This window comes from Homo sapiens, chromosome 21, assembly GCF_000001405.40.
Source record: "Homo sapiens chromosome 21, GRCh38.p14 Primary Assembly".
Taxonomy (NCBI): domain Eukaryota; kingdom Metazoa; phylum Chordata; class Mammalia; order Primates; family Hominidae; genus Homo; species Homo sapiens.
Window position 1 is genome coordinate 9,531,578 of NC_000021.9, and position 72,089 is coordinate 9,603,666.

Genomic DNA, 72,089 nt, shown 5'->3' on the forward strand with positions numbered 1-72,089 from the left:
TAGAATGGAGCGGTAGGAGGGCACCCACGGGGGCTTGGTGGTAGGAGCCTGGTAGAGTGGGCTGGTACATTGAGGGTGACTGGTTGTATTGGCATTGGTGCTAGTGGTGGTAGCAGTAGGAAGTCTGGGGGCCGGGAAGGGGGAGTAGGAGCACTGCAGGGCCCATCCCGTTCTGGGGTGGGGAGGAACCTGTGGGTGCTGTAACGAAGGTCTCGGTGGCAGTGGTGGTGGTACACCTAGGGCAAAGAGGAGTCCTCCCCCTTCTCCTGCAATCTCTGGAGTGTGCCCTCCTCCTGCCGGTGTCTGAGCTAGGCATGAGTGGCAGCATTAACTCATTCTTAACAAAATTTAGTGACTATTTGTGTATCCTTTTGCTTGTTTTTTGTTGTGATACTCTTGGAGTTACTCAAATTTTATGAATCGAGGAGGGGATAAAAAGTATTATATGATAGGCCTTCTAATTCCCACACCTGTTCTTTTTCCTTTCTTCCATTGTGTTTTCTTCTCATTTTCTTGTTCCTCTTCATTTTCTTTTGCTACTGCTTCTATTTCATGTTTCTATTCTTGTTTCTCCTCCTGTTTTTGTATTCTTATGCCAAGCAATGGCCTTAACCACCAAAACTGAGTTAAAAATAAAATACTTGTCACTGTTGTGTTTTTTAAATAACTGATCCCTTACTATGTTTTAGAGATGAGGAAAAAAAATGAGTTGTATAATTAGTTACTTGAATAGTTATGCTTTCATAATTGTGTTAACCCATTTATGCCTAGTGTTCCATGCTAAGCATGTGGAAATTACTTATATCCTACTGTTAAATGTCATCGAAAAGGTCTGATTTTTCACTTATGCAAAAATTCAAAAAATTGCAACCTCTGGCATAAATGGACTAATGTGTTGTGTTATTCAAGGAATCAAAAAATGAAGCATCACATAAAATATTGGTAGCAAACAGCCATTTCACCTCTCTCACACTTTTTTCTGGAGCTATGCAAGAGTCACAGGGGTAATAAGTTCTAATTTATGAGATGATTAAGTGAACCATATTCCCTTAATTTTTTTTCTGCCACCATTTTCAAGAGTATTATCATCTGCATGAACAAAGGGTTCATCAACACATCTTTGCAAGAGGAAAAAGAAGAGGGGAGAATCATGTGTATAATGTTGTAAGGCAAACATTCACAACCAAAAACAAGGTTTTATTAACTTTCACCTTTAAGAACCTGCAGTGTTTAGCCCTCTTTGATTCCTAGTATTATTACCTTTGGTATGAACTCTTTTATTAAACTGATCACTCTAGAAGTTTATGCATTTTTTATCATTTTTCAAGCCAACAGAAATGTGTAATGCCTATAATTCTGACACTTCAGTTATTTTTAAGGCTATGAGCATGTAAGATACTGTTGGTATATGGAAGAATATGTATAAATACCACTAGGTAGCTTATTTTGAAGAGTTAGTATTTAAGTTTTTGTCCAGAGTAGATTGGTTGCAGTTTCTTAGGTGTGTTTCTTAATATGTTGCCTCAAAGTTTTAAAGCATGTAGAAATTTGAATACAGTTTAACTTCATATAGTCCTTTGTTGATAGATTTAATATTTCTAAAAACTAAAGACATCACAGCTCCCTTTAAGATTCAGTAATATTAATAAAATTTTAGAAATATAGGGTTAGAATCCAACAAATTCAGAGGAAAATTGTTAAATTATATAGCTGTAGAGCAAGAATGAAACCCAGGTTCTAAGCTCTAAGGGGGCCATGAGGTACCGTACAAGTACTTCAGTGACTGGGCATAGATTCAGCAAAATTACAGGATGGTTAAGAGAGTGAGCTGTGGAGCCCAACTCTATGTAACATGAATTTTTAAACTGCATGGTGCCTCAGTTTATCCATCTTTACAGTGGGGACTGCAGTAAGTTTTTCTTTTTCTGCTCAGTTGTCTGTCATGTTGCGACTGTTCCCTAGTCTGTCTTGTTGCCACTCAGTGCCCACATGACAAGACCTAAGGTAATTTCTGACAGCCTGGGACTCCTTAAAGAAAAACAGAAGGTGCTACAAAACCCATTTTAGGAGAAACCTCTGTTGTCCTCATGGAACCCCAAGAACTTCAGGCAGACGGGTCTCTCTCAAAATCTAAAGCTCTCCTCTGTTTTGCTTTGTGTTATCTGACCTTTTAGGTTTGGGTGGGCATCAGAAATCAGTCAGGGAGAGAGATCTAAAGAAAGTTGTGGATATGAAGATGTATTTATGGTAAGAAAAGTTGTGAAGGAAAGAAATGTTATATGAGAGGATCTTGTATGGCAAATTTTTGTCCTAAAGTAGAATGACTAATTATGAAAGAGGGAAGTACAGGAAAAGTCAGAAAGTTCATGTCATAGATAGTCTGTGGAAGTTGTGTTAGGGTTCATAAAATGAGAAAGAAAAACTTAACAACTGCTAGATCTTTTCCTGTCTAGAAGTGTTGTGTATATGATGGATATATAAAGGAGCCCTAACTACTTGGCTTAGAAGAAAAGGAAGTCTCTTAAATATTTTGTCAGAAAAATAGAATCTCTAATGCCTTTTATTTAACATGACTTCAGTGATCTTTGGGAAATAAAGACAGTGTTAAAATCATTTTTTAGTAGAGACAGCATTTCTCCGTATTGGTCAGGCTAATCTCGAACTCCTGTCCTCAGGTGATCCTCCCGCCTTGGCCTCCCAGAGTGCTGGGATTACAAGCATGAGCCACTGCACCTGGCCTACAAATAGGTTAAATTATTTTATAAATTAGCTGTTGTTTGTTTTGCCTACTTTCAGACTTCTGGATTTTTTTTAAGTATGAAGGATTTCAATTGTTATATTAATATAAATGCTTAGATAAATAGCACAAACATGAATTTTTTTTTGACAGAGTCTCACTCTGTTGCCCAGGCTGGAGTGCAGTGGCAGAATCTCAGCTCACTGCAACCTCCACTTCCCAGGTTCAAGCAATTCTCGTGCTCAGCCTCCCAAGTAGCTGGGATTACAGGCATATGCCACCATGCCTGGATAATTTTTGTATTTTTAGAGACGGAGTTTCGTCATGTTGTCCAGGCTGATCTCGAGCTCCTGGCCTCAAGTGATCTGCCCGCCTTGGTCTCCCAAAGTGTTGGAATTACAGGTGTGAGCCATCACACTTGGCCAACTGTATTCTTTATGAATTTTTTTACATCAAAAAGCTCATTTGTAATATTTTCTGTATGTATACATGCTATAAAATTTATTTTGTTTTATTTTAACTTTTTAAAAATAGAGATGGGGTCTGATTGTTTTGCCCAGCCTGGTCTTGAATTCTGGGCTCAAGTAATCCTCCCACCATGACCTCCCAAAGTGCTGGGATTACAGGCATGAGCCACCATGCCCAGCCTGTAAAATTTATTGTAAAGGAAAAGGCATATTTTCATTAAGCTGATAATCTTTACATAAATACTGAAGCATGGCATATTTCTTTATTCTACTTGGGCTATTTTGTGTTGCATTAAGAAGAATTTTTTATTTGTTTTTTCTTCTTACTATGCTTGTTTCTGGAATACTCCTTTCCTCCCTTATCTTCCAAACTCTACTACATCTAAATTTATCCTATTTTTCAAGGGTTTGATCACATATTACGTCATCCAGGAAGTGTCTCTCCTATTCCCTCTTCTCCAAAATGTATATTTTCTTTTTCTGGAAACTCTTGATCCTTTGCCTCTAGACCATAAGCCCTTTGTAGGCATGTCTGTATCTGAGTTTTTAAATTTTTTTTTCCTCTTTTCTCACTCCCAGAATAACACCCTGTGCCAAGGAGTAGTAGATACTTGTTGAATGCATAAAAGAGCTTAGCAGCTAGAGTTAGTGTGGATGCTGTAGAAGATGTCTGATACACATATGGCAGTTTGATGCTGAATAGTTTTTGGAAATTAAAAAACAGGTAGAAATTTCACCAACGTCAGTGACTAACATAGCTGTAATTAGTAAATTATCAAAATGTTTCTTTTTTTTTCTTTTTTACAGAGAGGGTCTCTCTCTGTTGCCCGGGCTGGAGTGTGGCGGTGTGATCATGGTTCAGTGCAGCCTCCGAGTCCTGGGCTCACACGGTCCTCCTGAGTAGCTGGGACTACAGGTGTGTGCCACCACACATGGTCAATTTCTTTTATTTTGTAGAAACAGAGTCTCATTATGTTACCCAGGCTGACCTCAGATTGCTGGGCTCAAGAGATCCTCCCACCTTGGCCTCCTGAAGTGCTGGGATTATAGGTGTGGGCCACTGAGCCCAGTTAAAAGCATTTCTTTAAAAAAGAAAAAAAAGTTCTGTTTATTGGGATTTGGGGGAGGAAGAGAAAGTAAATATGGGATTGGTTCATCCTAGACAGCACTCATAGTTCTAGATAATATTAGAAAGCAATAATGTTTTAATTTATATATGCAGGGAATTTCGGAGTAATTTCAATCCTAGGAAAAAACTGGGAGTTAGAAATATGGGACGATTGGCCGGCATGGTGGCTCACGCCTGTAATCCCAGCACTTTGGGAGGCCCAGGCAGGCAGATCATGAGGTCAAGAGATCAAGACCATTCTGGCCAACATGGTGAAACCCCGTCTCTACTAAAAATACAAAAAAAAAAAAAAAAAAAAAAAAAAACTAGCTGTGCATGGTGGCACGTGCCTGTAGTCCCAGCTACTCAGGAGGCTGAGGCAGGAGAATCGCTTAAATCCGGGAGGCAGAGGTTGCAGTGAACCGAGATTGTGCCACTGCACTCCAGCCTGGTGACAGAGCGAGACTCCATCTCAAAAAAAAAAAAGAAATATGGAACAGTTGGTTGATTATAATAGAATTTAGGACTCCCTTTGAAAGAATAATATCAACTAGTTTTATATTAAAAAAATTAAATTCTTAAGTAGATTCGTCAGGAGTAAAGGAAAAGTCAAGATTCCCAACTTATTTGGATTTCTTTCCCCCATTACAGTGTACTCGAGGAACAAAATTTGGGCTGTTTGGCTGTCTTTTTTATTTGTTATACATAAATAAACTGATAATCAAAACCAAATATATTGAGGTTACATTTTTCTTTTCTTTCTTTCTTTTTTTTTTTTTTTCCTGAGACGGAGTCTCGCTCTCACCCAGGCTGGAGTGCAGTTACATGGTCTTGACTTACTGCAAGCTCCACCTCCCAGGTTCACGCCATTCTCCTGCCTCAGCCTCCAGAGTAGCTGGGACTACAGGTGCCCACCACCATGCCCGACTAATTTTTTCTATTTTTAGTAGAGACAGGGTTTCACCATGTTAGCCAGGATGATCTCGATCTCCTGACCTCGTGATCTGCCTGCCTCGGCCTGCCAAAGTGCTGGGATTACAGGAGTGAGCCACAGCACCTGGCAAAGGTTACATTTTTCTAGCAAAATTTGATTCAGATTTATGATGAGAGTCACCTTTATGCTTATAGATTGCCCCTTTACCCCATACTTGGTTGAACTGACAGACATTCTTCTTGCCATTATCACTGTCATACACTGTTCACATTCAGAGTAATTTGTTTTAGGCAATTCATTTCCCTTGGCAATAACATGGAGATTAATGTAATTTTGAAAATGTTTAAGTAGTCATCATCAGGACTTTGAGTTTCTGTTCAAAGATGTTTAACTTTGCATTACTTTTAATATTTTTAAATTCATTTTTAACTACAATAACTTTTATGTATTTGGAGGTATTTGGAATGAAATCAAAACGTGCTATCTAGGAGTTATAACCTAAAATATGCAGAACATTAATATACCTGATGTAGGAGTATATACATTCTGTTGAGGGGGGAGAAAGAAGTTACTTTATATTCACACAAAATCATTTTAATGCATGAAGGAGGATATGCTATTTTAAAATTTGATCTTTCACTAATTGTAAGTAATACATTATTTTTTATATATACTGAAATTCCTGGATGTAATCTACTGAGTTTGCTGCATATTCTTCCAGTTTTTTTTTCTGTGTTTGTATAATTTTCTAAATTATGGGATCATAATATACTATTCTTTTATATACTACTGTTGCAAGTTTGTCTATTTATTTCAGAGTTACCTCTATCAATCATTAACAGCAACTTAAATACCCCATTTCTAGTACATGAAAATACCATAATTTGCCAGTCACGATGACTCACACCTGTTGTCCCAGTACTTTGGGAGGCCGAGCTGGCTGGATCACCGGAGGTCAGGAGTTCAAGACCAGCCTGGCCAACATGGTGAAACCCCATCTCTACTAAAAATACAAAAAATAGCCAGGCATGGTGGCATGTGCCTGTAATCCCAGCTACTTGGGAGGCTGAGGCAGGAGAATCACTTGAAACTGGGAGGTGGAGGTTGCAGTGAGCCATGCCACTGGACTCCAGCCTGGGCGACAGAGTGAGACTCTGTTTCAAACAAACAAAAAAAGAAAATACCATAATTTGCTTAATCAACTTATGGTCACTGGATTTTTTTGTTGTTGCCAGAAAAAGAAAGCTGTAAACAATTGTGTGTGTGTATGACTATTTATGCACATGTACATATGTATATGTATTTTGTGTACTTTATACAAACAGCTTTGTAGGATAGATTCCTAGAAGTGGAGTTGCTGAAATCAAAAGATGTGAATAATGTAGATATGGATAGATATTTATACATTTTCCTTCCAAAAGGTTGTTGTACCAATTTGTAAAGCTACCAATAGTATTCACATATGCCCCATACCCTGGCTAATACTAGATATTACAGTTTAAAATATTTTGACAATTTAGGAACTGAAAAAATGTGATGGCCTTTTGTCAATCACTATTGAGGCTGAACATTTTTTAATATGGAGAAAGTTGTATTTCTTTCTTTTTTTTTTTTTTTTTTTTTTTTTTGAGATGGAGTGTTGCTCTTGTTGCCTGGGCTCCCAAAGTGCTGGGATTACAGACCTGAGTCACCGCACCTGGCCTTTTTTTTTTTTTCTTAGACAGAGACTTGCTTTTGTTGCCCAGGCTGGAGTGCAGTGGCACGATCTCGGCTCACTGCAACCTCCGCCTCCCATGTTCAAGCAATTCTCCTGCCTCAGCCTCCCAAGTAGCTGGGATTACAGGCATCTGCCACCACGCCCAGCTAATTTATGTATTTAGTAGAGATGGGATTTCACCATGTTAGTCAGGCTGGTCTTGTACTCCTGACCTCAGGTGATCCACCCACCTCAGCCTCCCGAAGTGCTGGGATTACAGGGTGCGTCACTGCGCCTGGCCATATGTCTTTTATAAATTGCCTACTTTTGTTCTTTGTTTATTTTCTGTTGGGGTTACTGGTTTTTCACAGGTTAAAAGTTCTCTACATATTCACTTTTTTATTTCTTTCTTTTTCTTTTCTTTTTTTTTTCTTTCTTTTTTTTTTTTTTTTCTGAGACAGAGTTTTGCTCTTGTTGCCCAGGCTGGAGTGCAATGGTGTGATTTCAGCTCACCTCAACCTCTGCCTCCTGGGTTCAAGTGATTCTCCTGCCTCAGCCTCCTGAGTAGCTGGGATTACAGGCCTGCGCCACCATGCTCGGCTAATTTTGTATTTTTACTAGACATGGGGTTTCTCCATGTTGGTCAGGCTGGTCTGAAACTCCTGACTTCAGGTGATCCGCCCACCTGGGCCTCCCAAAGTGTTGGGATTACAGGTGTGAGCCAATGCGTCTGGCCTTATTCACTTTTTTCGTACGTGTGCACATATCCCCCTAGCTATTCTTTTGTAATGTTATGCAATCAGATAAATCCAAACCCAGCACTGTGCTGCTGTGGGACCTTGGGCACATTATTTAACCTCTGTACACCTTAATTTCCTTATTTGTACAATGGAGATAATGTAAATAGCATTAGGCATAATGGCTGGCACAAAGTAAGTAAATAATAAATGTTAGTTGTGACTGTTATTAATTTATTTATGTGACTTTTGTGTTTTGTGCTCTACTTAAGACTTTCCTTGCTCCAAAATGTAAAATATTCACCTAGCTACTAAACTAGAAAAACAAAGTGAGGAACATTATATGCCTCTATGTGTCTTTGCTTTAAAGATGAAAAACAATGTATACATTTTTGCTTGTATATCACAGGATATATGATACTTGGAAACATTGGTTGTCATAGTAGGAAGAATGAGTGAGAGGAAGACTTTTTAACTGCATGTGTTTTTGTATTTTTAAAACAAAGAAGTCCCCAGATTGTATTTAATACTTCAATGGTTTCTTTATTTTCCTTTTCCTTCTCTTTTTAAAACTTCTAATTCTTTGATCCGTCTGGAATTTATTTCTGGTATAAGAAGTGAGACATATTTTGGGGGATAAAATTGTGTGTGAATTCTACCCCATCTAGCTAGTTGTGTCAGCACCATTTAGTGAATAATCTGTTTTTTGCCCCCCTATTAGAATTGCAGCTTTTGTCATTTACTAAATGTGTTTGGGACTATTTCTGATTGGTCTTGTTATTTTGGTCTCTTGTGTATTACCATACACTTTAAATTACTATCATTTTATAATTTTAATACAGATGGGGTTAATTACCTGTTCATTTCTCTTTTTTTTTCAGACTTTGACAATTCTGGTCTATGTGTTCTTCTAGATGAACTTTAGAATCATTCTGTGACATTCAAAAAGAAATCATAGAGATTTTTATTGAATACTGAATATTGATTGGGAATACTGAAATTGGAGGTGAAGTTTGGGGAAATTGACATCTTTATGTACTTTCTGTCCTGTGTTCTAACAGATTTTTATGTGTCTCAGTAGATTTTCAAACTTTGCTTCAAATAAGTCCTGTACAAATAAGTCTTGTATATTTCTTGTTTATTTATTTTAAAAAACATCAGACCCATGAATGGGAGTTTGTTTATTTTATCCAACAAATATTATAGAGAATCAAACAGGTAGTTTTTATTCTAGTGAGAGAAGACAGAATATACTCAATAAAATGAAGTACGTAATCCATTTCAAATTATGATAAACCTATAAATGAACCAAAAGGGTGATGCGATTGAGAGTAACTAGTGGGAGCTTACCTTATATGTAGGGTGGTTGGAAAGACTCTTCTGAGATGACATTTGAACTGAGACCTTAAGTTTGAGGAGGAGCTAGCCACCTGAATGAGCCAGGAACAGCGTTCCTGGAAGAGAGTAAAGAAGGACAAAGGCCCAGCTAGGAAGGACCTGGCAGAGAAGGGCTCCTGAAGAAACTGAAAGGAAACTCATGTTGCTGGGGCCTAATGAGCAATCTGGAAAGTAAGCAGGCCAAATCTAGTAGGGCCTTGGGTCATCGTAAGTAGTTTAGATATGCAGTGCGTAGGAAATCCTTGGGGAATCTGAAGCAGAAGAGTGGCGTGTTCTGATTTAAGGTTTAAAAAGAACACTTGGCTTTTTGAGTTGAGAAAGTATTGAAGTGGGAAGCCCAGTTAGGAGTTTTTGCAGCAAGAGGTAAGGATGGTGGTAGTTAGATGGAGAGGCCAGGGAAGCTTCAGAGTCTGTGTGTGTGTGAGTGTGCGTATGTGTGTGCGTGTGTATAAGGAACAGCTAAACAACTTGCTGTTGGAGTGGGTGCTACTGAGAGCTAAGTACTGCTAGCTGCTGCAGAGGCCGTGTAGAGCAGAACAGAGCTGATCTTTGCCTTCACAGGTGTTTGACAGTTCTGTTCGTTTCTGAGGTGTGTACCAAAATAAAGTAGGCTAAGAGCATTTGACTTTAAGATTTGTGGAGCTCGGGGGTGTTGAGGGGGATGCAGCAAAAAACAGAGTCTGTTAATAACCCTTGTTTTATATTGCTTAATAACCTGTAGTCTCTGTTAGTGGGTCAAAGGAGAGGCAGCAGCAGATGATCTTTAAGGTATCTGTCTTTGAGTTAGAAAAACATAGCTTGAGGAAGTTATGTAGCTTCCCTACAGACTTACAGCTAATAGTAGAACCAGACTTTTAGGTGAGCTCATGCACACATCAAGTCTTAGCACACTGCCTAGTATATGTCTAGAGCTCAATAAATGGTAACTTTTAGTAATACCCACTTAGATATTGTTATATCTATTAATTCAGGCCAAATATCTACATTAAAATTTTTCTTATCTCAATTTCTTTGTTCTTTTGTGTTAATCAGGGAGGGAATTGGCATGTAGTCATCCATTTTGTTTGTGAAATATATTTGTTCTTTTTTTGTTTGTTTATTTTGAGATGAAATCTTGCTCTGTCATCCAGCCTGTAGAGCAGGGGTGTGATTTCGGCTCACTGCAACCTCTGCCTCCCGGGTTCAAGTGATTCTCATGCCTCAGCTTCCTGAGTAGCTGGGATTACAGGTGTGCACCACCACACCAGGCTAATTTTTTGTATTTTTTTTTTTTTGAGATGGAGTCTCACCCTGTCGCCCAGGCTGGAGTGCAGTGGTGCAATCTCTGCTCACTGCAACCTCTGCCTCCTGGGTACAAGCGAATCTCCTGCCCCAGCCTCCCAAGTAGCTGGGATTACAGGTGCACGCCACTACATACACCTGGTTAATTTTCATGTTTTTAGTAGTGTTGGGGTTTCACATGTTGGTCAGGCTGGTCTTGAACTCTTGACCTTGTGATCCTCCAGCCTCAGCCTCCCAAAGTGCTGGGATGACAGATGTGAGCCACCATGTCCAGCCATATTTTTGTATTTTTAGTAGAGATTTCTTTCAATATCGTACTTTATTAGAGGTAGGATAGGTTAACTAAAAAGCTTTTTCCTTAGCTTCCATTTGTTTCTCTGTCTTTAAGTAAGATGTCATGATGTCAAAAGAGGCTGCAAATAAAATACCTTGTCAGTGGCATTCCCCCAGGTTAGATCTTAACCAAAAGGCTGAGAAGCAGTAGCTTTTTTCCCCCCAAAGGGAAGAATGCTTAGGTTATTTTACAGGAGAAAATCCATTCCAGTATAGCACCACTCTGGTCTTGTACAAATTACATAATTCACTTAGATAATTTCTAGTCTTTCCTCTCCTGGATGGTGGACTCTGTAATAAGTTTAGGAGGTCGGCTTTCTTTAAATTATCCCCAGGTTGGAGGATTTTAGGTGTCGGGATGCCCAGGGTGGTTGTCCTTCTTAGCCTTGTCTTACCTAACATACTTTTAGAATTGGTCTAGAGCTGGACAACTTTGTGGGAACTGGAGTGACCTAATTTGCTTCAGTTTAATAACTAATATTTTAGCATTTAAATGTCATAGAGGCATTGCCCTATCCCATACTTTTGTATCAGGAGGTTTCATTATTTTATCAGTTAAAAATTGCATATTTTGTAGGATCCTTTTTCTGCTTTGGTGAAATGTAGGCTTCACCTCTATTGTGATGCTTGGTGGATTCATTCTTGCTCATCTGAAGTGACATCTGCGGTCCTGCCACTGTGAAGTATATTTTTAGCTTTTTTTTTTTTTTTTTTTTGAGATGGAGTCTCGCTCTGTTGTCAAGCTGGAGTGCAGTGGCACGGTGCCAGCTCACTACAACCTCCACTTCCCAGATTCAAGTGAGTCCCCTGCCTCAGCCTCCCGAGTATCTGCGACTACAGGTGTGTGCCACCATGTCTGGCTAAATTTTTTTTGTATTTTAGTAGAGATGGAGTTTCACCATGTTGGCCAGGATGGTCTTGATTTCCTGACCTTGTGATCCATCAGCCTTGGCCTCCCAAAGTGCTGGGATAACAGGCATGAGCCACTGTGCCCGGCCATTTTTAGCTTTTTTTCCAATGTAGCTTAGGCCACCTTGAACACCTTTGCATAACACATTTTGGTTATGCAAAGGTTGTGGGCCAAAAGCCAGGAGTTCCTGCTGAGAGGAAAAATTACTTGTTTTTTGGCAGGTTAGTATTTGAAATTTTGTTGCAAGATTTTCCTGTTGAGTAAATATGTGTGTGTTTATTTAATATGAGAAGATTTAAAAAGGAACTTAAATAGATCAATTTCATTTTGCAATATTTTATTACCTGTTTGCAATATGTAAGAGGCTAGTTCTGGGTTTATCTGTATAATTCAGTTAGAAGTGCTATTGTCTTTTATGACAGTGATGTATAATTATTACTATATTATTCTCATCCTAAAACATTATATGTTGATATGTAAGAGATGAGGAAGTTGCTCATAAAATCTTGATCGGATTTCTTAAACTATTCATAGAATTGTTTTAGTTCATGAGTCAACCATGTAACTACCCTGAGTTAATGAGTTTTGGTGCTAAGAACTGAAATTATAATTTGATACTGCCACTTAAGGTGCTCCCTTCCCCTTCAGTCTGAACTTTAGATTCTTTCATTTCAGTGGGTTTCAAATGTAAAGTATTCTGCCGAGGTATCTTAGTGAACCAGGACTGGAGTGAAAGGTGGAGGGAGGGATGGGGAAAGGCAGGGGGAGCCTGAAAAAATGAATCCTAGGTCTCCCATTCTCACTAGATCAGAATGTTTCTCCATTGTACCTTTTGTACATTTAGCTTTCATTTAAGACTTCTGAGGAAAACATTCTGGTTAAAAAACAAGATCTGAGCACTGTTGCTGTGTATCTCGTGGACAAGTTTTGAGGAAGGAGGTTGTGGTGGTCTCCAGGCTGCAGTTCATGTGACGACAGGAAGGGCTTGCTTTGACCTGTAAATTTGTATGCCGGTAGGGGCTAATTTCCTGACTTTGCTAGTTTTTTTTTTTTTTTCCTTCTGTATTGGGCGAATAGTACTTTTAAATAAAACTAATTTTTTTTGTTTTTTTTGAGATAATAAAGTTGAACTTCATTAAAGTCATACCACAAAACTAGGACAACAGGAAGGATTACTGAAATGAGGGAAAAAATGGAGAAGTCACTTAACTTGTGACTTTGAGTGACATTGTTTGTAATTGTTGAACTCAGGACTCACCATAGCTGAAAGTTAAACAATGTGCATTAAAAAATTGTACCTCATGGGTTTCTAATCATTTAGGCCACTGTTAGAAAAAAGTGGGATGACCCTGGGTTAAAATCTTTTTTTTTTTTGCCTCTGCATTCCACTTATAGCTTTATTTATTTGGGATGTCTGAGTTGGGAGGAGAGCACAGAGATAGATCACTTAAAGCATGTTTTAGGACAGCAGATCAGAATTAGTTGGAAAACTTTTACAAAATGCATGAACGTTCATATAGTGAAATACTCTGTTTTTGGACAGAGTTTCATTCTTGTTGCCCAGGCTGGAGTGCAATGGCACGACCTCAGCTCACCGCAACCTCTGCCCCTGGTTTCAAGCGATTCTCCTTCCTCAGCCTCTCGAGTAGCTGGGATTACAGGCATGTGCCACCATGCCTGGCTAATTTTTGTATTTTCAGTAGAGACGGGGTTTCAGCATGTTGGTGAGGCTGGTCTCGAACTCTTGACCTCAGGTGATCCACCCGCCTCAGCCTCCCAAAATGCTGGGATTACAGGCGTGAGCCACCACATCTGGCCCATGTAGTGAAATTCTCTTTAGCAATAGAAAGAACCATAGATGCATGAGAATAATTGCCAAGATGTATTTTTTTTGGGGGGGGGGGGGCGGAGTCTCGCTCTGTCACCCAGGCTGGAGGTTGGTGATGTGATCTTGGCTTACTGAAAGCTCTGCCACCTGGGTTCATGCCTTTCTCCCCACCTCAGCGTCTTGAGTAGCTGGGACTACAGGCGCCCACCACCATGCCTGGCTAACTTTTTTGTATTTTTAATAGAGACGGTGTTTCACTGTGTTAGCCAGGATGATCTTGATCTCCTGACCTCATGATCCACCCTCCTCAGCCTCCCAAAGTGCTGGGATTACAGGCATGAGCCACTGCACCAGGCCAACCGAGATGTATTAAGTAATAAAAGCAAGATACAGAACAGTGTGTTTCTAGTATGCCACCATTTACATAGGGGAAAAAGTGTGATTGTATGTATGTGTGGGATATTTCTAAAGGACACTCTAGAAACTAGTAACTTTGGTTGCCTTCTGGGAGGGTAACTGGGTAGCAGCTGGAGGAGAAGGGCAAGGAGATTTTTCACTTTGTATTCTGTGGTACTTTTAAAAACTCTTAAGTCCTGCATATAATCTTTATTTCTAAAAAGATCAACCCTCCCCACAGTGCCACATGTTGGCTTTTCCCCTTCCACCTGGAGCAGTTGCAGATGTATAGATGAGGAGAAAGCTCCTCAGGTGGTTTTAATGTGTGGTCTCACGGAACATCTCACCTTCTCCTAGTTCACTACCTGCTGAGAAGGCCGCAAAGCATTGCAGAAAACATTAGTTTTTCCCATTTTGCCACAGACAATTTTGTGATATTGGAGGAATTATTGACTTTCTCTGATCTTCACATTTCTCACCTGTCAAATCAGTGTTAGTTGGGTAATCTCAACCTTCCAATCCTTAAGATTTGCTGACCTCCATGCCTCGGGCCTTGGAAGGGAACAGGGAGAAAACAGACTGAGGGACAGCTGGTCAGTCTTCTGACTCTTCTCCTGGTCAACTTTCACAACAGCAGGAAATGTGACATCAGGAGAAAGGATGATATATTTATTTAAAATATTTATATATTACATGGTACCACATGCAGTTTTTAAAGTTCTTTTTTTTTTTTTTTTTTTTGAGATGGAGTCTGGGCCCCTCACCCAGGCTGGAGTGCAGTGATGCCATCTCACCTCACTGCAACCTCCGCCTCCCAGCTTCAAGTGATTCTCCTGCCTCAGCCTCCCAAGTAGCTGGGTTTACAGGTGTGTGCCACCATGCCCGGCTAATTTTTTGTATCTTTAGTAGAGACTGGGTTTCACCATGTTGGCCAGGCTGGCCTTGAACTCTGACCTCGTGATCTGCCCACGTTGGCCTCCTAAAGTGCGTGAGCCACCACGCCTGGCCTTAAAGTTCTTTCTATACATTTTTTCTTTTATTTTTTGGGTCAGAGTTTCATTGTATCACTCAGGCTGGAGTGCAGTGGCACAATCACGGCTCACTGCAGTCTTGACCTCCTGGGCTCAAGTGATCCTCCTGCCTCAGCCTCCCAGGTAGCTGGGACCATGGGTGTGTACTGTATGCCTGACTAATTATTTTTTCTTTTTCTTTTTTTTTTTTTTTTGAGACAGAGTCTCGCTCTGTCACCCAGGCTGGAGTGCAGTGGTCCGATCTCGGCTCACTGCAAGCTCCGCCTCCTGGGTTCACGCCATTCTCCTGCCTCAGTCTCCCGAGTAGCTGGGACTACAGGTGCCCACCACCACGCCCGGCTACTTTTTCGTATTTTTAATAGAGACAGAGTTTCACCGTGTTAGCCAGGATGGTCTCGATCTCGTGACCTCACGATCCGCCCGCCTCGGCCTCCAAAAGTGCTGGGATTACAGGTGTGAGCCACCGCACCTGGCCGCCTAACTAATTATTATTATTATTTTAATTTTCTTGTAGAGATAGTTCTGGCTTCATTGCCCATTCTGGTCCTGAATACCTGGCCTTAGGAGATCCTCCTATCTTGACTTCCCAAAATGCTGGGATTACAGGTGTGAGCCACTGTGGCCAGCCTATAAGTTTTGTTTTAAAGTTAGATTGAATGACAATTCCCTAGAAAATTTTATTTTCTAAACCTAACTGGATAAAGAATATATTGATAAAAACTGGGAAATTGATCAATTTGTCATACTGAATTATTTTTTGAATTTGCCCTCTTCCCAAATACCTTGAAATGATGGAAACAAAATTAAAACTTTACTAATAAAGTATTAAATGGGTGAAGATTTTATATATATAAAATTATATCTGTTATATTTTTATGTATGCAATTATATAGTTTTCATCTTATATTTAAATTCTATTTTTTTAAAACCACCCAATTAGGTAATAATAGAACTCCGGTCTTAAAGTAAGAGTGTATGTACACACATGCACATGTGTATATGTGTATATAAAATTTTTGTCATGGGAGTTTTATATATAATTAAGATAGAAATTATATATTATTGCACACATTTTTACACATATGTAATATTCTCTACCATATGTATGTAAAATACACCCATATGAATTATGTATAACATAAATATTTGTGTTATCCTGAAACATAAACGTAGATAATCATGTTTTAGAATGGGAATACTCAGGAGTATAGGGGTACCTGTTCTCCCATTAGTCAGTCTGTGAATTCAATATTTATGTTTTCTCATCCAGAATTTCTCTGGGACCTGACAAGCTGACTCTCATGCTTGTGTGTAAGAGGAAATGTTCTAGAATAGCTGGGAAGGTGGTGAAAGTAGCAGCAACAACGAAGCACAGTGAGGTGAAACTTGCCCTGCTGGATATGAAACCTCGTAATACTAGAGTAATTTGAAAAGTGTGGCATTGGCACAGGAAAAGACAGACAAATCAAATTAGTCTAGAATTGTGGACAAGTAGGAATAGAGTTTATAATGAGGATGGCTTTCTTTTTCTTTCTTTCTTTTTTTTTTTTTTTTGAGATGAAGTCTCACTCTGTTTCCCCAGCTGGTGTGCAATGGTGTGATCTCGGCTCACTGCAACTGCCACCTCCCAGGCTCAAGCAATTCTCCTGCCTCAGCCTCCCAAGTAGCTGGGATTACTGGCGCATGTCACCATGCCCGGTTAATTTTTGTATTTTTAGTAGAAAAGAAGTTTCACCATGTTGGCCAGGCTGGCCTCGAACTCCCGACCTCAAGTGATCTTCCCGCCTCAGCATCCCAGAGTGCTGGGATTACAGGAGGAGCCACCGCTCCTGGCCTTTTTTTTCTTTATTTGCTATTTCAGTTCCATAGAAGCAAGCAAAGAGTAACATAACAAATATCCATCTACCTACCATCTGTGATTACAAAACTTAGTATTTTATCATCCTTGCTTCACAATTATTTAATAAAGACAATACTTCCTCTGCACAAATGCTTACCTTAAAACTACTCTTGAATTCTTTTCACAATTGACTTATCAACTCCCAAATTTAAAACCATGTATTTTTGTCTTTATATGCCTTAGACATTTATAGAAAGGTATTTACTGAGCAGTTACTATGTGCCAGATATTATGCTGTTTTTATATACTGTTTTTACTTTATATAGCTAATTATATTATTTGTCACATACTAACCTATTTTAAATATAAAAAGAAATGATGCATTAATGTTTTCAAACCTTGGTAACTTTTATTAAGTAAATACCTGAGAGGAAGCTTTTCCTGGTAATTGTGGTTTTATTTATGTATCTATAGTTATAATTTATTAGAAGTACACTTGGTGTTTTAGTTCTTATTAATTCTATTTTTTTCCCATCCTGTTTAGATGGTTTCCTAGAAACATGATTGTTTATTGGCGTTGATCTCGCAGTCTGGTGAGAACTTCTTTACTGATAATGTCAAGTTCAGTTTATCCTCCCAACCAAGGAGCATTCAGCACAGAACAAAGTCGTTCTCCTCCTCACTCTGTAAAGTATACGTTTCCCAGCACCCACCACCAGCAGGTAAGGAACAAATGCTATGCAAATTGCACGTTTTTTTGTTTTTCTTTACTTTTCCTATTTAATACACATGTTGGTAGAAACCACCAAATTTGCCTTTTTTTTTAAGTGGCAAGAGCTATTTACAAAGACAAGGAACCAAAGGTTGGGAATTAATTATTTCTGTCTTCTTACTGTGGCTTTATGCCGATTTCAGGAGTTGAACTTGTCTTTGTTTTGATGACAGGAGTTGATGATAAATAGAAAACTTATCAATTCTCTAGAATTTCTAGGGTAAGACCTATATTTATACTCCCAAGTTGTGGTTGAGTTTTAAGCTGGCTAGATAACTTGGCATGTCTTGAGTGATGGCCAGGATAAAGACCTCTGTCTTCTTGAGAGATTGATGGTAGGAAGATTTGCATAGTAGGTAGGAAGGAAGGAAGGGATGGTAGATAGGAAGGAAGACTTTATTATAGGAAGAGTTTGTAAGAGATTGATTTACCTTGTGAAAAATAAAGTATGAGGTGAAATAATCATCTCAGAGTAGACCAAAGATATGGATGTAAGAGGTTTAAAGAAAAATAGGAAAGGATGGGATAAAACGGTCATCTCAGAGACTAAGAAAGCAGATTTGTCATCAAAATGTACTACGGGGTCCTACTGAGGACTCCTTTGAAGTGTAGTCATGATTACAGAGTTAGAATGGACATTCCTACGATGTTCCTGTGTAGGGAGGCATTTAGTCTTTTACCATTACGTGTAACGTTAGTTGCACATTTTTGTTGATGCCTTTTTTGGTTGAAGAGGTTGCTTTCTGTTCCTAGTTTGAGAATTTCTGTCATGATTGGTGTTGAATTTTGCTTGTGTTGTCCCCCTACCCCAGTGTTATTCATCTGATTACCAATTTTCCGGATTATTGTTGCTGCTGGTTTTTTCATAAAATCAGGCCGGGCGCAGTGGTTCACGCCTGTAATCCCAGCACTTTGGGAGGCTGAGGCGGGTGGATCACTTGAGGTCAGGAGTTTGAGACCAGCCTGGCCAACATTGTGAAACCCCGTCTCTACTAAAAATACGAAAAAATTAGCCGGGCATCGTGGCAGGCACCTGTAATCCCAGCTACTTGGGATGCTGAGGCTGGAGAATCGCTTGAACCCGGGAGGCAGAGGTTGCAGTGAGCCAAAATCGTGCCGGTGCACTCCAGCCTGGGCAACAAGAGTGAAACCCCATCTTAAAAGAAACAAAATTAACTTTGCAGTTTAGTTTATATATATATACACATATATCTATATTAGAATGCACTCATTATATGTGTACATTGTAACAAATTTTGACAAATTCATAAACTCATAGAACCATCACCAAAATGAAGATGAACAACATTTCTAACACTCCAGCACGTTCCTTGGCACCCCATCCTCCTTGGCACCCACCCGTGTCAGTCCTCCTCCCCCAATTCCTACTAACCTCAGCTCCTAGGAAACCACTGATCTGCTTTCTGTCATAAAACATTGTATACATTCTGAGCTTCATGGGAACTCTTTTGTCTATGACCTCTTTTGCTTCCCATAATACTTCTGTGATCTATCCATGTCTGGCATGTCTCAGTTCATTCCTTTTTATTGTTGAGTATGGGTATACCACAATTTGTTTATCCAGTCACCTATTCCAGTTTTTGATTATTATAGATAAAATTACTTAGAAAACATATATCTATATATTGTATCTAGATTATTAAAAGAAGTTTTGCCTCATTTTCTTAACAGTATCCTTTGGAGAGCATACATTTTTTATTTTTATCAAGTCCGATGTAGTTTATTTTTTGAGACAGAGTCTTGCTCTGTCGCCTAGTCTGGAGTGCTATGGTGCCATCTCAGCTCACTGCAACCTCTGCATCCCAGGTTCAAGCAATTCTCCTACCTCAGCCTCCTGAGTAGCTGGAATTACAGGCATGTGCCACCACACCCAGGTAATTTTTGTATTTTTAGTAGAGATGGAGTTTCACCATGTTGGCCAGGCTGGTCTCGAACTCCTGACCTCAGGTGATCCACTCTCCTCAGCCTTCCAAAGTGCTGGGATTACAGGTGTGAGCCACTACACCCAGCCCCGATGTACTATTTTTATTGTTCATTTTTTGTGCTTTTTGTGTCAAACCTAAGACGTTTTTGCCAAATTCAAGGTCACTAGGATTTTCACTTACGTTTTCTTTTTTTCTATTTTTGTTTTGTTTTGTTTTTGTTTTTGTTTTTGTTTTTTTGAGACAAAATCTTACTCTGTTGCCCAGGCTGGAGTGTAGTGGGGCAATCTCGGCTCACTGCAAGCTCTGCCTCCTGGGTTCACACCATTCTCCTGCCTCAGCCTCCCGAGTAGCTGGGACTACAGGCGCCCACCACCACGCCCAACTAATTTTTTTTGTATCTTTAGTAGAGATGAGCTTTCACTCTGTTAGCCAGGATGGTCTCAATCTCCTGACCTTGTGATCCACCTGCCTCGGCCTCCCAAAGTGCTGGGATTACAGGTGTGAGCCATCGCGCCCGACCAATTTTCACTTATGTTTTCTTCTCTAAGTTTTATAATTATAGGTGTTTCATTTAGGTAAATTACCTATTTTGAATTAAAATTTTATATGTGGTGTGGTAAGCGTTGAGTTTCAGTCTTTCTGCATTAAGAATGATGTTAGCTTGGAGAGTGCTCTTTACTCCTGTGTTTTCTTTTCTTAAGGGGTTTGTGTAGGATTGGTACTTTTCTTTGAAATGGAGTCTTGCTCTGTCATCCAGGCTGGAGTGCAGTGGTACAATCTCAGCTCACTGCAACCTCCATCTCCCGGGTTCAAGTGATTCTACTGCCTCAGCCTCCTGAGTAGTTGGGATTACAGGTGCGTGCCACCACACCTGGCTAATTTTTGTATTTTCAGTAGAGATGGGGTTTCACCGTGTTGGCTAGGCTGGTCTCGAACTTCTGAACTCAAGAGATCCGCCCGACTCAGCCTCCCAAAATATTGGGATTATAAGCATGAGCCACTGCGCCTGGCCTTTTCTCTTTCTTTCTTTCTTTCTTTCTTTCTTTCATTTCTTTCTTTCATTTCTTTCTCTTTCTTTCTTGGCTTTCTTTCTTTTTTTTCTTTTTCTTTCTTCCTTTCTTTCTCTCTCTCTCCTCTTTCTCCTCTTTCTTTCTTTGAGTCTCACTCTGTCACCCAGGTTAGAGTGGGCAATTGCGTGATCTCGGCTCACTGCAACCTCTTCTTCGTGGTTCAAGCAATTCTCCTGCTTCAACCTCCCAAGTAGCTGAGATTACAAGCGCCCACCACCATGCTTGACAAATTTTTTGTACTTTTAGTACGGTTTTGCCATGTTGGCCAGGCTGGTCTCGAACTCCTGACCTTAGGTGATCTACCCGCCTCAGCCTCCCCAAGTGCTGGGATTTCAGGTGTCAGCCCACCACGTGGTGGCTGGGATTGATACTTTTTCAACCTTAGATATTTGATAGAATTTATCAATGAAACTTGGTCCCAGATTTTTTTTTCTGGGAAGAATTTAAATATGAATTAAATTTCTTTAATAGTTATAATTCAGATAATTTTTTCTTGAGTCAGTTTGGGTATATTTTGTTGTTTAAGGTATCAGATTTATTGACATAATTTGTCTCAATATTTCCTCATCATTTCAGTGCCTTTGAGATATGTTGCTATGTTGTTAATCATGTTGATAATGTTTGTTTTTATTATTTTTTAATCAGTCTGCCTAGAGGTTTATCAGTTTAATAGATTTTTGAAGAACTAGCTTTGGTTTCAATCATTTTCACTATTTTTCTATTTCACTGATTTCTACTCTTTATTTTTTTTTCCTTCTCTAATTGCCTGTGTATATATCATCACTTCATTCTTTTTGTGTATTCAAGTTTTCTTCTGATATTATTGTGTTTTTGCCTGAAGCACTTCATTTCTCTCAGTTTAGCTAAGTCTTTTGGCAATTAATTCTCTCAGCTTTTATTTGCCTGAAAATGTTTTTATTTCTGAAGACTATTTTCACTAGATATAGAATTCTAAGTTGACAGTTTCAGTATTTTAAGAGATGTCATATCATTGTATTCTGGTTTGTATGGTTTCTGACTAGAAGCCTGAGGTCATTCTTAATTTTTGCTCATTAATATATAAAACACATTTTCCCCCCTGTGGCTACTTGTTTTTTTTTTTTTTTTTTTTTGAGGCATTCTTGCTCTGTCATTCAGGCTGGAGAGCAGTGGTACGATCTCAGCCCACAGCAACCTCCACCTCCCAGGTTCAAGCAATTCTCATGCCTCAGCCCCCTGAGTAGCTGGGGCTGCAGGCATGCACTACCATGCCCAGCTACTTTTTTTGTTTTTTTGTTTTGAGACAGAGTTTCACTCTTGTTGCCCAGGCTGGAGTGCAATGATGCGATCTTGGCTCACCACAACCTCCGCCTCCTGGGTTCAAGTGATTCTCCTGCCTCAGCCTCCCAAGTAGCTGGGATTACAGGCATGCACCACTATGCCCGGCTAATTTTGTATTTTTAGTAGAGATGGGATTTCACCATGTTGGTCAGGCTGGTCTCGAACTCCTGACCTCAGGTGATCCATCCACCTCAGCTTCCCAAAGTGCTGAGATTACAGGCATGAGCCACTGTGCCCGGCCCCAGCTAATTTTTTGTATTTTTAGTAGGGACAAGTTTCCACTATGTTGGCCAGGCTGGTCTCGAACTCCTGGCCTCAAGTGATCTGCCTGCCTAACATATTCTAATACTTTTCCCAGAGTCTTTTTGTTTCAATTTTTCTTTTTTTTAAGCATACTGAAATTTAAAATGTTTTTACTGCCATCAAATATTTTTTCTATGTTTGTTAACCTTTATGCCTGATTGCCCTTTCTTCCCTGATATCAGATAAATAAGTACCCACACATTTTCTTTGAGTTTTCATGCAATGAAGAGTAATTTAAAAGATAATAAATGTATCTACAATTTATTTTCAAATAGTTCAGCCAAAATGAAGTTTTATAAACATACACAGACACACACAGAAAGTAAATATGTTAAAATGTTAACTACTGGTGAATCTAGATGAAGGATAAATGAGTGTCCATTATACTGTTCCTTCAACTTTTAAGTGAATTTGAAATTTTTCAAAATAGTAAGTTGGATGGGGAAATATTCTTTGCCATAAGCTAGAAATTAGCTAAGCTTCTAGGTGTTTTGTGACCCACCTTATCATTTGAAATATCCTTATCCTACAGTAGTCTGTGGGGTTTATAAGAAGTGTTCTGCTGCATTAAAAAAAAGAAATTTAAAAATATAGTGAATAAAGGTCATCTTCCATGGCTGAATACATTACCAAAAATGTAATTTATAGAATTTCGTTTTTTAGCAGACAAGTGTCTTAAAAACTCATTCATTAAAATGAGATGTGTTGTGTGGTAATGTGACCCATTTCCATGTTATAGTTGAGAAACTGGGTGTTCAGAAAAATTAAGTGACCTAGGTAGTACCTCCTGAGCTGGAATTAACCCAGGACCCCTGACTCTAGTCCTGCTTTTTTTCCTCTAAAGTGTAAACCATGACTACTACTACTAACTAATACTTCTCTTTCCATCTCCCTCTCCCCATTCTCTCCCAACTGCCCACCTCCAGAAGTAAGTATTTAAAAAGAACTAACATTTGTTAGATTTTTTTTAAATGTTAAGCCTAGGTATATCATTTATAGAAGAATTAAATAAGCTTGAAAGAAAAAATTACCTGCAGTTTTACCAGTTAAAAGTTATTAACATTTTCATGTTGATTCTTCCCTATTTGTGTGTGTATTATTTTAATTTTAGTTTAATTTAATTTTATGGGTTTTTTTTTTTGTTTTTTGTTTTTTTTTGCTGCTGCTCCTTGTGTAACAGGGCTAACCCATAGGCAGTGTGTCCAGAGTCGGCCCGTATGAATGTTTTAATGTGCTCACTTTGTACATTCTGTTTAACTTTACTTTTGCTTAAATACGTGCTTAACTTCTTTTTGTGTCAATAAGTTTACAACTGTATTGTTAGTGGCTACTTAGTATTCCACATATGAATAAATAAAGTTATTTATTTAATCAATTTTCATACATTTAGGTTACCTGTTTGTTCAGAAGTACGGTGTTGTGACATGCATTTTTTTTTTTTTTTTGAGATGGAGTCTCACTTTGTTGCCCAGGCTGGAGTGCAGTGGCATGATCTTGGCTCACTGCAACCTATACCTCCCAGCGATTCTCCTGCCTCAGGCTCCCAAATAGCTGGGACTACAGGTGCATGCCACCAAGTTCAGCTAATTTTTGTATTTTTAGTGGAGACGAGGTTTCACCATGTTAGCCAGGCTGGTCTCGAACTCCTGACCTCAGGTGATCTGCACACCTTGGCCTCCCAAAGTGCTGGGATTACAGGCATGAGCCACTGCAGCTGGCCCGTACATTATTTAGCTTGTTTTTTCTGTATGCATTCTTACTTGTTTCCTTAAGGTAGATTTCTTTTAGTATAATTAATTACAGACCAGGTTGATTTTTAAGGTTCAGTGGGTATTTCCAGATTGTCTTGCAAAAGAGTAGGGCCAGTTCTTAACTCCTGACAACAGTGTATAAAGGTACCCACTTCTTGGCCGGGCATGGTGGCTCACGCCTGTAATCCCAGCACTTTGGGAGGTCGAGGCAGGCAGATCACCAGAGGTCAGGAGTTCGAGACCGGCCTGGCCAACATAGTGAAACCCCGTCTCTACTAAAAATACAAAAATTAGCCAGGTGTGGTGGCCGGTGCCTGTAATCCCAGCTACTCAGGAGGCTGAGGCAAGAGAATCGCTTGAACCTGGGAGGCAGAGGTTGCAGTGAGCTGAGATTGTGCCACTGCACTCCAGCCTGGGGGACAAGAGTGAGATGTCGTCTCAAAAAAATAAAAATAAAAAAAAATAAAGGTACCCACTTCTTCTGTATCCTTGCTGACACCACATGTTTATCGTTTAACAAAAAGATTGTTAATTTGATGAATGATTGTTTTTAAATTAAACGTATTATTTGTTAGTAAAATTTAACATTTTTTTATTTGTTTATTGGTTATTTTTCCTGTTTTGTAAATTGATTTTTCATATATGTTGCCCATTTTGCTGTTGGTTTATTTTATATTGAGTTGTTAGAGTGCATGTTTTGCAAATGGTTTTCCTATTTAATCATTTGCCTTTTTAATTTGTTGTTACTGTTTTGATAAGCAGAAGATGGTGTTTTTGCATGTGTGGTGGTGGTTGTTGTTGTTGTTGTTGTTGTTGTTGTTTTTGAGATGGAGTCTTCCTCTGTCACCCAGGTTGGAGTGCAGTGGTGCCATCTCTGCTCACCACAACCTCCGCTTCCCGGGTTCAAGCCATTCTCCTGCCTCAGCCTCCCAAGTAGCTGGGATTACAGGCTTGCACCAGCACACCTGGCTGATTTTTGTACTTTTAGTAGAGATGGGGTTTTACCATATTGCCCAGGCTGGTCTCAAACTCCTCACCTCAAGTGATCTGCCTGCCTCGGCCTCCCAAACTGCTGGGATTACAGGTGTGAGCCATCATGCCCAGCAGAAGACTGTTTTTTATTTTATCCATCAATTTTTCTTTTTTAAAAACTAATGTATTTTTTATCTTTTGCTTTTGGCTTTCCTGAACCCACGATAATGTGAATCTTTTTTTTTTTTTTAATTTGAGGCTTTTTGTGATTTGCTAATAAGCCTCTTATAAATGTTTGCTATTACTTGGCTTTTTTTATGTAAGATATGAGGTAAGAATCTAACTCTTTTTTCTTCAGGATTGGTATCTTGCTGTTTCAACCCAAGATTGTAAACTTCATGAAGGGAGATATCTTGTCTGTTTTGATCCACCACCCTATTCCTGTTATATAAGTAGGCACTTGAGGATTTGGTTTCTTATTAAATATTTAATATTTAGAAAGGAAGTCAGTGGAAAATATTCATTTGTAATATTAATTCTTTGCATCAGAATATTAATCTTTGCATCTGATGCATCAGATGCATCAGAATCACCTGAGGAGCACTTTTGAAGTCTGCTGATTCAAAATGTAATCTCTTTTTCTGTTATATATGTTTCTGTAACACAAATTTGCTCATATGCATATAGTGGGAGAATGACATTAATGTATCATGAAAGTCCTGGTAGTTCACCAAAGATCTTTCTTTATGCATTAACATTTCTAAGTTCTCAGGAGTATGCTGTCTCATAATGAAAGAAAAAGGCTTCACAACACATGAAGACTTAAGAATATTTGAACATTCTGCATTTAGTTTTCATTTAGTGCAAATAGTAGCTGGTTTAGTGAATTTAAGAACTGTCGTGCTTTTCACAGTGTTAGTGAAGATTCAAGCATTGAAAAGACAATGTGAAGACAAATTTTCTTGTATTTTTTTTTAGCGTTGATAAAGGAGGGAGGGGGAGAAAAAGAGGTTGATAAACATGGTTATATGCCAAATCTGATTTTTTTTCTTTTTTTTTAGATGGAGTCTCCCTCTGTCACCCATGCTGGAGTGCAGTAGTGCAATCTCAGCTCACTGCAACCTTTCCCTCCTGGGTTCAAGCCATTCTCCTGCCTCAGCCTCCCGAGTAGCTGGGACTACAAGTGCCCGCTACCACACCCAGCTAATTTTTGTATTTTTTAGTAGAGACGGGGTTTAACCATGTTGGTGAGGCTGGTCTCGAACTCCTGACCTTGTGATCTACCTGCCTTGGCATCCCAAAGTGCTGGGATTACAAGCATGAGCCACCATGCCCGGCCACTGATATTTTATTTAGATGAAACATACTGGTTTATTTTGGAAGCCAATGACCTCACGGATTTACATCTTAAGAGAGGAATCATAAACTCTAGGGCTTAAAGCTGCCAAAGATTGATTGTATGCCAGATGCAAAGGATACTGGAGCTTTAACTCTATTAAGTCTATTAGAATTGTTATTGCTTTTATTGGTGCTTTCCTTACAGAACTGTACAGGTTTTAGGGTATAGCCATAATCTTATTTTCCCAGAAGGCCTCTCAGATTCAGTGCATACTATTACAGAATATGAGGCTTTTCATCAGTGTATATTAGCTGAAATATCTGTACTACGGTGTTTTGAAGCAACTGTCCAGTTATCTCCTGTAGGCATTCTTGGCTCAGAACTATTGACTTTTCACAGTTCCTTAATCATTATTTAATACATTTTAGGGTTCTGTAATCCTGTGAACTACCCTCATTGTAGGTTTCTGATAGTCTAAGTAAAATTAGTGCTCTAAACTTTATGTTTTATAATATTGCTTATATCTTTACAGCAGACTGGAAATTAATAGGGTGTGTGTGGATGTGTGTTGGAGTGGATTTTGGGTGAAGGGGCTTTCATTCTGCTACAGCTCTGCTGATTTGGAGGTGCAGTGGGATGTTTTTGGCTAAGGAAATGTTACGTATGCTGTAGTGTGGGCTTTATGGAAGTAGGCCCAGAGATAGTAGCAGCTGAAGTTCCTAGGTCACTTCTCTGACTCGTGTACCTCAGTTTTGGTTTGGAAAGCCTGAAAACTTCTGATAGGAACACTTGGCCATGTTATAGTTGTTAAGTTGGGTGGACACACAGGTTTTACCTGGAATAATACTATTTCCCAGCCAGTGGTTCAGACCATTTGAAGAGCCATTGCAAGGAAATGGCTGAGAAGTTGGTATCTTCGTCATGATTGCATTATTTACCTATAAATTCTCTATAATTTCAGTATTGTTACACTAGAGGCTGATCAGCACTAACTCACCTGACTTTGTATAGCTTTTAGGCTCTTCAGAATAGTACATGGTATATCTAAACTATAAAAGTGAGGTGAGAATTTGCATATATGTAAATATGAAAGTTACTGCTAAAGGTTTCATTAGACACATATTACACATGGCTCTGCTGTGGTTTAAAACTGACTGTTTCATTTAAGGCAATCTGGACTCTATTAGTGAGAAATGAATTGTTTTTCTTGGTTTTATTCTCTAAAGGATCCAGCATTTGGAGGCAAACATGAAGCTCCATCCTCTCCAATTTCGGGGCAACCATGTGGAGATGATCAAAATGCTTTACCTTCAAAACTTTCAAACGAAGAGTTAATACAAAGTATGGATCGTGTAGATTGAAAAATTGCAAAAGTAGAACAGCAGATCCTTAAACTGAAAAAGAAACAAGTAAAAGTCTTTGCCTAATATATTCTAAGAATGTATGTTTTTCTCCCTACAGAAGATAATTTTGAGTTTTCCATATTTTGAAACTTTACATAAAAGGAATCATGCCTTACGTATTCTGACTTGCTGTTTTTTGCTACTATTGTGGTTTTCTTACATTCATTCATTTTCCTTGCTGCACTGTCTGATTATATGATTGCAGAGAGTGAAATTTGTTTTTCCATTCTATTTTTGATTTTTTTTTGATAATCCATACAATGGTGCTGGTTTTTGGTTCACATGTAGAGATTTTCCAGGGCATGTGCCCAGGATTGGCAGTGCTTGGCCCAAGATTATGCACAGTGAACTATTTAATAGATGATACCAAATTTGCTAAGAAGTAACACCATTTTATATTCCCACTGGCAGCTTATGTGGGTACTTATTTGTGCACATTCTTGCCTTTACTTGATATCATTTTTTCAGTTGGATATGAAATAGTCTTGTGTGGTTTGGAAGGAGGCTGAGCTTATTTTCATTTGTTTATGAGTTATTTGGGTTCCTTATGTGCATTGTTCAAGTCTTTTGTCTATAGTCTCCTATTTCATCATTGAAACTTTTAGGATTTCCTGAAGTCCCTTGTCAGATATGTGTATAGAAGATTTGCCTAGTTTGAGGCCTGTCACTTCACTTTTAGCCCAGTATCCATTCTAAGTGTACACTAAGTGCCTTTTTTTTTCCAGATTTGGAGTCTCACTCTGTCACCCAGGCTGGAGTGCAGTGGTGTGATGTTGGCTCACTGCAACCTCTGCCTCCCAGGTTCAAGCGATTCTCCTGCAACAGCTTCCCGAGCAGCTGGGACTGTAGGCGCTTTAAGTGCTTTTAATGTATTCATAAAGTTGTACAGCTATCACAACTCTCTAATTCTAGAACATGTTTATCATTTCAAAAAGAAACTCCATACTTACTAGCAGTTACTCCCCATTTCCCCCTTTTCCCAGCCCCTGGCAACCACTAGTCTATTCTCTGTCTCTATGGACTAGCATATGCCAAATACCAGAAAAAACAGAATCATATGTGACCTTTTGTGTTTGGCTTCATTTATTTACCATGTTGTCCTGATTCATCCATGTTGTATCTTGTCTCAGCACTTCATTGCTTTATATGCCTGAATCCCATTGCATGAGTATACTGTTTTGTTTATCCATTTATTAGTTGATGGATATTTGAGTTGTGTTCATTTTTTGACTATCATTAATAATGTACTGTGATGAGATTCATGTACTCGTTTTTGTGTGGACGTATTTTTACAATTTTCTTTATGTATCTAGGAGTGGGCGTATGGTAAATCTATGTTTAAATTTTTGAAAAACTTCAAAACTGTGTTCCAAAGTCTCTGTACCATTTTATATTATTACCAGCAGCGTACGGAGGTTCCATTTTTTCCTACCTCCTTGCCAACATCTGTTATTTTCCTTTTTTAAAAAAATATAGCCATACTTGTAGATGTGAAGTGGTATCTAGTTGTAGTTTTCATTTGCATATCCTTAATGACTAATGATGTTGAGCATCTTTTCATGTGCTGATTGGTGATTTGTATATCTTTTTAGAGAAATGTTCATTTAGATTGTTTGCTCATTTAATTGTGTTGTCTTTTTGTTATTCTAAGAATTCTTTATATATTCTGGACATTAGTTCCTCATCAGATGTATGACTTAATAGATATTTTCTCTCATTCTGTGAGTTCTTTTCACTTTCCTGATGGTATCCTTTGATGTACAAAAGTTTTGAATTTTGTTAAAGTCCAGTTTGTTTTTCCTTTTGTCACTCTTGCATTTGGTGTTGTATCTAAGACCCATTGCCTAATTCACGGTCACAGATTTATACCTATGTTTTCTTCTACAAATTTTATAGTTTTACCCCTTATAGTTGGGTCTTTGATCCTGATAGTGTTTTTTTGGTGAACAGAATTTGTTTAGGTTTTACATGAAAACCCACTGGGGCTATTAAGGTAGTTTTACTATATTATCTTTAGAAGTTTTATGATTTTCCTTTTCATCTTATTGCTAATCCACTGGAAACTACATGTTGTATAGTCAGTGTTCATTTATATTTACTCACATATTTGTCTTCTTACGTACTCACTATCTATTCTCGCAACTCAAGTCTTCCATCTAGGGGAACACCCTTCTACTGAAGAACGTCTCTTAGAATTTCCTTTAGTGAAGGTCTCTTAGTTAGCAAATTCAGTATTTGTTTGGTTTTTATGACTTAAATATTGTCTTATATTTGGCCTGTTTATTAAAAGATATACTAATTTCGTATGTGATTATTTTTTCTTAGTACATTGTCTTCCTGCTTCCATTTTTAAGACATTAGCTCTTGGTCTAAATCCATATTCTTTCATGGATAATGTGAATTTTCTCTCGGTTGTTTTCAATATATTCTTTTCTTCAGGGTTCTGTTATTTTTATGATGATATATTTAGGTGTTTTATTTTCCTTTTAAATCTGTCCAACTTGAGCTTCATGAATATGAAGGGTGGAGTTTTTCATCATTTTGAGAAAATTCCAAGCCATTATCTTTTTTACAAAACCTTTCTAACAGTTTATTATTTTACTTATGAAATCCTGTTAGTTGTAATATCTTGTCACTCTTGTCTTCCACGTCTCTTGTTTTTTTCTTATTTTTTTACTTCTTTGGGCTTCATTCTGAGCAATTTCTTCAGCCTGTCTTCCAGTTTACATTTTCCTTTTCAATTATATGTAATCTGCTGTCGAATCTGTCTTCAATTTCAACAATTATGTTTTTATTTCTGGAATTTCTATTTGGCTCCTTCTCAAATCTGCCTGGTCATTTTTTAAAATGTTTTTTGCTTTCATTGAGTTGTATTAAATTTTTGTTATATGCCCAACAATTCTAATTAAGTCTTTATTGGTTTGGATTTGCTGAGTCTCTTTTCTTTTTTCTTTTGTCTTTATTTTCTTTACTTGTACAATGGTAATCTAGTAATAACACCAACTAAATCACATGATTGTTTTATGAATTGAGATAATGAATATATTGCATAATATGTGGTACATAGTAAATGTATATGCAATCCATTATAATAATTAGAAATAATGAAATATAATGTATGATTATTATGAAATATACCAGAGCCACAAATTTTATTGAGCGATACAAAGGACAACTAGAGAAAACAAAGAAATATGCCATAGCTGGATGGAAAGAGTAATAATAATGTTGTGTGTTCATCTTGGACTAAATCATGTCTCATATAATTTCAATAAAATTCCAATTAAATTCATTTTTAGAACATGGCAAATATATTGTAAAGTTAATGTAAAAGAACAAACAGGGCCAGGCTCAGTGGCTCAACCTGTAATCCCAGCACTTTAGGAGGCTGAGGCGGGCATATCACGAGGTCAGGAGATCGAGACCATCCTGGCTAACACGGTGAAACCCCATCTCTACTATAATACAAAAAATTAGCCAGGCATTGTTGCAGGCGCCTGTAGTCCCCGCTACTCAGGAGTCTGAGGCAGGAGAATGGCGTGAACCCAGGAGGAGGAGCTTGTGGTGAGTGGAGATCACGCCACTGCACTCAAGCTTGGGCGACAGGGCGAGATTCCATCTCAAAAATAAAATAAAATAAAATAAAAAAAGAAAAAGAATTTGTGTCTTGTTTCCTCATTAATGTTGGTTGAAAGCATGTTGACACTTGTCTTTGACTTGTGTTTTATTAACATCGATTGGTATATTAAAAGTTCCTCTGAGCTTACCTTCTCTAAAAAAATATAAGAAAAAGGGCCTGTGGGAAGGACTATGAGGCAGAGGGGCTGGTGTGAGCACATGCTGGGCAGGAGGAAAGAGGTAATGACCAGGACCAGGGAAATCCCCAAACCCAGCAAGTCAGGGAGCCAAATGAAAGCCTTTCATCCTGTATCGGCCACCTAACCCCATCGACACTCCAAGTGAACATTCTCTTTTAGAGATACTCATTGTCCTGTTTCTTCTGTAATCTTGTAAAGGAATCTGATTTCTCCCATTAGCCTTTCACAGGACTAAAATTTCACATTAGAATGCTATTGTTTAGAAGGCATCTTCTTAGATTAGGCTGCAAGGAGATTGAGGAAGTTACTGTCAGTCACTTATACCCCACAGGGACATTAATTCACCAGAGCTTTGGTGGGGGAGTAGAGGAGCTCATTACAAGCAGGTCTGGATGCTGCACAGAGTGTAAAGGGGGCAGAAGGATCCAGGACACCTAGGCCTGGAGATATCGCCAATGCTGGGAGGTACTGTTATTATCCCCATTTTACAGAGGAAGAAACAGACACAGGCAGGTAATGTTATCAAGACCACGCTGCCCCACAGTACAGGAGCCAGGATCTAAGCACAGGCAGCCTGCCTTGCCATCAGAGCTCTCACCCATAACCCTGTGCTGCAGTTAAGCAGCATTGCCCTGTGGCCAGGGGGCACAGCTTCTGGGTTCACGTTCCAGCTTCTCTACCATTTCCAGCTGTGTGATCTTGGGCAAGTTACTTGTCTGTGCTCAGTGTCCTCTGCATAGTGGGTGTAGCAATACGTGCCTCATGGAGTCCCTTAAGTGAGTTAATAGCTGTAACATGCTTAGAATGGTGCCATGCACATCATCACCATCCACTGTATATGGGCCATCATGCCTGAATTCCAGATGGACACATATCCTTGAAGGGTCTAAAATCTAGGATCCTGAAATGCCTGGCAGTGGGATCCTGAAATCCTCTGGCAGCATTTTAACATATTTTGGCTGCAGAATTGTACCCTGCTTCCTGGGGCTAGAAGGTGTGGGATCAGCTGCTTACTCAGTTCAACCCCAAAGTAGGCAAAGAAGGTTTTGTCACAGGCTTCCCTGGGGCCAGCCCCTGTAACCTCCCCTTGTCCCTCCCTTGCATGCTTCCTCACCCATATTCACACATGAACTCCAGGCCTTCTGGGCCCCAAGGGAAGGAGAGAAGGTGGGAAGTGGGTTCACTGGTCCACCGAAGCATGCTGCCTCCAGCCCTGCTGCACTGGTGGGTCCAGGGAATGGGCCTGGAGCTGAAGGGCTCTTGCCCTCCCTTTAACTTTAAACCTTGACTTGCAGTGATCCAAGAGCTTCATCTCTTCCTGTGAGCCTGTCTGGATGTTTATGCTGGATGGCTTGGGCCCCTTCTTTCAGGGGTGCACAGGCAAGGGCCTGACCGGCAGCCATGGCAGATGAGGAGACTTTGGCAGATGAGAAGACCTTCTACTTCAGCTTCAATGTATGGGTCTTCTCCTGGCTCTCAGTACATTCCTCCTGAGTCATGATGGGCTCCAGTTCAGTGAAACTCTGTGGCAGCATCATGGTGTCCAGGGGTTTAATCTGGGGCATGTGCCAGTGCTACCCCAAGGTATGTGGTTGTGGGTGTGAGTGGAGCCAGAAGGGCTGGATCTTGTTCCTCTCTTCCATGTATCAGCCCCATCCTTCAATCATCTTGTTATTTTCATTTTGACTCCCTGTTTTATTCGGTATTCTCTTCTGAGCACCCGTCCATTCATTTATCCATTCATCCATCTATTCATCCATCCATTCATCCCAGCATCAATCTATCAATCCATGCATCCATCCATTTATTTGTCCAACCACCCATCCATCTATCTGTCCATCATTTAGCATAAGGATTGATCAGAAGCCTCCTGGTTCTGGAGCCATAGACTAGACACCATGGGGAGACATGATGAAAAATAACATATGATTTGTGTGCTTGAAACAAAAGCTAATGAGTGCTTACCACCTGCCTGGCAGTCCTGCATTCAGGGTGCAGTTCTCCCCTCATCCTGAGCTTTTTGGTACCTTCTATAGTTTCACTTTGTAGTAGAGAATGCTGAGCCTCATAAAGTGGGGACACACAGCTGCGTAGAGTTTGGATTGGAGCTCAGATGTGTGTGACTTAGGCATCACCCTCTGCCTTGAGTCCTCCACTCCAGGGTCTCAGAGCTGCTGAGCATTCTGGGGTTGGTCAGCTCTAACCTTGGTGGCATGCATTGAGCAACTCTCCATATTTTGGAGTCTTAATGTATTCCTAGCCTTAGTGATAGCAAGGACTCTGCTTTGGGAGACCTGGGTGCTAGTTCCAGCCCTGTCCCAAACTTTCTGTGTGATCTTTGTCTTTCTGAGTCCAGTATTTGCATCTGCATAATAGGACACAAGCACCAATTTTCACAGCCTCCTAGGGGTATTACAGAGTTCAGACAACAGAAGAGATATATGAATATTTGCAGACCGTAGAGTGTTTTATTTAGATGATGTGCTTTCAGGTCCTGACAACCCTCTGGAATGAACATGTCAGAAGTTGTAAACCTTCAATGCCCAGAGAGGTGGAGTGACACTTCCAAGGTCACATAGCTAGTCAGAGACAGACCTAGGGGGAAGAAATGAGACAAACATGGATTCTAACTTGGGCTCTGTCTCTAACTGCCTGGGATACTGCTCAAGCCCCTTCCCTCTCTAGGCCTCAGTTTCCTTGTTTTTACAATATGTGATACAGGATGAGGGGATGGATGGGGAGGATATCGGGGGGCCCTGCTAGAACTCACCTCTAGGGCCCAGGCTTGGGAATCCCCAGAACCCCCATATTGTCCTTTACACCTGGGTGGCTGTGCTCAAGGACTCAGGGAGGGGGAACTCCTGCGGCCCTGGTCTTCCTAGCCCTTCCCCTTCTGTGGGCCCACCCTGGGCTGTCAGTGTGTTAGGTGCTGGAATGGTCTCACCTGGTTTGTAGTCATTTCCAAGGCAGTTTATGGTAACCTCACCTCTGTCCATACCATGTCCTGAGCAGAGGTCCCGGGGAGAAGTCCTGGGGGCCAGAGCCACCCATGTCACCACTAGCCATGGTAGTCCTCTTCTCTGTGAGGAGGCTGCACCCTGGAAGATGGCATCGGGTGGAACGGAGCATCTGTCCTGACCTCCCCGTTAAGCAGAGGTGGCTCTGGGACTGTGGGCAGAGATACTGGAGTGGCAGTGGGAAGCGAAGTGGGGGAGGAAATATTGCTGGGTACTAATGAGTCAGAGTTGATAGACTCATGTCTTCATGTGCTGTGGAGGAGGCAGTCTGGTGGGGTGCAGATGGCATATGTTTTGGTGACCTACAGGCTTACTTTCAAATAGCTGTTACCTCATGTTCCACGTCTGTGACCTTGGCAAGTAGAGCTCCTCAACCCCGAACCTTGCACTGCTGAGTGGGAGAAACCAGAAGGGTCTTGTGTTGTCAGGGACCTGGTATCATGCCTGGCACAGAGCACTTGCGAAATCTTCATTCTCAAGATTGGCATTTGTGGCTCTGGGGGATACACAGGGAGGTCTGTGCATGTATGGGCAGGTACATGTGGATAGGTGCGGGTCTGTTTGTGTGTGTGGGAGTGCATGTTTCAGGGACACAGGCTATCAAAACCAGCACAAGGTGACTCCAATAAGGGAAGGGAGGAAAGCGCATGGTAAACCACGAAGACACTCTAGACATGAGGCTTCCTGCATCCTACATGGCCTCTTGGTGCCTGTGCCATTGTAGCCTTCAGTGCTCACGCTTGTCCTACCCTCAGGGTCCTGCCCTGGATCTCAGTGCCTGGCTTGTGGAAAGCGTCAGTAAATGGGGAAACATAAACATAAGGGAATATAACTAGCTAATTAGGGTAATTCAGTGAGGAGTAGCCATTTCCAACATGAATTAAACTGTCCCTGATTATTAGGGGCTGGAGGTCTAGTGAGAGAGACAATTTGTGGCATGATGGGGAGGAAGTAGGATTCACAGAGAAGGTGAGCTTGGCTTTGTAGGTTAAGTAGAAATTCACCAGGCAGAGAAGATGTGGGAAGACGCTCCAGGCAGAAGAGCAACAGGATCGAAGCCATGTGGTGAAAGGACAAGGCAAGTCTGTCAGCAATGCTACTAGAGGGGGAGGGGAACAAGTCAGGGTGGAAATGGACGGGCCTCAGCTCCTCAGTGCCTGGGATGTTATGCTAAGGAATTTGGATCTTACCCTTTAGTCAAAGGGACAAGGGAGGGACATGACCAGGTTTGCAGTTTGAGAAAATTATCAGGCTGATATCTGGAAAGAGGATGGTCTGGGGCAGCGAGACCAGTGGGAGGCTTCTCTGCTCAGATGAGAGATGGTGGTCATCTGGATTAGGCAGAATTTGAACCCAAGGCTGTAGGAACTGAGAAGACAGTTCCAGTTTACCATATGAGGAATACCTGCTGTGGCTGGCAGGGCACCAGCACTTCTACCCAGATTATCTCACTAAAATTCTAAAGTAGACCTGGTCAGCTCTGGAAGCCACCTGGGCCTCAGGCATGAGAGAGGAGGAGGAATTGGGGCAAACCTAGTGGGTGGGTGCAGTTGGAGATGCTGAGCCTATTAGCAAAGACGGGACAGGAAAGTGGGGAGCAGGGAAAGGAGTGGCAGGGAGAGTGAGGCCTTTCCCTGCCTGGCTTCAGCCTTTACCCATGAGCCTCCCGTTCCTCATTTCTGCTGGACCCAGGACCAGGACCCTGGCTGGTGTTGAAGGTTCTGTCTCCTCTGTGGGCTTCCCTCCCTCTGCTTCTTCCTTCTGAGGATTGCTCAATGTTCTGCCTAAACACAAATCTGACTGCATACTCTCCTGCTGATAAACCTTCAAGGATGCCTCTGATTCTGGGCAAAGCCTGAGCTTCTTAGTTTTATGTTCTGGGGGTCTCCATTGTTTGATATCCCCTCCCCAGCTTCAACTCTGCCTGTTCTTCCTCATCAAAGTACCTGTATTTTAATATGCTACCTCCTTCCTTTTCCTCCAAGATTTTCATAATTGTGGTTGTGATGATGATGATGATGACGGTGATGGTGAAGGTGGTGATAATGATAGTGATAGTTATGTTGAGGATGATGGTGAGGATAGCGATGGTGATAATGTTGGTGATGGTGAGGAAGGCGATGGTGAAGGTGGTGATAATGATAGTGATAGTTATGCTGAGGATGATGATGATGGTGAGAATGGTGAAGGTGAGCATGGTGATGGTGATGGTAAAGATGGTGGTGATGAGGTGATAATGATGGTGATGGTCAGGATGGTGGTGGTGAAAATGGTGGTGGTGATGATGATGGTGATGGTGAGGATGGTGATAGTGAAGGTGGTGATGATACTGATAGTTATGGTGGGGATGCTGCTGCTGATGCTGGTGAGAATGGTGAGGGTGAGACTGATGATGATAATGAGGATAGTGATGGTGAGTATGGGGATGGTGATGGTACACCCCTTGATCTGGCAATTCGACATCTAAGAATTGTTCATTTCTTCTAGGATTTTTTTTTTTTGAGTCAAGACTTCCCTATGTTGCCCAGGCTGGCCACGAACTACTGGCCACGAGTGATCCTCCCACTTTGGCCTCCTGAGTAGCTGTGATTACTGGCATGAACCATGGTGCCTGGCTTTACCCTAGGAATTTATACTGAGGAAATAATCAGACAAGTGTGCCAAGTGATACTTAGAGAAGGATATTTATTGTTGCATTGATGATAGTAGGTAAGATGTGGGAAGAATGTAAATGTCCAGCAATAAGAGATTGGCTAAATAATTGTGCTACAGCTAGGCAAGGGGCTGGCTTATGGCCATTCAGAACACACTCCCTCCTGATTGAGTCAAATCTCCTGTCCCTGCTCTCACACACCACACACCTCCCACCTTTTCAGCACAAATTACAGTCGTAATTTTCCATTTCTTTGTGAACCTCTTTGATGAGTTTCTGTATCCCTCATTAGATGCTAAGCTCCATGGAGGCAAGGAGTATACTATGTTCATTATTGTGTCCTCCATGACAAGTTAAGTTCCTGGAACACAGTACACTCTCAATAATTTGTTGTTAAATGAATGACTGAATCTGTATTTCTCAGTATGGAATCCTGTTTGAAATATGCAATGAAGAGAAAGAGCAGATTATAAAACAGCATGCATACTGTAGTACACACTGCAAATTCCCTCCTTTCTTGATCTTCTTTGGGGGACCACATGTGCACTCTCAGTCAATAAATTATGATTGATCCAAAGTCAATCATGACATTGCTATTCTCTACTGCTAGGGATGGTCATGAGATCAGGTTCTGGCCAATCTAAACACAGATTTCCAGACCTAAAGAGAAATCCTCTGGGGGTCACCTCTGAAGTTCTTGCTTTTCTAATAAGAATACGGAAGTGACTGCTTTTGCTGGCCTTGTAAACTCATGTAGTGGTTGGAGCTGCAGTAGCCGTCTTACAGCCATGAGCTAAATTCCAATAGACTCACAAAGATGATGGGCCTAAAATTGTTGAACCAGTGAACCATAGCCAGGAACCATAGATATTCTAACTACGTAAGAAAAATGAACCTGTCTTTGTTTAAGTGACTGAACTTTCAGATTAATGCACTCTCAACAGATACAGAGCATGATCCCATATATACCTGTATGTGCAAATATGAATAGAAAAATAATTAAAGTGATTATCTCTGTCTGGTAGGATTCTCCTTCATATTTTTTTATTTTATAAAGTTTTCCCAAAGGGCATGTAAATAATAATCAGACAAATATTTCTGTACATTCAGAAAATAAAAAATGGTACTAATTTTATTTTTAAAAAATAAACAAAATATTGGGGCCCCAGAAGGTAGTTCACTACCATATGATAAGTTAATTAGCCACGACCGAGATGAACACTTGTGGGTATCCTGGAGGACAGGTTCGGCAGCAGTGGGAGGTCCCCTCCAGAACAGTATGTGGTTCCAAACTCCTGAGGGAGGCGGGACAGACCCCAAGGAAGTAGATGAGAACCTGAGTGAGGCTCTGTGGGGAGAGAGGATGTTCCTCAGCCCTCATGAGGACATGTCAGTTTTACTTGAGATTAGGCCCTGGCCTTGGCTGGGCAGCCTGCCAGGTAGGTTCTCAGCAGCATGGGGTGATAACAGGAGGAGGGGAAGGCTGGCAAGCTGGGATAGCTCTGGGGTCTTCAGGTGGGGCTGTCTCGGGTAGCAACTGTGTTGGCTGTAAACACAGATTTCCAGGAAGCAGAGCGTTGCAATCTCTTCCACCACAAACCTGGACCATCAGGGATGTTTCCATAGCAGCGTCTATGCTGGTGAGGAATCTGGGCATGATCTGTGATCCCCTCTCCCACTTTTTCTTTTCTCTTAGAATGGGACAGAGCAGCCTGGAGCAGCTAGTGTCCTGTAGTGACTCCAGTTTGCTGCTCTCTTCCTTATCTTCTTCCTCCTGCCTTCTGTCTGCTCTGCATCCTTCACCTTCTACATCAGGAAGCTCAAGTCACCGGGCTGAGCCTGGGCTTCTCATTTAAATCACGGAGTGCCAGTCAATGCCTCCCTTCCTCTTCCCAGGGAGCAACTTCAGTCTTCACTGCCTGCAGTGGGGAGCTAGACCCTGCTCCTTATTCCCTGTGGGACCATCCGCAGCCTGTTTCCTCACCCCTGTAATGGGACAGCAGTCCTCCCTGCCCACCTGGCAGTGCTAATTCCAGGCTGGGGGCCCTCCTGGGAAAATCACTAGTGTGGGTGACACGGTGGGTTTTTGTGTGTGTGGAGGGGTGGGGCTGCCACCTGGCCATTTACAGACCCCATCCTTCCTCTCTCCCTGTGCTTGTCACATGTCAGGAGTCCCTCTCCTTTGCGCCATGATACATAAGACATTTTCAGATCCATCATCTCATTGAGCCTTGCATCTCCTTGGTGAAATTGGAGTTATTGTCACCATTTTACTGATGAGTAAAATGAGGCTCAGAAAGGGGAACATCGTTGCCAGGGTTCCGCCGTGGACTTATAGCGGAGCTGGGATTATGATGCATGTTCTGGATTCCTGGCGGGGTCCTGGCCCATCTGCAGCTAAGGCCTTTCTTTCTGCTCCCATGAGGTCCGTTTTCCATTCCTTTCCTCCCCATGACAGCCACTCTCACCACCACTCAGGGTCTGTGCTCACTGTCACACCACCCCTTGCTGAGCCCTGCGTCTGGGCTGGAACCCACCATGTCCATCAGACGGATTTTCCTCAATGGTGGTTGGGCTCCAAATCCACTCTCCCCAGACTGACACAAATTGCACTACAGGGGGCTGCAACTGTAGGCGTTTCTGGTCTAGAGAGAGAGAGATAGTCCCATAGAAATGTCAACATCAGTTGGTGAAGAAGAGAATGGAAACACAGGAGAAAGTTCAGGGAGTGATGTCAGGAGGAGGTGGCCCTTGAGTTGGGTCTTGAGGGATGTGTAAGAGTTACCAGGCAAGGAACGCTGGGAAGGGCATTCCAGGAGGAAAGAGCAGCATTCTCCAAGGCTCAGACTGGTCTGGTGGCTACAAGGTAGAGCTGGGTGACCTGGACCCCTTGAAACAGTGCTCCCTTTTCAGGAGGAAATCTGCAGCTCCCATACTTTGGGCTGTCTCAGAGTCCCCCAGAGATCTTGGGAAATTCCTGGGTCCTGTTCCCAGGGATTCTGGTTCAGGCAGAGGAATCTGCGTTTCTCACAGGCAGGGGCTGTGACCTCACCCCACAGTTCTGATGCAGTTGGTCCCTGGATCACTCTTGGAGAAATACAAACAGGACTGAGAGGCTTTGACCCAAGCACTGTGCAGGGGGTGGGATGGGGATAGATGTGGAATGGGCCAGAGGAATAGTGGTTGGAGCTATACCCTCCTGGACCACCTTGTCTAAAATGTGGCTCTCCCATCCCCCTTTCCTACTGATACATTCTATCCTCCACTTTTCCTTTATTTTATTTTATTTTATTTTTTGTAGATACAGGGTCTCACTATGTTACCCAGACTGGTCTCAAATTCCTGACCTCAACCATCCTCGCATCTAGGCCTCCCAAAGCACTAGGATTACAGGCATGAAGCACCATCCTCTCATCACCAACTCACATGCTGAACATTTGACTAGTTTATTTATTACCTGTTTCACTCTACTGGCATGAGGGCTACATGAGGAAAGAGACTTTGTCTATGTCATTCACTGCTGTAGCCAGGTGTCTACAATGTGTAAGGCCATGGAAGCTGTTTCTGTTTTGGTTTGTAATTTTAATTTTGGGAAGCAGAAGATATCTGAGTGGACTCAGTGGCTGACAGGAAAAGGGAGAACAGTCTTGGTGTGCACAAGAGTGACAGGGAGATCTAGACAGAGAGACGTCAGAGGACAGTTCCTGGAAGGGGCTGATGGAAAGGTGGGGCAACTGGGGAGGGTCTCTCTGGACATCAATTCCTTTGAAGCTGGCAGGGAGGGAGGAAGTGCATGGGTGGAGAGGAATGCTTGAAGAAGACCTCCTTGGCTTCCATATTCTTCATGAAGTGACAGGTGAGGGGCTTCCTGGGAAGAGAGGGCAGGAGGGGAGCAAATGTAGGCTGGTGATGGTGGGCCTGCAGCAGTGCCCCAGGGTGAAGGGGTGAATGTATTACTGAGGCTGGATCCTGGTCATGACCCTTGCCTTGGCTTCAAGACTCATTAAAAACCAGCCTCCTCCAGTGAGCTTAGATCATGACACTGCACTCCAGCCTGGAGACAGAGTGAGACTCCGTCTCAAAAACAAAAACAAAAAAACAGCCTCCATTCCCAATGTTCCCAGCTGGACCATGCGCTGCTTCCTGGATGTGCCACCAACACAACTGGAACACAAATCCTGAGTCACTGCCTCTAGAAAGCCTGCCTGGATTCAGTGCCCATCTGACTGGGCTCCTGCAGCACCTGGTCTGCCACTACTATGTGACTTACCTCTGCCTGCCTCTTATCACAGGTGCCTGTGTTTTTACCTGCCTCAGTGAGGGCTGTTGAGGACCGGGCCAGGCTGATCCATCTTAGGGGCTACAGTAGGTGCCAGCAATGGCTGGACTGTGTCAGGGCTGGACAATAAGCAAGCCAGGTTCTCATGCTGGGCACTGGGTGCCCTTTGTGGGCTCAAGTGGGCATCACCACTGCTTCTGAGTGGCCAGAAGATTCCTGGGAGAGGCCTGGTTATCTTGGGCTGACCCTCACTCCCCAGTTCCATCCTCCCTCCCTCCCTTGCTGAAACCCTTTTGCATGTCCTCAACATCCTGCTCCAGCACCAGCAGCCCCCTGGTTTTCAGCAGCCTCAGGGAACTCTTCCTTTTCTTCCTTGCTGTGAGTAACAGGCCCAATCCCCTGAGGACACTGCTGCCTTGCGGTCCTCTGCTGCAGCCCTTCCCTGGACCTGAGCAGGATAGGTCCTCCTTGCTTCTCATTGCCTCCCTCTTTCAGCTCATCATCCTGCTCTCCCATAAAAATACATTCATGTGCCATGAAATGATGTTTCCATCAACCCAGATCGCATGTGCAGTGGTGGATCCATGAAACTATAATGGAGCCGAAAGACACCTACTGCCTAGCCCAGTGACATAACAATTGTAACGTTATGGCACAGTTACTTTAAAAATATATTTATTAAAAAAGATTTATAATTCTATAGAAAAAGAAATATATGTCTTGTAGTGTAGCCTAAGTGTCCAGTGTTTATAAAATCTACAGTAGTGCACAGTCATGCCCTAGGAATTCATCTTCACTCACCACTCACTGACTCACCCAGAGAAGTTTCCAGCCCTGCACATTCCATTCATGGTAAGTGTCCTAGACCAGTGCACCATGTCTAGGTACCATACTACATTTTTATATAGTGCAATACTATGTTTTTACTGTATTTTTCATGATATGTTTAGATGTGCAAGTACTGACCATTGTGCTACAACTGCCAACAATATTCACTGCAGTAACCTGTGCCCAGGTGTGCAGCCTGAGAGCGGTAGGCTGTGCCATAGAGCCTAGGTGTACAGTAGGTACAATATTGAGGTGTGTGTAAGCACACTCTGTGACGTTCACACAAAGAAAAACTACCCAAGGACACGGTGACACACGAAGGGAATCAATATTGAAGCTCTTGCCCTCAGATTGCACCCAGGGCCACATCCCTATGCATTGAAGACTTAGCTCCCAGTTCATGGGCACTTTTTCCTGCTGAGGTGATTCCAACATGCACATAGAGAGTCCTCCTCATGTTCTGGCTCTTGGTCCCTCCACCCCTAGAGACCTTGTCTCCACCCTCCCTGAGTCACCCACTCCTACCTGTATATTCTTGTCACTGCAGAAACTGTAGCTACTCCAGACTCTCAATTTCAAACACGCTTTTTTTGACCACAACTTTCCTTTTTCCAGCTGCCTCCCAACTCCAAGACACTTCAATGACTCCAAATTTTCACTTTTGTGTCTCACTCTGTTTCTTGCAAATTTCCCCTCCTCCCAGCTGAGACTATATGGTCCAGCCTGTCATCCACCCTCTCTAACACTCTCCACTCTCTTGCCCCACAATTAATTGTGCTCCCAGGGCAAAACTGCACTCTGCTGAAAGCCAGCCACCCGCTCCCTCTGCTCCTGCAGTCAGGTGGCTGAGCACAGCCAGAGAGAAACACACGTGCCTTTTGCTCTCACTTAATCATCAAGCCCAAACCTCCAGTGGGCCCTGGATGATGTCCTACAAACTCACTCATTTCCCAAGTCCATAAGTCTGCCAGACTTCTTTATTTGTTATCTTAATAAAAATATATATAATCTAAGTATTTTATGAATACCAACTGATTTAATTATGATAAAACTCTATGAATCTGTTCTATAATAATCACCATTTCACAGCTGAGGAGATGCTGGCACAGGAAGAGATGAAGTGACTTGCCCTGGAGCCCAGGCACCCAGCTCTGGAAGTGCTGCCCTGTCCCCAAGCAACAGTATCGTGCCTTCTCCTTCCTCCTTAAACCTCTAAAACCTTCCCCAGCCTTCCTTACACCTGCTGCCTTGCTTCCCACTTCAATTTGAAAATAGATGCAATAAAGAGAGAACCTTCCCTGGATCCCACCCCCACATCTCCCCAGCTGCTTGCCTCTGTGCTTCCTTCTCCACCTTCGCTTGTTATTGTAGCTGGAGTGTCTGCACTCATGTTAGGGGTGAATTTTCTCCATCATATCCATAGTTCAACCCTCAGGTTCTTTCCTGAGTGTCCACTTTGCACACTGCCCGGTTCCGCAATGCAGCTCTCCCACCCATCTCACACCCTGCATGCTTATTTATTCATCATCTGTTCTGCTCTACTACAGTGAGAGCTACACAGGGGCAGGGATTCTGGGTATCTTATGCACTGCAGATTCCAACATCTAGAGCAGTACCTGGCACCTAGAAGGTGTTGGTATTTAATGAAGTCAGTCATTTTATATGTCAGGCTCTGGCCTGGTGCTGGGGACACTAGGGTGATTCAGACAGGTCCCTGCTTGTACCAAGTTTATAGTCCCATAGGGGAGACAAACACATTACCTGACAAATTTGCAGGCAGCCATTTATATTTTGCATCTAACAAAGCAGCCCTTATTGTACTTGAGAGGAAATGCACTCAAGCCGTTAGCTGTAGCCCCACTTCCCCTGCTTCAGGACAGAAAGCCCCAGGCTCCAGCCCTTACATTCCTGGGCCTCCAGGGCTCCCTGGACTTTAGGAAACAGCTAGTAAGGGAGTCAAAGTCCACTTTGACTCAGAGCTGTGGGATGTCAACAAGGTGCTTCCCCTCTCTGGTCCTCAATGTCTTTGTCTATTACAAGAGATGATGGTGCCAGCTCAGCAAGCTCCACTGGGCTGGGGCAAATGGGACAGGGAGGGTGACAATGCTTTGTGGACAGAGAGGAGGAATTCTGAGTGGCTACTGGAAAGGCAGCATGTTTATTTGACAATTTCAAACATGACAGAACTGCGGAACACAGACATCAAGACTCCTCTGTAATTCCATTTGGAGTTTAAAGCTCAGATTTTGTTTTGTTTAAGCAGTGGCAAATGTTATGTATAGATATAGATGTGGGATCATAAAATGTGTTTAAAAGTTATTGATGTGGGACAACTTTGCATATCAATATACAAGCATTTATTTTATTTGTTTTAATAGCTGTGAAATATCCCACTGTATGAAGAGACTAAAATCTGTCCTTCTATTGTGGATATTTGGATTGATGAACCATTGGAACAAATCAGAGAGGCCAATCAAAGCATTTGACAGCCTGGCAGATCAAAGTGAGAGGTTTATTACAGAAGACAGTAATGCTAAAAGGGGAGGAGAGCTAAGTGAATCCACCTGCTGCAATCAGAGTCCAGAATCCCACCAAAATAAGATGCAGGAGACAACGCGGCCAAAAGGGCAGAGGCCCCCAGGGCTCCCAGCAGAGCCAGATGCAAACTTGTCATCCCACCCTGTGTGTGGGCTTCCTATGCCCTGGACAGTCTTTCCTGAGGCCGAGGCTGTTTTAAGAGCTTAGAGCACCCATTCTACGGCAGAATTTCTTATGAATGAGGTCCCTGTTCTGTGCTCCTCACCTATCCTGGGCCCTTTTCCCAACTTGACTTTGGGTAGTGGGTGCATATAGGCCCCAGGTAAACACCAGGCCCCAGGTGGACATCAGGGCTCAGGTGGACATACAGCCTCCAGGTGTATATCAGGCCCCAGGTATATACCATTTTCCTGGTATGTATTAGTAACCAAGGGGACACTGGACTCCAGGTGTACATCAGGATCACAGGTGGACACCCAGGCCCCATATGGACACCAGCCTACAGGTGAGCATCAGGCTGCAGGAGGATACCCAGGCCTTAGGTAGATATCAGGCCCTATAAGGACACCAGGCCTCAGGTGGACATCAGGGCCTAGCTGGGGACTCAGGTTCTAGGAAGACACCCAGGCCTCAAGTAGCATCAGGGCCAAGGCGGATACTAGACTCCAGGTGGACATCAGGTCCTAGGTGGACACCTGGGTCCCTGGTGACCATCAGGCCCCAGATTAACTGCAGGCCTTCGGTGAACATCTGATCCCAGTTGGATATCAGACCCCAGGAGAACATCAGTCCCCAGGTGGATATCAGCTTCCAAGTTGACATCAGGCCACAAGTGGACACTGGACTTGAGGTGTACGTCAGGCCTCAGATGGACACCCAGGCCCCAGGTGTACAGCAGGCTGAGGTAGAAATCAATGTACAGGTAACACCATGCCCTAGGTGGTTACCTAGGCTTCAGGTAGACATCAGACCCCAGGTGGACACCTGGGTCTCAGGTGGTCATCAGGCCATAGGTGGAAACTCAGGTCCCAGGTGCACATCACGTACCAAGTGGACACCCAGGCCCCAGGTGGACACCAGCCTACAAGTGGACATCAGACCACAGGAGGACACCCAGGCCCCAGATAGATATCAGACTCCAGAGGAACACACAGGCCTCAGGCGGACATCAGGTCCCAGGTTAATTCCAGGCCCCAGATGGAACTCAGGCCCCACCTGGACACAAGTCCCTAGGTAGATACACAGGCCCTGTAGGCCCTGGGGAACATCAGGCCTTAGGTGAAGTTCTAGGCTACAGGTGGACATCTTGCTCCAGTTGGACATCTGGTCCCAAGTGAACATCAGTCTTCAGGTGGACACAATGTCCCAAGTTGGACATCAGGCACCAGGAGGACTTTAGTCCTCTGGTGAACACCAGCTCCCAGGTTGACATCAGGCTACGAGTTGACACCCAGGGCCCAGATGGACATGTGGCCCTAGATGAACACTAGTCCCCAGTCAGCTGGGGCCTGGGTCCACCTGGAGCCTGATGCTTAGCTAGAGACTGGATATCCACCTGAGGCCAAGGTATCTACCCAGGGACTGGTGTCAAAGTGGGGCCTGATATCCACCTGGGGACTAGGTATCCACCTGGGGCTTGATATACACCTAGAGCCAGATGACCTTCCGGAGTCTGATGTCCACCACAGGCCTGGGTGTCCATCTGGGGCCTGGTGTTGATTTGGATTCCAGTGTCTACCTGGAACCTGGGACCATGTAGTCCACTTGGAGCCTGGAGTTTTCACCTGGGGCCTGGTAGACATCTGGCCCCAGTAAACATCAGCGTGGGGCCTCGTTGTCCACTTAGAGCCTGGAGTTTTCACCTATGGCCTGAAGATCACCTGGGACCCAGGTGTACACCTGGGACATCAGGCTCCAGGTGTAAACCCAGGCTCCAGGGTACAACAGGCCCCAAGAGAACTCCAGACCATATTAAACATCAAGTCTCAGGTGGATGCCCAGGCCCCATGTGTACACCAGGCCCCAGGTAGACAGTGGACACCAGCTGAACATTAGCTCCAAGTTTGACACCCATACTACAGGTGGATATGAGGCCCCAGGTGAATACCTATGCTTCAGGTGTGCATCAGTCCCCAGGTGAACATAAGGCCACAGATAGACATCAGGCCTCAGGTGCACATCTGGCTCCAGGTAAACATCAGGCCTTAGGTGGATACCCACTCCCCAGGTGGACATCAGAGACCAGGTTGACACAAAAAAATCCCAGTGGGTATCAAGTCCCAGTGGACGTCCAGGCTCCAGGTAAACACCCCAGCCCCACTGTAACTGTAACCACCATAACGAGAAGTGGTAGGTCTAAGTACCATCATGCTCCTTGCTCACAAAAGGATGCTTAGCTATTTTATTCAAAATACAACTCCATTCATCACTCTGAGCAGCGATGTGTAGAAAGGAAGAGAAAAATAAACCAGGCTTCAAGGAATCCATCCAAAATGAGGTAGATATTATAAGGGACAGAAATCCCCAAATGAAATGTTATAGTTGACATAGAATAGTCTTTAAAACCCATTAATTTTCTCACACATTTGATACAAAGCATTATTTCCAGAGACTGAACCTAGAAAGAATTGCTTAAGACTAGGAGTCTTGTTCCAGCCTAGATCCCACACTGTTGAACATCTATACTTAGTACATCACATTATACATAGCACTGATATGACCTGTGTGCATTTAATTTCCTAATACTTGTTCATCTCTGGCATAGTTTATATATATATATGTGTGTGTGTGTGTGTATATATATATATCATATGTAACATACGTGCATACAAGTACACACATACACACAAAAGGTATATAAGGGTAGGATAGTATAATTGTGCAGTAACGTTTCTTGTGAAAGTGGTGGAAAGCGGATTGCGTTGGCGACATGCTGGAATGTGCTTCCATTGGCAGAAGTAAGGCTTTCAAAACTAGTCGTTTTCATTTTTCTCTAGCAACTGGGAATATTAATAATTGAAGATGTGTTGGTATAAAACTAATCATAATAATCACAATGAAGTGGTTTTAATAATTATAAGATATAATAGACATTACAGATATTATAAGATGTCAAGAAAAAGAAGATGCTATAAAATCTTTGAGATGATTGACACGTTAAATGCAGCCTCCTGTGCCTCCCTGGGGCGCCACTCTCGCTGGGTTCTTGGCGGAGCTCACCGTACTCCACCTGCTCGGCCCAGGCTCCTGCGCCCCCGGAGTCACGCCATGGGAGCGAGGACCTTGCCGCGGCCCTAGACAAGGACAATGAGGAGGGGGTGCACGTGGAATCCCCACGGATAGGCCGGACGCCGGGCAGGAGCCTTTGCAGGGGTGCACAGCCTCCTCTGGAAGCCCTGGTCGCTGCCTGGTGCCTGCTGCGCCCTGCGAGCTCCGCAGCGGTGGAGCCAGGCCTGAACTGCCTGCTCTTGGCCCCGCCTGCGGCCCTCTGCCCTTTGTCTTGCCCGTGGGGCCCGGGGCCTCAAGCTGGCCCGGGGTTCCTGAAGTTAGCTGACGATGGGCTGGCCTCTGGGGCTGGGTCGTGGGCCTTGTGCACTGGCCGCCACGTCACCAGCGCCAGGCCTACCCGCGGTGCTGCTGGAGACGCGGGATGCCCGGGCTCGGGCTCTGCTGGATCCCCTGGCGCTGCGAACCCCGTCACCTTCCATCGCGGCCGGCCACCATGCTGCGTGCTGGTCAGCCGCCTTCCTGGGACCCCTCCGGCCCCAAGGAGGCATCACTCACAGCCGCTTGCGACACCGGGGCCGCCTGAACCTCAGCCAGGGCTGCGCCACGCAAGTGGCTCCAGCCAGCCAGCCCTGGCCCATGAGCAGGACGTTCCGATCCTAGAGATGATCGCCCTCGGCAGTGATACACGGCTATGGAGGAGGCAGCGGATACCTTCTAAAGTTTGTAGACACTCTACTGCCACACCAAAAGTTTCACCATCAGCTGCGATGCCGACTGGGGCTCAGAGACCCCTCTGGGATGTGGACCAGGCAGTGCCTTTGCTGGGCATGGCAGTGCTGACCACCCGAAGTGCGGACCTTCACTTCGTGTTCCTCATACTCCACGTTCCACATCCAAAGTTCTCTACCATTTCTAAGCAGGAGAAATCAAAAGAAACTGAAATCAGAAAGAAAGAGAGAGAGAGAGAGAAAGCCATGAGCAAAAATAAAAAAAAGAGCAAAACCTTCTGGAAAGCATAAAACGCCTCAAAGCCAAAAACTAATTCTTATCTCTTTTAAACCTTCTGCACTTCTCCAATGATGAATGATTTATTTTTTTTAACACTGGCAATTCGTAATTATTAACTTCTCTGGCATTAATGACTAGAAATTGAATCACATGTGGGAGTTTAATTTGTATTATATGAAGCTTTTCATATTTTAAAAAATAATCGTTCAGTTTTTCTCCGTGGATTAACAATTAATGGAAAATTTTCAACATTGCTGTGTTAATGTCTCCTGAGGTAATTAGATGTGAATAATCTTTTATAAACAGAATTTCCTGGGTGGGATTTCTCATCTTCAGGAGCTCGATAAATAACCATGTCCCAAGAGAACTGTGAATTTGGGAACTGCAAGAACTGAGTCTCAACTTGTCCAGCCTGGAAGCTCTTGGGTGAATCACTCTTGCAGGTGACTTCACTGCCTTCTGTTGAAGGGCCAGTGAGAGCCTGGGGGTTTCAACATGCAAGAGCCTTACCATTTTAGGGTTAACATTCACAATGAGGAAAAGACATACTTTTTTGATATTCTCCGTATGTAATAAAATAGTTACCAAAACAAAGCAAAGTGTGAGTGGTGACTATTGAGAGGACCCTTTTTATCTTTGCTGGATTCCCAGAGATTTCTGGGTTTCTTTTGGAGTCAATAGTATTTCCATGTTAATTCTGAGCTCTTAAATCCCACAATATGAGTTGCAGCCAGTGACTAGAGTTGCAGCCAGTGACTAGTGTTGCAGCTTGTTAAACTGATCACTAGCGGTAGAGCCTTTTCATTCTGTTCACTTCTTAAAAGGTCAGCTTGGTCAGATATCAGTGCTACCCTGCCAGAAATAAGCGGTTAGGAATCAAGTAAAGGAGTCAGCTAAAAGTGTAATTACTAAGTAGTGAGGTCACAGCTCGATGGTTGTTGATCTCATTTTCTCTCTGCTGCTGATTTCAAGGCTTTATACCGTGTTTTGATATAACAGAATGTATACTATGAAGGACAAATAGTCTGTTAGCTTCTTGGAGCTATACTCCATTACTGGAGCAGGGGACAACAATTTGAAGGACATTACTACTTAGACAGTTTAATCTGCCTTTGGCTAGAATAAACTTCAAGTTCCAAGGGCTGGGTTCAGTTGTTATGCAAATTTAGATTGTTGTGGTAAAATTTCCAAACCAGAAAGGATAGGACTCTTTAGATGAAATAAGAATTTAACTGTATTTGAACCCTGTTGAAGGCCAGACAAGTTTAGGCAAAATCCCATGACTGAATACTCTTTGATGAGTCCCTTTAAATTCCAACATATAATCTATGTTGGTAAATATGATACATGCACTGGAAAAGGATGTGTATTCAGTAGTTGTTGAGTGTCGGGTTCTGTATATGTCAGTTTATGTCAAGTTCGTTCATTGTGTTCATCAAATCTCCCTTTCTCTTATGGATTTTTTCTGTTGGTTCCATCGGTAATTGAAAGGTATGTTAAAATCTATATTGTAATTAGTCCATTTTTCTTTTAGTTATATCAGTTTCTGTAGTAAATAATTTGAAGGGATATTTTATATTTATACATATTTAACATTGGCATACTTTTCTAGTGACTCACATTGTAAAATCTCTTTTATCTTAGCAATATTTCTTGGCTTAAGACTAAACTGTCAATAATAACATAGCAACACGAGCTTTGTGCTGATTAGTGTTTTCAGACATGTTTTCCACTGTTTTACTTCCAAATGTCTAGATTCTTGTATTCAGATAAATTAATTAAAACATAAAAAATAAATATAATATAAAACATTAAAAAGTAAATATTCTAAAAATCCAGCCAGAGATGTTTCACTTTTAATTGAAGTGTTTAGGACCACTACTCTCACACTGTGTGCTAAGGTGCCCTGAGATGCTGTGTTTAACTGACGGGCACCAGTGGATAGTGTGTGAGTATGTGTATGTGTGCGTTTGTATCTGAGATGGGGGTCTCACTCTGTCCCCCAGGCTGAAGTGGAGTGTGAGGTCTAGGCTCACTGCAGCCTCTGCCTCCCTGAGTAGCTGGGACAACAGGCATGCACCACCATTCCTGGCTAAGTTTTGTAATTTTAGTAGAGATGGGGTTTTGCCATGTTGCCCAGGCTGTATATTTTTGAGGGAAACAAAGCAACATTTGCTGGAGACCTTAAGAACTACTAGCCTGAGGCAGTTCATAGTTTCAAAAGTACTTAGTTAGAAGTGCATTTCTTTACCTTTAGGGTGGGTGTTGTTAATTACCACGAAGAAAGCAAGTATTGTGCTAAAGTCAGTGTGGAATAAGAATAAGGTCCAGTGGTTGAGATCCAGTCCGATTTTAAGATTTGAAAAGTTGTGCTGTGTGCCCAACAGGCACACACATCCCAATAGTAAGTAAATTGTGCTTTTTTAAGAAAGGAACAAAAATACTGTTTCTACTTCCATTGCGTGTTATTTTGTATATGTACTTGCAAATCCATCACCAAAATAAAAATAAAGAACATATCCAGCACTCAAAAAAGTTTCCCCTTGCCCTTTTATAATCCCAAACTTTCTGTATCTTCCTACCTTACCACACTCCCTGGCAATCACCAATCTGTCACTATAAAATAGTTTGCCTTGTGTAGACATTTATATAAATGAAGTGTAGTATGCACCCTTTTTTGGAGGGGTCTGGCATTTTTCACACAGCATAATTATTTTGAGATTCAGCTATATTGCAGGCATCAATAGGTCATTAATTTTATGACTGAGTAGTATTCTATTGTGCAGATCGGTCACAACTTATATATCCATTTGCCTGTTGATGGGTTTTTGCATTGCTTCCGGTTTTGGACTTATACAAATACATTTGCAATGAACATTCATGTACATAAGTTCCTATAACTTTGAGTAAATATTAGGAGTGTAATAGCTAACAGGTTTAGGTTTAGTTTTAAGAGACTGTCAAAATGTTTGCCAAAATGGTTGTACCATTTTATATTTTTATCAGCAGTATATAAGAATTCCACACTCTTGCCAACATTTTGTATGGGCCTTCTTTTAAAATTTTAGGCATTTTCATGTGTGTACAATAGTATTTTATTGTGGTTCCATAATGCCTAATAATATCTAGTATCTATGTACTTACATGCCATCTGTATATATTTGGTAAAGTGTATGTTCACATTTTTTTGCTTCTCCCTTTTTTGTTTTATTCTTTGCTTATTTTCTCATTATTAAATTTTAACAGTTTCTTTATATACTTTAGATTCAAATCCCTTATTAGATATGAGACTTGCCAGTATTTTCCCCTTGAGTTTTCTTTGTGTTCTCATAACACTATCTTTCAGTTAGCAGATGCTCTCAATTTTGATGGGGTCAAATTTATTAATTGTTGTTTTGCATTTGGTTTTTGGGGCTTCATCTAAGATGTTTTTGATTAATTGAATATTACAAATTTTCTTTATTTTCATCTCAAAGTTCATAGCTTTTAATACTTTATTTTATATTTAAGTCAATGGTCCTATAAGTGACAGAGCTTTAACCCAAGTCACTGTCATGCATAGCTGGACCCAGGGGCTTATATAAAATCATCAAGAAATGTTTTCCTTCTTTCTCTTGACACTTTTCCTTTTGTTTTAGCCTCATTTTTTCCTTCTGAAGATGACTCTCTTCTCTCTTTGTAGCAAGAGATAGTACTAGAAATAACCCACTTTACTTTGTCCTCACATACCACAGTGGTAGAAAAAGCAAGAGTCCTTCCTGATGATTCCAAAAAAATAGTACTGAAACAGTTGCTATGATCCAAGGGTAGAGTCTTTTGCCAGAACTTGGCATCATGATCACCTCTAGGGCTGGGGCTTTTAGGTTGGGTCAGGCCTAGTTGGTGCTCATTGAAATGGTCCCCAAAGAAAAGGGGGGCTCTCAAGAGGAGAGTTGCTGAACACCCCACCAAAAAATAGCCACTGTGTACATACCTACAATTCCTTGCCAGTTTATAAGCAACTGGTTGGGTGGAAAATGACTAGAAATTCAGTTGTCATTAACTTTCCTTTATAATGTCAGTAGAATGAGCCATACATTTCACATGTTGTGGGTTACATCCATGATAGTCATTTCTGTATATTAGGTATCAATTTGGAGTATCATCTGAAGAAATATATTATTTTGTGATGTTATCCTTAAATTAATATTTTTAGGATAAAGATTTATAGGATGAAAGAAAAGTCTAGGATAGAAATAAAAGAATAGAGAAAATGGGAGCATGGATATACTGCAGAAAATGGCCAAACAGGAAAAGTACTTGTGAGAGGTATTGAAGTACATAATTGATGTCACATAGACCTCCAGGAAATTACAACTACTGGCATAAGAACAAACTATCTGAATAGTCTTTGCTAATACTGAGTCTTTTCTGCTTGCAAAAGTAGTAAGAATGGTAAGGAATTGGGACATTGTTCAGATAGGCCTCAATGCATTTGTTCATTTACCTGTTGATGGGGTTTGGGGGTATTAATGAAGGATGTTAATAAATAATAATAGGCATGTTAGGTAATCATAATTGATTTGTCCATTTGGTCTGAAGAAAATGTTGCCTACCTTCTTTTTTGTCGAGGGATTCATTTTTAATGTCATGTTGGATTATATGACTTACTAAATGTGTAATTGCCTATTTATGGATTCTGAAGAATTTTATAAAATGTATTTGCCAAACATTTTGAAAGCTTAGAACTTCTCCAAGGAAGAAGTTTTTTAGTGCTTTAGTGCTGCCCTGATAAATATGGTAGCCACAGCCATGTGAATATTGAGCATTTGAAATGTGGCTAGGCTGGAGTGAGATGTGCTGTCAGGGTAAAACACACACCAGATTTTGAAGACTTAGTAGGAAATAAAATTAAACATATCTAATTAATAACTTTTATATTGGTTAGACATTGAAATAATATTTTGTATGTATTTTACATATAAATATACATTCATGTGTATGTGTAATTAATATCTTCATATGAAATACTTCTCAATTACAATTGGAAGAATGATGACTTTGTGGTGGAGAAATCTGGCACAAACTTGATCATGTGCCTCCTGCTGTGATGTCCTAGGAAGACCACAGCATTATTTCTGTGGTTTTCTTGTGAAAGATACATGACCTAAGTCTGGATGTGGAAACACATCAGATGGAAAAAGGTGAACACATCCTTCATAAGTGTGTATGCTCTTTAAAACTCTTAAGGTTATGAAAAATAGGGCAAAACAGAGGAACTGTTTGAAGTTGAAGGAACTTAATAGTCATGACAATTAATGCAATGGGAACTCCTGGATTGGATCCTGGATTACAAAGTTCAAAAAAATGTATTTAGGGCACAGCTGAGAAAATTTGGATCTGTTGATTGGACAGTAGTGTTGGGTGAATGCTGATATCCTGATGTGGATGATTATATTCTGGTTATGAGAACTTTTCCCAGATTCCTCATCGTTTGCCCAGTGGGTTCATGGACAATGTGGCGATGGTAGCAGGAGAAGATGCTACATGTTTCCAATAACATGAATTTCCCTGCAGCAGTGCTGCCTACTGCCCAGATGAGTGCCCTGACTGCCGACAATGAGCAATGCTGAGACCCTGGAAAGAGGAACTACCTTGCCTAGACCAGACAGATTTCTGGTAATGTTGTAATAATATTTTTTCCCTTCCTTCATGGAAGTGGTAAAGAATTGCCCTCACTGGAATAGATGCATTTCCAAATACGGACTCCACTTCATATGCTTCTCATAGCATCAAATTATTTACATTTGCTGAGTTCTTATTCTCTGCTATCATACAATTACTACTGATGATGGAGCTTATTTTACAAAAAAAGAAGTGATGCGATGGGCTTCAACCCATATTTATTGGTCTTGTGACATCCCACATCACCCAGAGGAATATGACCTCACAAGAATCAGTTATTTCACCAACTGTGAGACCCTGAGGGGCTGGGTTTCTATCCTACAAGATGTGTTAGATGCCCTGACCAAAGATCCCTCCTACCCAGAATGCATGGTTCCATGTAGCAAGGATCATTTTGATGGTGGTGATGATGATAGTGATGGTAATGATGATAATGATGACGATTATGAGGATGGGGAGGGTGACAATAATTATTATGGTGAGGATGGTGATGGTGAAGGTGGCGATAACGATAGTGATAGTTATGGTGAAGATGCTGGTGTTGATGATGGTGAGAATGGCAAGGGTAAGAATGGTGATGGCCATGATGATAGTGTTGGTGATTGTAAGGATGGTGATGGCAATCATGGTGATGATGATAATGGTGCTGACTGGGCTATGAGGTAATGGAGGCAGAAAAGTGGCTGTTTCTAGGAAGTATAGAGCCAGCTGGGAACTGCAAGGCAACCTTAGTGGGGGTGGAAGATGTCGGGCCCCTGCGTCATTTCTAGACATCTGGGGAAATCTCACCCCTCACAGTAGTTCCAGGAAGCCCTCCATCCAGCATTTCCTTCTCGCAATCAGCATGGAGCTTTTGGGGTGCAGAGAAGTGTCTTCTATTCACTGCACTCTGTGGGAAGGGAAAAGGGGGAGTGCTATTTATGAACCCAGTATAATACAGTAGGGTCTCAGAGAAGTCAGGTAACTTTATCTTCAATAGCATCCAGTTGTGATTTATTGAGCAATTACTATGTGCCAGGCAACATGCTGGGTGGTTCCTTATATGTTATCTCATGAAATCCTACAGCAACACAAGGAGACAGGCATAACTACCCCATTATAAAAATTGTGGCAAAATGAACTAAAATTTACTGTCTAACTATGTTTAAATTTACATTTCAGTGGCATTAAATACATTCGCAATGTTGTGCAACCAATTTCCAGAGTGCTTTTCATCTTGTAAAACTACAGTTCTGTAACCCATTTAAAAACAACTCCCCAATCCCCACCCTCCCCAGGACCTGGTAGCCACCATTCTCCTGTCTGTCTCTATGGATTTGACTACTCTAGGTGTCTTGGAAAAGTGGAATAATACAGCATTTGTCTTTTTGGTCTGGCTTATTTTGTTCAGCCTAATGTCCTCGGGTTCATTCTTGACGCAGCACGTGTCAGACTCTCCTTCCTTTTCAAGGCTGAACACTATTCCACTGTATGCATAGACAGCATTTTGTTGATCCGTCCATCCATCCATTGACACTTGGGTTCCTTCCACCTTTTGGTTATTGTGAATGATGCTGCTCTGAACATGGCTTTGCATGTATCTCTTCCAGGTTAGCCCCATTATACAGAAGAGCATAGAGAGATTCTGGGAGGAGGGATGAATGCCTGGGGCCTTTGGTGAGGTCCTGGTGGAGGATCTCCCAGACCTCAAAGGCAGAGCTCCTCTCCTCACCCCACTGCCTTTCTTAGGACCTGCCTCCTGCTCCACCACACAGTGCCCACTCCCTGGTACTAGACTTGCTAAGGCCTCTTGATCCCTGAAAGTTCAGGGACAGGAACTAGCAGGCACAACTACAGTCACTCACTTCTCTGTCCCCTACTGCAGATTCGGTTGCAAACAATACATGACAATGACCTGCTTTCCACTCTTTCACCAGATGTGGATGAGGCGCCTACTGCATGCCAGGCATGTGTGGGCACTGGATGGAGACCCCTGGGAAATGAGAAGATGTGAGCTCCTCAAGGCCAGGGGTATCCCTTTCACTTGCTGCTACCCTGTGAGGGATGGAGGGGAACCCTGAAGCATTGGAGAAGTGCATGAGTGACCTAGCTCAGATGATGATATCATAGTAACCCTGTTTATTATCACCTACCATGTGCCAGGCATTGTGCGAAGTACTTTGCACACATTACCGGCTGTAAAGCTCAGAGACAACTGTAGGAGTGAATCTTTTATACCTCCCACTTTACAGTGGAGGAAACTGACGCTCAGAGAGGTGAACCAGTCTTCCCCAGGCCTTGCAGCTAGTCTCTGGGATGTGGATCCAGGCGGTCTGACTCAGAGATCCCCTCATCCTCTTAGTTTTTGCCCCTGCAGCCCTCTGGCCTGTCCCCAGGGCCCTGTACCGTTGGCCACCCCCAAGATGACCTGGACATGGGCTTTAGCAAAGGCAGCAACCCCAGCATATCTCCATTTGATAGGGTGGAACCTCAGGCCCACCACAGGAGCCCTGGGTAGGCTGCAGGTGGTGTAGGTGCTGGCTGAACCACAATGCACCCATGTTGGAGGATGCACCCTAGGATTGGCAGCAGCAGGAGGTCTCCCGGCCCAACAACTGGTAGTGGTACCTGAGAACAAAGGAGGAGAAGGATGCTTCGGATACGGGTGTGGAGAAGCCCAAGGAGGAAAAAGAAGATTTGGACTATGGGCTGCTGGATGGCCTCAAGGACCCCCTCCCAGAAAAGGAACTTTGAGACTTATACCGAGGGCTGAGATGAAAGTGCTCCCTCTTTTCTATCCTGGAACTGCTGCAAACTTCAGTGTGACATCACAGCGCCTTGTTTCCCTATTTGTAAAATGGGATTTTATGGGGGTTCCAATGAGACACTGGACCGAGAGCATTTTGAGAATTGTAAAAAATGTACAGTGAGTGAGGGAATAATTATTATCAATGGACCATTGCTCTTCCAATAGTTAGTATTCTTTAGCAAATATTTAAAGGTATTTTTAAAATATGTTGAGGAGGTTTGCAGCAGCTGAGGCCCTCAAGAGTCTTTTCTGTCTCCGTTGAAAGCTGGCCTCTGACAGGGACCTTCTTGGTGCTACCCCTGGGCCCCTCATCCTTTGTGCAGGCTTCTCAGGGTTCTTATTTATATTGCATCTTGTGGTTCCCTAGTGGATGGCATGCTGCATCTTCACTCAGAGCTAACTGCATCTCCTCCAGGCCCATGTCCCTTGTGCAGCACCCACTGGTCCCTCACCAGGATTCAAAACCTTCTGTGACTGACCTCTGCTGACCTCCCAACTTTATCCCCCCTCATTCTTTCTGCTCCTCCAGTTCCATGCCTGTGCCCCTCAATCCTGTGGCTCACACTCTCACCCAAGCTGTTCTCCATCAGGATTTCCTTGGCTCCCTTTTCTGGTAGGCAAATTTATTTTCATCCTTCCAAGCCCTGCACAGATGTCCTCTGTGCAGAAAGCTCTCCCTGAGGTCACACAGTCCAGGAACAAGGTAGTTCTTGCTCCTGTGCTCTCTCTGGGTTTTGTGCCTTTATCACTTTGGTGTAACTGCCTGCCTCCTGCTGAAGGGAGGCATTTTGGCTTTACTCACCTCAGTATCTCCTGGGTCCAGCTGGGTGTCTGGCCTGGCCCAGAATTGGCGCTCATCAAGGGTGTATAGAACTCACAAGGACCCAGGAATGTTTTGCAAATAATACCACCCTCCCACACTTCTCCAATGTTTACTTTCTAAGATCCTTTACTCTTTGACATTCAAATTTCTAAATGGCCTGTATGTATTTACAAAGCCTGGGAAAATGCCTTCAGAGGACAAACAAACCCCACCAGCAGAATGTATTTGCATTGACTAGGATTATGGATGAAATTCAGCTTTCCGGCAAATGAATCATTTGGCATTGGCTAAGTATCTGCTCTGTGCCAGATACTCAGCTGTGATCTCTAGAAAGAGACATGAACTACTGACACAGTACTTGACCCCGAAGAGCTCAGAATCCAGTGAGCTTGATTTCTTGTAAGTTAGAGACAGAGTTCAGAGCAGAAGCTCAGGCAGGAGAAGAGAAGTAAAATGGACACACCAGAGGCAGTGACAGCCACACAGCTGTCTGGGGACACTGAGTGCAGCAACAAATAGCTTAGGCTGCCTTGGCAGCCCACGAAGGTATCACGGTTTCCTATTGCAGCATCTCAGTGATGCTTTTGTTATGCTGATCTCTGCAAAGCCCTCTGTGCCCCAGCCCAGGATGGTGACAGCCATGCTGTGGAGAAAAGGGCAGTGACCAGGACCACAGGCTCAGAGCTTGTACCCTGGACCACCTGGGAATGGGAGCCCTTCACATGTTCTCTGCCTCTGTGTTCAGGTTGGGGGTCCTGGCCAAGGAAAGGAGATGACCCCCATGCTGGGTCAAAAGAACACACTCCCGGGAACAGACTCTCTCTTCTTTCTGGGTAATTTCTGCCTCTGCAGTGAATGGTGTAACCAGACACATCCTCTCTATTGGTATGACACAAAGACAGGCGTTCCTGCTCATGGGCTGAATCCTCAGGTGAGGGGAGGTGTAGTACATTCCTGTGCTCTGCTGACTAAGGCAGGGACACATGTCACCCCATCAGAATGAGTGCCAGACAAATGGCTACAATAAAATCATTTCCAATAATCAAAGGAGTCACCTTCATTCATCTACAAATACTTTTCCTTTTCTTTTTCTTTTTTTTTTTTTTTTTTGAGATGGAGTCTTGCTCTGTCACCTAGGCTGGAGTGCAGTGGCATGATCTTGGCTCACCACAACCTCCGCCTCCTGGGTTCAAGCGATTCTCCTACCTCAGCCTCCTGAGTAGCTGAGACTACAGGAGCCCACCACCACATCTGGCTAATTTTTGTATTTTTCATAGCCAGGCTGGTCTTGAGTTCCTGACCTTGTGATCCACCCGCCTTGGCCTCCTAAAGTGCTGGGATTACAGGTGTGAGCCACCACACCTGGCCCAAGTTTTTTTCTATAAAACCACCTATTGCACTCAGGGTAGGGTAAATGATGCATCATGCCTGCTGGCAACTTGGGCCCTATCTGGAAAGCGAGTGCCCACCACCATGGCACAGTGCTGTGCAGTGCCTGTGTGGTGCTGAATCTCAGGAGCAGCCCCTATCCTGTGAACCACAACTACAGGGAACTTAGACGTAAGCAAAGACCTCTGGTGGCCAAGCCTGCCAGAAAGCAGATGCTAACCCTGTCCTGGGGATCTGCAGGGAGGTCGGGCCAGTGGAGAGGTGGCGAGACCAATGTGTGGTCTCCCCAACTCCCGCCCATGCTATGCAATGGGGGCGACCACACACCCGATCTGCCTGGGAGGGTCCTGGTGTGCCCACTGCCTCGCTGAGTTATGAGGGGTGCTGCCTCTCACATCTCACCGGTATCGCATTTGAAGGACAAATTATGTCTTCCCTTCCCCACCCTGTGGACCTCCGTTTCCTCATGTGCAAGTGGGGGATGATATGTTTACATGGTTATGCAGTGGTGGTATCGATGGGATCCATCTGTCAATACCCTGCATCCAGCGACCATCTGGAGCACACCTGCAGTTCGCAAGCTGGGCTTCCTGCTGCAGTGAGGGGAGCAAGCACTGCCTGGAGCCAGGGAGCCTCTCTGAAGGAGGTGTTGGAAAGGACTTGTTCCTGAATTTGGGCTTGTATTGGGAGCTTGGGGGAGGGTTGAAAGAAGCCTTTGCTCTAGATTGCTTGCTGACTGTATCATGGTGTGGCTTCATTTCTCAGAGAAGAGCCGTGAAAATATACAAGCATCTTCTCTGGCGTGGATCCACTGCTCTCCTGTGGGACAAAGAGTTCCTCTGGGGCTCTTGTCCTTGGCTGCAGTGTGTTCATCTTGATCCTAGAAAAGAGGCCGCTCAGGATGGGGATGAGATTTCAGTTGCTCCGGGAGCGACGCATCTCCTCACGTGGGCCAGGCTTTCACACACCCAAAGCGGATCTGCCGCGGCGAAAACGATTGACAGCCGGCCTCATGACCCAGGCAGAGATGGAGAAAGAGGCTCACCAAAGACAGGCCGCCATGCGACAAACCGCTTTGTGGCGCACAGGGCACATTTGGCCAAAGACACACATGAACACGGGCATACACACACAAACCCACAGAGAGAGGGAAAGAAACACACAGAGACTGAGAGACAGAGAGAGGAGAGAATGGGAGAGACACACACACACACACACACTCACACAGAGACACACACACAGAGTCATACAGCAGAGGCATTGAAACACACACCACCGGCAACCCCTGAGGCTGCGGGGTTCTGCTCACGACGAGAACGACCCTCAGGTGAGAGAGCAGCCCAGGGGCACGCAGGCCAACCTGTCCTCGAGATCACGGATGGCGGCACGACTTTTGGGGAGACTCACCCCAACCAACACCATCCGGGCAGGCCTGAGGCTGGGATCCCGTGCTGCTTCCCCCGTCCCCGCCTGGGGTTTCCTCATGGTGGTCGGCCCTTTGCGACTCCTGGCATCTGGAGAAGTTCCCGTCGCCCCCGTGGAGAGGTCAGGCCGGAGCCTCGGAGCCCCGACACACAAGCACTGCCACGGAGGGCTTCTGCTTTGCCAAGCCTCGGGGACTGGTTTCTAAGACAACTGTGGGAACCACTGTGATGGGGGAAGCCGCTCACGCCTCGCGCATGCGCATTGGCTGGGCCGACTCGCGCTCCGCTCCTGGCAGTCGGGCTGCATCCCCTTTATTTTTTTTTTATTTTTTATTTTTTTTTTTCATCTTTGCCCTACTGTTTTTATTTTATAAAGTTCTCAAATCAAAATACAAAATGAAACCAGAAAACCCTACAAAGTAAAAATGACAAAATGTGAACATCTGTTTATTCTGGTTGATGGGTTATTACATTATTCTGCTTTTCTATATTTTCTAGACTTTTTATTTTACTTTTTTTTTTTATTGATCATTCTTGGGTGTTTCTCGCAGAGGGGGATTTGGCAGGGTCATAGGACAATAGTGGAGGGAAGGTCAGCAGATAAACAAGTGAACAAAGGTCTCTGGTTTTCCTAGGCAGAGGACCCTGCGGCCTTCCGCAGTGTTTGTGTCCCTGGGTACTTGAGATTAGGGAGTGGTGATGACTCTTAACGAGCATGTTGCCTTCAAGCATCTGTTTAACAAAGCACATCTTGCACCGCCCTTAACCCATTTAACCCTGAGTGGACACAGCACATGTTTCAGAGAGCACAGGGTTGGGGGTAATGTCATAGATCAACAGGATCCCAAGGCAGAAGAATTTTTCTTAGTACAGAACAAAATGAAAAGTCTCCCATGTCTACTTCTTTCTACACAGACACAGCAGCCATCCGATTTCTCAATCTTTTCCCCACCTTTCCCCCTTTTCTATTCCACAAAACCGCGATTGTCATCATGGCCCGTTCTCAATGAGCTGTTGGGTAACCTCCCAGACGGGGTTGTGGCCGGACAGAGGGGCTCCTCACTTCCCAGTAGGGGCGGCTGGGCAGAGTCGCCCCTCACCTCCCGGATGGGGTGGCTGGCCGGGCAGGGGCTGACCCCTCACCTCCCTCCCGGACGGGGCAGCTGGCCGGGCGGGTCTGACCCCCCACCTCCCTCCCGGACGGGGCGGCTGCCGGGCGGAGAAGCTCCTCACTTCCCAGACAGGGTGGCTGCCGGGCAGAGGCGCTCCTCACATCCCAGACGGGGCGGTGGAGCAGAGGCACTCCCCACATCTCAGATGATGGGCGGCCGGGCAGAGACACTCCTCACTTCCTAGATGGGATGGCGGCCGGGAAGAGGCGCTCCTCACTTCCTAGACGGGATGGCGCCGGGCAGAGACGCTCCTCACTTTCCAGACTGGGCAGCCAGGCAGAGGGGCTCCTCACATCCCAGATGATGGGCAGCCAGGCAGAGACGCTCCTCACTTCCCAGATGGGGTGGCGGCCGGGCAGAGGCTGCAATCTCGGCACTTTGGGAGGCCAAGGCAGGCGGCTGGGAGGTGGTTGTAGCGAGCCGAGATCACGCCACTGCACTCCAGCCTGGGCACCATTGAGCACTGAGTGAACGAGACTCCGTCTGCAATCCTGGCACCTCGGGAGGCCGAGGCTGGCGGATCACTCGTGGCTAGAAGCTGGAGACCAGCCCGGCCAACACAGCGAAACCCCGTCTCCAGCAAAAAAATATGAAAACCAGTCAGGCGTGGCAGCGCGCGCCTGCAATCACAGGCACTTGGCAGGCTGAGGCAGGAGAATCAGGCAGGGAGGTTGCAGTGAGCCGAGATGGCAGCAGTACAGTCCAGCTTCGGCTCGGCATCAGAGGGAGACCGTGGAAAGAGAGGGAGAGGGAGACCGTGGGGAAAGAGGGAGAGGGAGAGGGAGAGGGAGAGGGAGAGGGAGAGGGAGAGGGCAGGTGTTTTTCATTCATTCCTCTGAAGCACATGGTGTTTTCATTTCTAATTTGTGGAAGAATTTAGTGCAAAACTTGGAGCACAATTATTAGGGCCAATGACAACCCACATATGTGGAATTTTGAGGACTTTTGCAGATTTTATGGATTTGGTGCAGTTCCACAGCAAACTATAAAATTATTATTGCAGACTAAAAGATTGTAAAAGTTAAAACACAAACTATCTGAATTACAGCGCCCAGCAAAACGTGCAAGAAACAGTTAAGTCATCACGCACATCCCTATCATTTGGTATTCTAATGCTTCGTTTAGCTAAATATTTTTTATCAGCTTTTTGTCTTAATAATTTCTGGAAATAGGATGATAATTTTGTTTTCACAGTTGGTGATTGTATATGGACAGAAGGTATGAAAGAGGATGAGATTTCTAACTTTCAGATAAAAAGTTTGGCATATTCTATTAGTTCCACCTCATTAATTTTATTACTTATTTTTTTCAGTTCTTATTTTGTTTCATTTTTGAATATGGTATCTGCTGTATGTTGATAATGGTGAGTTAAAAATTTATCAGCTGCAGCCATACATCTGTCTGTTTTTTGTTTTATATATATACACTTTGGGGCTTTTTTATTTGGTATATTAAAGTTTATTCATGTCATATCTTTATTATTAGCTTACCAATTTAACATAATACAATGCTCTTTTAACTCAATAAGAGACTTTAAATACTACATAGCCTGCAATTATATTACCAAATCTGCTTTTCTTTTGTATATATTTAATTAGTTACAATGTACCCAATCCTTAATTTATGCCCCTCTAATCCAGCTTTCGGTTGTTTCTAGGCAGCAACATCTTGTAACATTGTGTTGTTGGATTTTGTTTTAATTCAACTTAAGACACGGTAAACATAGATAGTGGAATTTAAGCCCTTAACACCCAATACCAATTTATTTTGAACTGTTTAAACTCACGATCCTCTACTTCTTTTCCTTGCTTATGGCTTTGTAGAGGCCGGCGTGCAGCACTAAGAGGGTAAGGAACGCAGTGGGAAATCTCTGAGCCCCATTTAGGGTTGTCGCAAATAGAAAGAGGCCAGGTCCTCTTGCTTACTTTGTTGGTGGGGTTCCCTCGCACACTCATGCCTTCTTGAATGCTCATATTCATGCACTTTCACACTCACTTCCCCACGTTCACGCCTCACACAGTAGTGTATATAACATTTTCTGGTTTTACAGTGTTTAAAACTTAGCCTTTAGGGGTGACTGATGCTTTTCTGGGTAAAATGCTGAGCACTGTGAAGGGACTGCATGAGATCAAAAGATCCCCCATCCTGGGAGAAGTTCTGGCTGATTTGGGAGCTGATCCCTGGAGAAGTTCTGGTTGATTTGGGAGCTGATCTTTGGAGAAGTTCTGGTTGATTTGGGAGCTGATCCTGGGAGAAGTTCTGGCTGATTTGGGGGCTGATCCTTGGAGAAGTTCTGGTTGATTTGGGGGCTGAACCTTGGAGAAGTTCTGGTAGATTTGGGAGCTGAACCTTGGAGAAGTTCTGGTTGATTTGGGAGCTGAACCTTGGAGAAGTTTTGGTTGATTTGGGAGCTGATCCTTGGAGAAGTTTTGGTTGATTTGGGGGCTGATGCTTGGAGAAGTTCTGGTTGATTTGGGAGCTGATCCTTGGAGAAGTTCTGGTTGATTTGGGAGCTGATCCTTGGAGAAGTTCTGGTTGACTTGGGGGCTGAACCTTTGAGAAGTTCTGGTTGATTTGGGAGCTGATCCTTGGAGAAGTTTTGGTTGATTTGGGAGCTGATCCTTGGAGAAGTTCTGGCTGATTTGGGAGCTGAACCTTGGAGAAGTTCTGACTGATCCTTGGTGAGCATCATGCACTCCTGGGTTTTATCCTCTGCGCATTAGAGAGGTCAGGCCATGAATGGTCCTAGATCAAGATGAGCACTGAACTTGGTTATTTTCTTCCTGACTTTCATAACCAACAATCAGTGCATTATCGTTATCTTCTACTCCATGGATTTAAACATCTTGTTTCTGTATAACAAACCAAACTGTGTACTTTTCACACTACATGTGATTTAAAAATAATGTTCCTAAGTTTTCAGGGGGTGTCTGTTCATCCTCCTGCTGTTCGTAATTATGCCAACAGTAGTAGCTACCACTGATTGCATTTCTTTACTGTTCTGACCCTCACTATGTACCCACAGCACCTTACCCCAGCCCCTGCCTAAGGCACGGGTGTTATTTCTAGTTGATAGATGCGGAACCCGAGGCTCCTGTAGCGAATGAGCATCAGAGCACATATTTAACCCAGCTTTTGGCTCTAGAAGTCCTCGTTCTTTGTTTTTCAAGGAAGGTGCCATCTGGGACACTGTCTTTCATGCACCAGGTTGGAGAATGGCATGAGTTAGGGAATCAGCCTTTTTGGGAAGGCAGAAGCTTGCAGAACCCAGGAGGAGAAAAGCCCAGTGTCCCTCATCCTCTCATCTTTGCCATAGAGAAAACATGAGGACCAAGATGTTTTTCTGACCAGTAGCATGGACTTGCATTCCACTGGGGCCACTCTGACTTTTACAAAGGGCAAGCCTGAAAGCAAACTTGTCGATGTTGAATGAGATTTCCTCAGTACCAAGCAGTCTGCATGTGGTGTAGCTGTTTATGAATTGCCTGGGAACAGGAACTGCCCAGAACCTGGGTATCCTGGGACCTGTGGGGAAAAGGGGCTATGAGGATATCAGTGCTACAGGTCGCTTAGTGTCACATGGTCCCTATTTCCAGGGACCCAGTGTTGAGGATTCTCAGTGAGCATGTGTTTCAGGCAAGTCAGAGCGAGCGTCTGGAGCCACTTTGCGACAATCCACTTATTGCTCCTTCTACAATCCAGCACTGTTCTCATGTTGTTTGGTAAATTTTGTTTTTTAATATCTCAGCTGGAGAATGTGTGTTTTGTGGAAGAAATGACCAACTAGTAGAATGCCTTCCATTTGTAATAAAATCCTTGCTGGGTTTGAGTTAATAGGCCTCCAAGGAAGAGCAAGTTAAAATAGAACTGGACAGAGTGCTAAATAAAATACTGTCCAGCATAATCTACTGCCCTCAAGGGAGAGAGCCAAATGACTCAATACGGGTTTTCCATCTTCAATTTCAATAGCCCGATGTCAGGATCAAGCAGCAGAACATGCTGACTACCTCAGTATGCTCCCTGCATTCAAAGTTTCTTTTCCCATGGCCTCTTCTGCTCCTGTGATGCCATCCCCAAGATGCTTAAAGTGCACAGACATGAAAGTCCTTTTACTAGCATTGCAGATCGAGGGGTAGGTAGTGACGTTCTAAAGGAACGAAACAGAATGTGGACCACAGAGAGATCGGCAATTAACACTGCCACCTGTTTTAGTCATTTGTTTGTTTTAATTGGGAGGTTTATATATGGTTATAATCTGTCATTTGTATTAATGTAGCTATCTGTGGGGATGGGGAAAAGAAAGAATAGAATTAGTTATTCATTCATTTATTTATTTATGTATTTATTTTTTAATGATTTTGAGACAGGCCTGGCTCTGTTGCCCAGGCTGGAGTGCAGTGGTGCGATCTTGGCTCACTGCAACCTCCACCTCCTAGGCTCAAGCCATCTTCCCACCTCAGCTTCTTGTGCAGCTGGGACTACAGGTGCATGCCACAACACCAAGCTAATTTTTGTATCTTTTATAGAGATGGGATCTCACTGTGTTGCATAGGCTGATCTCGAACTCCTGAGCTTAAGGGATCCACCCGCATTGGCCGAGTACTAGGATTACAGGCATGAGCCACCGTGCCCAGCCTTGAAGTTTTTTAGTTCAATGATCTTGGCATTTTCAAGATTTGCTATGTAATGACTGCTCCATACCCCTTTCCTATCCATGGGAGTTCAGTTTCAAATGCACTGAGCATTCAAAGTAAGTCATCCTGGAAACAGCATGTCTGGTGATTTCCTAGTTGGGAAAATCTTCTGTTTAGCTGAGAGGGAAATTGCTATGGTTTGAGAAGAGACATTCTATGGTGAAATTTAGGGGAGAAATATATTATCTTTACAGGCGTCCTGGATACAAAACCAAACTGCGCTGCGCTCTACATGAAGAACTAATTTTATTGTGGGGTTTTTTTTGTTTTTTTTTATTTTCAGAAAGTCTGAGGCTGATATGAATGGAGTAGAGAAAGAGGGAAGGATGGTAGGAAAACACACCTCATTTTCCAGCCAGTGGCCATAGCCAGCCTCATCCCCAAGAAGCCTAAACATTTTATACTTGTGTGAGTCTTCATATGAGCACATTCACTTCACTAGGGCTGCAGCGTCCTGGAGAGATGAATGGTTTCCATTCACAGATGACAACCCTGATGGCCCATACTCAGTGACAGGGATGGTCCACAGCTGACAAACCTGGTGGCCCATACTTAGTGACAGGGATGGTCCACAGCTGACAACACTAGTGGCCTATACTCAGTGATGAGGATGGTCCACAACTGACAACCCTGGTGGTCCATACTCAGTGACAGGGATGGAAGTCCTTCTCCATTTGCCGTTTATTAGAGAGATATATCAGGCTCATTGTGTGGAAGGAAACATTTTCCAATGTACTCCACATGCACTCTGTGATGCTCATTGTCCTCTGACATGTAATTAAACACTGACACTTTTCTCCTAGCTTTCCTAAATGGCTAATGACAGAGGGGTGGTACCAGCTGCCCCAGGGTAAACTACTGAGCAAATCTAAAGGTGTGTCTTCTAGTTCCATCTTCTGTTAGAAAAACCAAATGCTCACAAAATGCAATAACAGTTTAAACCACAACTGCTCTCTCACAATGTTTTTCATCAATCATTATAATAATATTGTTTTTAAAATAAACTTTGTTTTAGGAGATTTGCATATCTACAGAAACATTGTGAACTTAGAGTAGACAGAGTTCACATCCACTCCCGGCTGTGTTTATCATTAACGTCTTACAATATTATATATATTATATTAGTGCATTTATTATTATTCATGTACCAATATTGATATATTTTTATTACTTAAAGCCTATATTTTACTTATATTTATGTGGTTTACACTGAGTGTCCTTTTCTGTTCTGGGATCTCATTCAGGATCCCAAGAAACATTTAGCTGTCAAGTCTCCTGAGGCTCCTCTGGCTGAGGCAGTTGCTGGGACATTTTCTGCTTTGTATGACCTTGCAGGTTTGGAAGAGCACCAATCAGGGGTACAGTAGGATGCCCCATACTGAAATCTTTATGTTGTTATTCTCATGATTAGACTGGGGTCATGGCTTTTAGGGAGGAGAACCACAGAGGTAAGGTGCCATCGTCATCACATCATCTGAAGGGTACATACTGTCAACATGACTAATCACTATGGTGACCTTGTTCACCTTGCCAAGGTGGTGTTTGTTAGGTTTTCTCTTTCCATAGTGCACTCTTTAGAAGGAGGCTACTTTGTGCAGCCCACACTTAATGAGTGAGAAGTTTTGCTCCACCTCCTGAGGGTGGAGTATCCAGACAAATTATTTAGAATTCTTATGCATAATTTGTCTCATATCTCCCATTTAAATATTTACTCAATTATCTATTAGTACCAGTATGGACTCATGGATATTTATTTGGTACTTTGAGTTAAAATTATATATTATTCTATTTATTTTATTGCTCAAATTTTTCCAGTTCAAAAATTACCCACTACAATAGTTATGTAGTGGTACTTTGTTGTCATTTTAAGTTGCAATTCTCTGTTGACAAACAATATTGAGCATTTTTTCATATCCTTATTTGGCATCTGTTTACCTTCTTTGGTGAGGGGTCTGTTCAGGTTTTTTTACATTATTTAACTGGGTTGCTTGTTTTCTTATTGTTGAATTTTAAGAGTTCTTTGTACATTTTAGATACACATTTTTTATCAGATATGCATTTTGAAAATATTTTCTACAAGTCTGTGGCTTGTCTATGATACTTTTAAAAATCTATTTTCACACTCTAATGAGACATATGAAGAGGAAAGAAGTTAGTTAATTATAGGAGACCAATCATGTCTCTACATGGGGGTGTGTGAAGCCTCCTCCCTGGAGGAATCTACTTTTCCTTGGTCTTCCAAATACATTGTTATTTCCAAAACCATATATGAGGAGTATAAAAAAGATATGAGAATATATCAATACTCAAATAAAGAGAAAGTGTACTTAAAAAAAGAATTCTCACAATGACCAGTGAGGTAGATAAAACAGACATACATAAGCGTTCACGTTTATCAGATGCAGAAACTGAAGCCCAGGTAAGCCATATGACCCAGCTAGAGTCACTCAGTCGGCAAGAGATGGAGCCATGACTACACTCCTAGATTCTATCTCCTGGCCCCAAATTCACTTACCTTCATCACACTAGAACCATATCATGTTAGCCAACAGACCATCAGTGTGTTTGTTTAAAGTGCTAACTTACTGATAATTCATGCATTTAACAGTGTATTTTTCAGATGCATTTGACCCTTGCTGTGTCAGATAAGTCACTTATTCAAAATGGAATAAGTTAAGATGTAGCATGAGCCTAACCATGTCTTTGCTTTCTTGGCACTGTAAAGCTACAGTGGATCCTAAGTATTCTATCATCTGATTCTTCCAGACAATTCTTTATTGTACTCAACATTTTAGTGGCAGTAGTCCTTGGAATTTGCTAATCATTTTCCTTAAGAGTTTTGGAGGAAAATATCTGTTACTTAGCCAGCTAGCCAATTAGAAAATTAAAAGTCCCTTTAGATCATAATTTACCAGTCTTGAGACTACTGGCTTTTGGGCTGGATAATTCTTTGGTGTGGTGGGCTCTGATATATTATAAGATGCTTAGCAGCATTCCAGGACTGTCCCTGCTAGATGCCAGTAGTATCCCTCCAGGATGCCACAACCATAAATGTCTCTAGAGATTGACAAGTGTCCCTTGGGGGCTCTATTGGTCCATTTTCACACTGCTGATAAAGATATACCTGAGACTGGGAAGAAAAATAAGTTTAATGGACTCCCAATTCCATGTGGCTTGGGAGGTCTCACAATCATGGCAGAAGGAAACAGACACTTCTTACATGGCAGCAGCAAGAGACAATGAGAACTGACTGAAAGCGGTTTCCCCTTATAAAACCATCATATCTCGTAAGACTTACTGTCACAAGAGCAGCACAGGAAATACGTGCCCCCATGATTCAGTTACCCCCCACTTGGTCCCTCCCACAACACGGAATTGTGGCAGCTACAATTCAAGATGAGATTTCTGTGGGGACACAGCCAAAACATATCATTCTGTCCCTGGCCCCTCCCAAATCTCATGTCCTCAAATTTCAAAACCAATCATGCCTTCCCAGTAGAACCCCAAATTGTTAACCCATTTCAGCATTAATTCAAAAGTTTACAGTCCAATGTCTCATCTGAGACGAGGCAAGTCCCCTCTGTCTGTGAGCCCATAAAATCAAAAGCAAGTTAATTACTTTCTAGATACAATGTAGGTACATGTATTGGGTAAATACAGCTGTTACAAATGGGAGAAATTGGCCAAAACAAAGGGGCTACAGGCCCCATGCAAGTCCAAAATGCAGCAGGGAAGTCAAATTTTAAAGCTCCAAAATGATATCTTTTGACTCCATGTCTCACATCTGGGTCATGCTGATGCAAGAGATGGGTTCCCGTGGTCTCAGGCAGCTCTGCCCCTGTGGCTTTGGAGGATACTGCCTCCCTCCCAGCTGCTTTCATGGGCTGGTATTGAGTGTCTGTGGCTTTTCCAGGTGCATTGTGCAAGCTGTCAGTGGATCTACCATTCTGGGGTCTGGAGGATGGTGGCTCTCTTCTTACAGCTTCACTAGGCAGCACCCTAGTGGGGAGTCTGTGGGGATCCCCACCCTACATTTCTCTTCTTCACTGCCCTGGTAGAGGTTCTCCATGAGGGCCCCACTGCTGCAGCAAACTTTTGCCTGGACATCCAGATGTTTCCATAATATCTTCTGAAAAACTAGGCAGAGGTTCCCAAACCTCAATTCTTGACTCCTGTGCACCTGCAGGCTCAACACCACATGGAAGCTGCCAAGGCTTGGAACTTGCACCTTCTGAAGCCATGGCCCAAGCTGTACCTTGGCTCCTTTTAGTCATGGATGGAGCAACTGGAACACAGTCCTTAGACTGCACACAGCAGAGAGACTCTGGTCCCGGCCAATGACACCATTTCTTCCTCCTAGGCCTCTGGGCCTGTGGTGGGAGGAGCTACCACGAAGGTCTCTGACATGCCCTGGAGACATTTTCCCCATTGTCTTGGTGATTAACATTCAGCTCCTCATTAATTATGCAAATTTCTGCAGCCAGCTTGAATTTCTCCTTAGAAAATGGGATTTTATTTTCTATCACATTGTCAGGCTGCAAATTTGTCAAACTTTTATGCTCTGTTTCCCTTTTAAAACTGAACACCTTTAACAGCACCCAAGTCACACCTTGAATGCTTTGCTGTTTAGAAATTTCTTCTGCCAAATACCCTAAATCATCTCTCTCAAATTCAAAGTTCCACAAATCTCTAGGTCAGGGGCAAAATGCTGCCAGTATCTTTGCTAAAATATAGCAAGAGTCACCTTTGCTCCAGTTCCCAACAAATTCCTCCTCTCCATCTGAGACCACCTCAGCCCGGATTTCATTGCCCATATCATTATCAGCATTTTGCTCAAAGCCATTTAAAAAGTCTCTACTAGGGAGTTCCAAATATTCCCACATTTCCTGTCTTCTTCTGAGCCCTCCAAACAGTTTCAACCTATGCCTGTTAGCCAGTTCCAAAGTTGCTTTCACATTTTTTGGTATCTTTTCAGCAATGCCCCAGTCCACTGGTACCAATTTACTGTATTAGTTCATTTTCACACTGCTGATAAAGACATACCTGAGACTGGAGAGAAAATAGGTTTAATAAACTCACAGTTCCATGTGGCTAGGGAGGCCTCACAATCATGGTGGAAGGCGAAAAGTACTTCTTACATGGCAGCAGTAAGAGAGAATGGGAACTAAGTGAAAAGAGTTCTCCCTTACAAAAC

The 72,089-nt window shown here is 42.8% G+C and overlaps 2 pseudogenes across 1 annotated transcript; one reads left to right on the plus strand and one right to left on the minus strand.

Annotated features, from left to right (window-relative positions):
- The first annotated feature begins 11,452 nt into the window (after positions 1–11,452).
- NCOR1P4 (NCOR1 pseudogene 4) lies at positions 11,453–27,691 on the plus strand (annotated as a pseudogene). The gene is made up of 3 exons (NR_135512.1): positions 11,453–11,531; positions 17,241–17,418; positions 27,396–27,691. The product of NR_135512.1 is annotated as an NCOR1 pseudogene 4 (transcript).
- A 19,369-nt stretch (positions 27,692–47,060) lies between these two features.
- Positions 47,061–60,150, minus strand: LOC102723668 (protein FAM182A-like; annotated as a pseudogene).
- Between the last annotated feature and the right edge of the window lie 11,939 nt (positions 60,151–72,089).